The 53598-nt window shown below is 35.4% G+C and overlaps 6 protein-coding genes, 1 long non-coding RNA gene, 1 other non-coding gene and 1 pseudogene across 12 annotated transcripts in view; 6 read left to right on the forward strand and 3 right to left on the reverse strand.

Annotated features, from left to right (window-relative positions):
- LOC118052024 (uncharacterized) overlaps positions 1–1616 on the forward strand; it is a 3909-nt gene extending 2293 nt beyond the window's left edge. The window contains exons 6-8 of the mRNA XM_035062835.1: positions 1–422; positions 487–1217; positions 1385–1616. The exon at positions 1–422 is cut by the window's left edge and continues 28 nt beyond it. Of these exons, the coding sequence (XP_034918726.1) occupies positions 1–422; positions 487–1217; positions 1385–1616 (1385 nt within the window). The remainder of the gene's footprint in view (positions 423–486; positions 1218–1384) is intronic.
- A 3631-nt stretch (positions 1617–5247) lies between these two features.
- Positions 5248–5802, reverse strand: LOC140954937 (uncharacterized). The gene is made up of 2 exons (XR_012168611.1): positions 5696–5802; positions 5248–5476 (listed from the first exon to the last, which is right to left on the reverse strand). It is a non-coding gene; the product is annotated as an uncharacterized lncRNA (long non-coding RNA).
- Positions 5803–9630: 3828 nt separating this feature from the next.
- On the forward strand, positions 9631–12695 carry LOC118052025 (heparanase-like protein 3). The gene is given in 11 exon segments (XM_073406203.1): positions 9631–10007; positions 10232–10268; positions 10379–10562; positions 10649–10689; positions 10692–10796; positions 10975–11205; positions 11298–11487; positions 11569–11694; positions 12029–12077; positions 12079–12129; positions 12200–12695. Coding segments are annotated over 11 exon segments (1641 nt in total). The 5' UTR covers positions 9631–9746; the 3' UTR covers positions 12566–12695.
- Positions 12696–12861: 166 nt separating this feature from the next.
- LOC118052026 (probable anion transporter 6, chloroplastic) lies at positions 12862–20832 on the reverse strand. Its single transcript, XM_073406205.1, is given in 16 exon segments — positions 12862–13251; positions 13362–13448; positions 14138–14190; positions 14292–14433; positions 14540–14635; positions 15285–15321; positions 15466–15581; positions 16111–16178; positions 16945–17006; positions 17272–17352; positions 17693–17767; positions 18493–18545; positions 18824–18923; positions 19970–20115; positions 20283–20507; positions 20509–20832. Coding segments are annotated over 16 exon segments (1623 nt in total). The 5' UTR covers positions 20689–20832; the 3' UTR covers positions 12862–13149.
- Positions 20833–22371: 1539 nt separating this feature from the next.
- TRNAE-UUC (transfer RNA glutamic acid (anticodon UUC)) lies at positions 22372–22443 on the reverse strand. Its single transcript has one exon. It is a non-coding gene; the product is annotated as a tRNA-Glu (tRNA).
- Positions 22444–23446: 1003 nt separating this feature from the next.
- On the forward strand, positions 23447–25756 carry LOC118052044 (protein LATERAL BRANCHING OXIDOREDUCTASE 1-like; annotated as a pseudogene).
- A 793-nt stretch (positions 25757–26549) lies between these two features.
- On the forward strand, positions 26550–27140 carry LOC118052037 (protein SRG1-like). Its single transcript, XM_035062849.1, has 2 exons — positions 26550–26779; positions 26891–27140. Exons 1-2 carry the CDS (start codon positions 26550–26552, stop codon positions 27138–27140), a joined length of 480 nt encoding a protein of 159 aa, XP_034918740.1.
- A 1732-nt stretch (positions 27141–28872) lies between these two features.
- Positions 28873–30864, forward strand: LOC118052047 (protein LATERAL BRANCHING OXIDOREDUCTASE 1). Of its 2 annotated transcripts, none has more exons than XM_035062860.2 (4): positions 28873–29520; positions 29722–29909; positions 30054–30384; positions 30526–30864. In XM_035062860.2, exons 1-4 carry the CDS (start codon positions 29275–29277, stop codon positions 30760–30762), a joined length of 1002 nt encoding a protein of 333 aa, XP_034918751.1. In that variant the 5' UTR covers positions 28873–29274; the 3' UTR covers positions 30763–30864. The 2 variants fall into 2 exon arrangements, with proteins under 2 accessions (XP_034918751.1, XP_034918750.1); XM_035062859.2 differs by having other exon boundaries at positions 28875–29520; positions 29662–29909.
- A 2210-nt stretch (positions 30865–33074) lies between these two features.
- LOC118052029 (uncharacterized) lies at positions 33075–40364 on the forward strand. 4 transcript variants are annotated; one of them, XM_073406308.1, is made up of 9 exons: positions 33075–33226; positions 33453–33537; positions 33679–34130; positions 34287–34472; positions 35256–35360; positions 35696–35899; positions 35974–37880; positions 38487–39484; positions 39712–40364. In XM_073406308.1, exons 2-8 carry the CDS (start codon positions 33462–33464, stop codon positions 39043–39045), a joined length of 3489 nt encoding a protein of 1162 aa, XP_073262409.1. In that variant the 5' UTR covers positions 33075–33226; positions 33453–33461; the 3' UTR covers positions 39046–39484; positions 39712–40364. The 4 variants fall into 4 exon arrangements, with proteins under 4 accessions (XP_073262409.1, XP_073262408.1, XP_034918730.1 ...); XM_073406307.1 differs by having other exon boundaries at positions 33077–33226; positions 33440–33537; XM_035062839.2 differs by lacking the exon at positions 39712–40364 and having other exon boundaries at positions 33077–33226; positions 33440–33537; positions 38487–39525.
- Positions 40365–53598: the final 13234 nt, after the last annotated feature.

The following is a 53598-nucleotide window of genomic DNA, read 5'->3' on the forward strand; positions in this document are numbered from 1 at the left end:
AATGGTCAGATGCATTTGGTGAGGCTATTCCAACAGCTTCTTCTCCGCAGCTAAGGCAACTTTTTATTAATATTATTATGTTTTGCGAGGTTGCTGATCCAAATAGTCTTTTCGATCAATTTTGGCACTCCATGCATGATGACATTGAATATCATCTGAGATCTTCTTTCTCAATGTTGAACGTTCGTTTTTCTGATGACGAACTTAAGAACTATGTGTTGTATGAGCTTGAACAACTTTTTAATGCTTCCGGGACATCGTTGGAAGATCATAAACTTCCAATGCCGAATGGTCGATTGATGGATGAAGTCAGGAACAAACTTTTAAGGGAAGAGCTTAACTATGATCTTGCTGAGCTTAGAAATAACCATTCATTAGCTATGCCACTTCTTAATCCATGTCAAAGAAACATCTATGATTCTGTTATTACATCTATACTACAAAAGAAACAAGCGCTCATATTTGTTCATGGTCATGGTGGAACAGGAAAGACTTTTTTTATGGCATACAATTATTAATCGAGTTAGATCTGAAGGTTCAGTTGTTCTTGCTGTTGCCTCATCTGGAATAGCTTCTCTTCTATTACCTGGAGGGCGAACAGCCCATTCTAGATTTAAAATTCCATTAGAAGTTAATGAGAGTTCAACATGCGAGATTAAACACAACACTCACCTTTCACGACTACTGGAGATGACATCACTTATTGTTTGGGATGAGGCTCCAATGAATAATAGATTCTGTTTTGAAGCTTTGGACAGGTCTCTACGAGATGTTCTTAGACTTAACAATCCATTTGGTGGCAAGTCTGTCTTATTAGGTGGGGATTTCCGACAAATTCTTCCTGTTATACCTGGAGGAACAAAAGAAGAAATAATTAATGCTTCTTTTACTAGCTCATTGCTATGGTCTGCATTCACATTCCTCACTTTGAATCAAAATATGCGACTATCAGCTGAAGGTTTAAGCCCAGACCAAAAGGATGAACTTAGACAGTTTGCAGAGTGGATCCTTTTAATTGGTGATGGACAAATATGTGATTTGGCTGTTTCGGATGATCATGATGCGGCATTTATCAAAATCCCATGTGAGCTTCAGGTTGAAGTAATTGATTCTCCAATTGCAGCTATTGTCTCTGCCATATATCCTGACATTGAAAGAGCTCATCTTGACCCATTCTACTTTAAAGACAGAGCAATTGTTACACCGAAGAACCTAATGTTTCTGAGATTAATAATTTTATCCTTGATATTATACCTGGTCATAAATATAACTTTCTTAGTTGTGATTCTATCCAAACAACTTCTGGTGATATTGACAACATCGATTTATTTGTATCCAATTGAATTTATCAACCAGCTTGACTTTAATGGTGTGCCCAACACAGTATTTCATTGAAAATTGGCACACCGATTATGTTACTTCGGAACCTTAATCCCTCTGCTGGTTTATGCAATGGAACAAGGCTTATTGTTACACAGCTTGCCGAGCGAATTATTGAAGCCCAAATTATTACCGGTTCTAACATTGGAGATCGAGTTTTTATTCCACGAATTGTCTTTCCAGTTAATGATAAAAAATGCCCCCTTCACAATCAAACGGAGACAATTTCCTATTAGGCCTTGCTATGCTATGACTATTAATAAAAGCCAAGGACAATCACTTAAAGATTGTTGGTGTCTTCTTGAAAGAACAAGTTTTCAGTCATGGTCAATTATATGTTGCTTTATCAAGAGCTACATCAAAGAATGGACTTAAAATCATTTCCCTCGATCATGAAGGAAAACCATCATGTTATGCCCAAAAACATTGTTTACAAGGATATCATTCAATTATTACCAAAAGGTAATCTTTGTATTCATTGTTGTATCTTTTGTGTGTTTAAATTCCTTATTCATAACCTTGAACATCTATGAGTCTTCTTTCAACATATATATAAAAAAAAAAATTAGTTCCATTTTAACTATAATATATTTAAGTTTTTGCTTTTTTTGTTTTTTGTTGCATGCGGACAATAATTTCTCATACTCCTCTATTTTTCATAAAGTCTTTTCATGTCTTTTCAGGTTAGCCTGTCACTTCGTCTGCTATTTATTTTTCTACTTTGGATCAACGACTTCACTCCTTGCCCTTACAATTTCATGTAAGTTTGTTTTTTCTTCACAGCCCTTACTCCATGCTTAGGGTGATTTTAATATTGAGTAATGAGTGGACATGCTAATTCTTGATTTTTGTTGTTCCTAACCATTAATTTGTTTCATATACTACTTTCACCTTTGCCATACATGTATGAAAATAATCAATTGTCATACACATGTATTCATGATCTGAATTACATTTCCTACAATTAAATAGATTTATGCTTTTATGATGACACTTTTCTGCCATATTAGCTTTATATTTTCAGATTTGGGTTCCATTTAGATCTACTACTATGTTTATATTTTAATCTCATGTTTAATTATTCGCTTATTTGTTCAATTTTTCCTTGCTTTTTTTAAATGCAGAGTAATGGCTATTCATTTACACAACATTAAAAAATATGTTTTCTACCCTTTAATCCGAGCTCGAGTATGTCGTGTTTGGATTCCAAAACAAAATGGACAAGCAACAAACTTTAATTGCCTATTTGTTGATCGTGAGGTATGCAAACATATCTACTAATATAATTCTTTATTATTGTTTTTCTTCAAATTCTTGCCTCTGCTTGCATGCTTTTTTTTGGTCCATTTTTTAATTTCCCACACAATTATGCAATGTCACCAATTATTTGCCTTTTTTTAATGAACAAGGGTGGTGCAATACAAGGATCAGCCAAATCTAGAGATGCTGCACATTTTTCTTCAATCATTATTGAAGGTGGATATTATGAAGTCAAAAATTTCTACACCTTTGAAAATCGCTACATGAATGTTGTTGTTGGCCATGAAGCTGTTGTTGATCTTAAGTCTGACACCAAAGTAACTCACCTCAATTCTCCCCCACTTTCAATTCCACGATATTACTTTAATTTCACAGATTTTGCACATGTCCTTAACAAAGAAAAAGGATCAAGACTTCTCACAGGTGTTCTTCATTCTTACCCTTATGTACCAAACTGTATCATGCATAGTTTTTTTCATTCCACTAACATGACTATTCAATTATTTATATAGATGTTCTCGGTAGGCTAAAAGCAATACAACCAATTGAAAAGATTTTGGTTCGGGGGCAAACACTTGAAGACAAAAGGGAGTTCATCCTTGAAAATATACGGTTAATGATAAATTCAAATTATTTTATTATATTGAATTCCTCCTAGCATTAGTCTAATATACTTTTATTTTGTTTAGAGGCGAGGAGCTTCGTATCACTTTATGGGTGACATTGCTCGAAGCTTTGACGACGCATCTTTAGCAGAACAAGATTCTCCTCTTATCGTTGCTTTTGCTGGTTTTCGTGTCTCTCTGAATTTTAGAGGTTTCCTTCGTTCTATCATCAGGCCTACCATCATTCAATGTTATTAGATTTTCGGTTCAAATTTCATAACCTCTTCACATTAAATATACACCAATAAATATGTGGTTGTTACATTTTTTATAGGATCTGCAAATCTAATTGGCACCGCAGCTTCAGTTTGGTATTTTAACCCGGACATACCAGAATTATTAGCATACAAGCATTAGTAAATTTCTATATTCTTTGAACCTTTTGCATTTGTTAAAATCAAATTTATGTATTAATGTTTTAAATTAATTCTCAACACCTTTTTCTTTATCTTTTTGTAGCTATGCTCAAATGGCTGTTGACTTACACCAGCTGCCTCCATCATCATCAGGAGCTGTCCTCTCATTGGAAACTCAGATAAATGAAAATAGAAGAACAATAAGGGAGATCCTCTGTATGGACCCATACGAACACAAGGTATCTATTATGTTATTCTTTAAATATTACTTATTGCAATTCATGTCGTGATGCCCAAGCCCAACAATTGTCTAATAAAGATAGATCGTCAAATATAGTGTCTAGGATCAAGAATCATGGCATAGAAGTTCAAGGCCTATAATTTTTATATCTCATGGCTGGTTCCAGACCCCTATAATATTATGATTACACTGCTGTTGGCAATCACCAACACTGCATAGCCTGCATTTTTATGAAAAAAAATGTATGACTTTGTGCTTTAATTGACACCTGCAGAATGAAAGATTTACATGTAAAGCTTTCATAGTTGATTATGATCTCTTCAAGGGATGGTGGTGTCAAAGCTGTCCAGATTGCAACAAGCCACTCTCTGGACTCCCTAATAATTTGCGATGCATGGAGCAATGACCATCCATCCTCTGCACCAGTCCCATGGTTCAAATCTAATATGCATACCAAAACAACGTTGAATTTTCAGCTAAAACATATATTAACCATGCTTTTATTTCATTCTTAACTGGAGCTCTTTTTCATATCTTTTAGGTTCAGACTTAACTGCATTGTTAGCGATGGTCAAGATGTCACGAATTTTCTTCTCTCTGGCAAGACAACTGAGTATTTTTTTCAATGCTTCAGCTCATCATTTGGTGTTCGACAAACAATTCACTGACCCATTTACTGTTCCACCTCAAATGATGAGAAATTAAAACAAGACAAAAATATTTCAGCTTCGATTTGGAGCATACAAATCTGTTCTCGGCAGATGTGAGATATATGTTTGCAACATCTTTGATGAAATACCAACTAAAGCATCTGTTAGCCCACCTAGCCCCATTTAAAAACATTGACACGCCTCAATAACCTCTGCTGCTGGAAGTTCAAGGACTTTCACCCCTTCAACACCAAACGTTGCAGATCCCTTGGATGTAGATCAATCTCAGATTCAGACTCCAGCTTCACAGCAGGACACCTCTCCACAAAAGACACGTTCCATGACAGCTGCCATCGCCAGTCAAAAAGAGCACTAACCTTCAATGATGTTGAGCCACACGACAGGTTTTGCTTTGCCTCCCCACACATAACAAATAATTCCAGTGCAAACATGACACACCAGCGGAGGCCACTATCTCATTTCTTTGATATGCATTCCTTTAGTAATTATTCCTTGCCTGATCAACAACTTTATAAATACTCTTCCCTTTCATTCTTAATATCTTATTTGGCATGCAAATATCATCCCGTGGAATCTTTTTTCAGCTATATTCATTATTTTTATTCTTATTTTTTTGATTTCAAGAATATTAACTTCCAAGACACCACTATCTAATATTTGCTCAACATTCTTCCTATGAAAGTTATTACTTAATTGTTCTACTAATAAATAAATTGTTTTGTCTTTCATTCACATTGTTTACATTTTCCATTCCTTAAGTACTTCCTTTCAACATATGATTCAGCACCCAGCTTCCCCACGCAAAACCCTTCAACGAAGACTCATCAAAGGAGCATCTCTACAAAGATGATGACAATCCTGCACCTCAACTTTCAAAGAAGCAGCGCCTCTCCGTTTCATCACCTGAAAAAGTAAGCATCTACTTCTAATTAGTTTCCCTTCTTTATGAACTCACATACTCAACAATAATGACATCTTCATTTCTCATTACTGATTTATCTTGAAAAAAAAATTAATATTTGTTGCTGTATAAAATTTATGACTTTCAGTTACACTGATTTTTTCCAATAGGAAACCAATTAACATTTGGTTAGTCAATGCTTGCTTTTCCAACATCACAACCTGATTGGGCGTCTTCATCATCTGCGTTGTTGATACAGCTTGCTGCTCATTCACGTCCAATTCTCTACCTATATGTATAAAGCATAAAATATTTACCTCTCGCTGCTTTTGTTATGCTTGGACTAACTTTGTTAACTATCTGAACTTAACTTTTGCAACTAACTCTGTGAATATACTATCTATTCCCATATAATATGTGCAAAATTTTTTTTTACAGATTTTGACACCCGCGGCATCGCGCGGGTATCAAGACTAGTATAATATAAAGACGGTGAGTTCACATAAAGTTTCCATTAAACTTGTAATTAAATTAAAATTTAAAAGTAATCAAAGAAAGCTGAAAGACAAACTCTCCATTTCAATTATGGCGTGTGGTGTCAGGTGTGAGGCCCTTTCTTTTCTTTTACTTTTTTATTAGGCCTTTTTCTACGAGGCACAAAATTCATATGCCGACAGGGGCTTTGTTTTTTTCCTGGGTTCCAGACAGCGATAGAGCAATAGAGGCCCAGTTAAATTATTTGTCTATTGCAATGGTCAGGATACGTGATGCATGCATGTGCTTGGAATCAACCTAGATTTGGAAATTCCAGCTCAGTTAGGCAGTGTTTGTTTATGAGTTGCCACGCAGAATATTTCATTAAAAACATATAATATATATATATTTTTATAAAATTATATTCACACACACTATAAGAAGAAATGAGTACATGAATATTGAGAGGGAGACATAATTTAACCGATTAAATTTAAGTTTATTTTCTAGAAATTATTAATTTGAGTCTCATAAATTTTAGAATTAATGAAAATTTATATGGTTGTTACCTTTAAAATTTATAAGATTTGCTGAGATACATATAAACTAATCCAAATATCAATATTAAACTTAAAAAAAATAATAAAAAAAATGCTTAGGAGGGGGATTTGTTTGTAGAATCATTAGTATAATATGAAGTGAGCTAGCAAAAAAGGAAAAAATTATTAAGATTGCTTTTTAAATAATTTTTTATGTTAAATATAAGTTAATGATATTTTTTTATTTTTAAAAAATTATTTTTAACATTAATATATTAAAACGTTTTAAAATATATAAATTATATTAAATTTTAATAAAAAAAATTTTGTTTAATATTTTAGAGTTGTGATTTGCACCGCGCTGCTAAACGGTATTTAAACAGGCTTACTGAGTTGTAGATGAAAATTACAGACATGCGAGTCGCAAGCAAAATGCTATACGATAACTGTAATTCTAGCTGCCCTACACCGTACACACTCAGGCATCATCATCATCCAGCCGATGATTTTTAGAGCACTCTCGAGATCTGTACAGAAAATGACAAACAAGTACATGAATGATGAATCACTATATTTTTTTAGTGGCTTCATGCCAGTCTTTTCTTTTGCTTTAATAATTTCTTTTGTTCTTTTCTTCTTTTTTATGGGCAGTGAAACATGATTGTGTATTTGGTAATAACTCGGACGTTGGTGTTTGAAAGTGTGTTTGGAAAGTGTTTGTAAATAAATTTGATTTTTTTTTTAATTTTAAATTAATATATTTTTAATGTTTTAATTTTAAAAGTAATTTTTAAAAATAAAAAAAATATTATTGGTATTACTTTTCCGAATGAAAAACATTTTAAAAATTATATTGGTTGTTTTTTCAAAGTGCTTTTTACTCAGAAAAATATATTAATAATATTTTTTTATTTTTAAAAAATTATTTTTTAAAATTAACCCATCATAATAATTTAAAAAACATTAAAAACATATTAATTTAAAATAAAAAAATTAATTTTTTTTCAAAATTAAACTTTCAAACATCCAGTTAGAGAGGGGGGGGGTATCCATCACTCTCTGCTGCATAAATTTTACGCCTTCAATCTTTTCTGGATAGAGACGATGATACATGGAGTGCGCTTCTTCAGGTTCTGCAAAAGCTCATCGTCCATTCTGTATCCTGTGTCTCTCGGAGCTATCCCGACACCAGCCATGGCGAAAAAGATAAGTGGGTCAGTCAACATGCACAGGGTAACAGGAGATGTTGCTGCTCATTTCGATGTTTCAAGGTGGATTAAAGTTTTGATGTAAAACAAGAGCTTAAAATTCAAATCATATTCCTATAGTTGATTTTAAATGATTTAATTTAATTGATCAGATTTTAAATTTAATTTGTAATATTTTTTATTAGTTTAATTCTTATTAATTTTAGAATTGTTAAAGATTTATATTGTTATTAATTTTAGAATTTATAAAATCAGTCAATATACACACAAACTATCAAAACTTACATGATCGTAACTCTGAAGTGGTGTTTTTCTTGTATTTTTTTATTTTTTATGCGATATCTTGATCTTCTACTCCTGGGACTTTGCTGCTGCTAACAGGATTGGTGCAAGGGGCTTGCTGGGGGAGGTCATGGCCTGACGGTGGACACCAGGTCTTGACTCATGACAGATGCTTTGCCTATCCCATAATATAAAAATAAAGGGAAGCATTTCAGGTCTTGGGTCAGCGGTTGAAGAGACTTGTTCCCTTCCTCTGCATCCTGAGTTCAAACCTTACCGTGCACGCCTGTCATCCTCGCGATGCCTTACATGTTCACTGGGTTTGCAGGATGTTCAGTGAGCCGTGAGATTAGTCGTGGTACGCGCAAGCTGGCCCGGACACCCATGTAAATAAAAAAATAAATAAATAAAGGGAAATTAAAAGCTTAGGACAACAGGATGACTGACGTATTTGTAACCTTTTAAGGTATTCACATCACATGCACCAGCTTGTTCTATGTTTCCTCCTCTCCTCCACCTATCCTTTCTTCCTTTGGGAATGATTCAAAGCTTAAACACCAGTATAAAGTGTATATTTTTGTTCTAATAATATGCATATCATGTGATTTTTCAAAAATAAAATGTGTATAGATATATCAAGCAGAAAAAAACGTATTATAATGTATGCTAGAAAAAACAGATATTCCTTGTCAAGATGTAAAGTTAATGTAAGAATATTAGACTCCAATAAAACCAAAGTTATTAACTTCACCGTCACTTTGGATTGACTAATTGGCCATGGTTTGGTCTGGTTGACTGGTAAATCAATATGCTATTTAATTTATTTGATCAAAATTTTTTTTCTAAAACAAATAATTTCAACTTATTTTTTTCAATTCGAGTTAATTCAAATTAATTTAACCTAATCACAAGCTAAATTAAATTCAATAATTTTGATCAGTACGTGTTTGATAATGCGGTATATGATATTTTTTAATTAAAAATACATTAAGATTATATATTTTTTTAATTTTTTACATTATCACATTAACATCATTAAAAACACTGAAAATATTAATTTAATATTTTATTATGCAAAAAAATAACTTGAAAAAGCATACAGAACCGAACCAAAAAAATCTAACACCTCCTTAACTAGAAAAAATGTCGAAAAAAACTCGAAAAAAAGAAATTAACCAAACAAGTGGGTCCCAAGATCACACTTTCACAGGGAGGCAAGGCACAAAGCCACTTGGAAAAGTTGATCGGCAACTAGCTGCTTTCACGAAGCAAAGCAAAAGCAAGGGCCCACTCTGAAGCAAACCTTTCATTATTCTAACCAGCAAGGTTCCTAAGGCAAAGCAAAAGAAAACCAAAAGCTAAGTATTTGCTAATCAAAACAAAGTATAAATAATTACCAATAAATTTCCCATCTTTTTATACCACAATCACTTTTTTAAGGTCCAATAAAAAAGATTTAATTCTTCTTTAGTAAATCTTTTTTAGCTTTAGATTATTATTTTTTTTAGTATTTTTAAATTATTTTAATATATTAACATCAAAAATAAAATTTAAAAAATAAAAACAGTTAAAAATCAATCTCTACCCTACGGTAAGTCGGTGACTGTATCTTACTTGTGCAAATCTAAATATTTTATGTCTTTTTATTAAACTCTGTAGCCTGCTGTGGCTAACCTCTAGTAACCACACTTCATCTGCCACTTTCATGGCTACCTTACACATATAAAGAGAAACCCTTAGATCTTGAACTTGTGTTTGCTTCCAAAAAGATGATTTATTTGCAGAACTGGCAAATGGGGCTGTGCTTACTGGTCTGTATCATTAGCTGTTGCTTCATTTCTGTGAGTTCACAAAGTGCTGTAGCTGGAAATGATAATAACAGTGTTGTTGAAGGAACTGTTTTCATAGATGGAAAATATTCCATTGGAAAGATTGATGAAAATTCCATTTGTGCCACCTTAGATTGGTGGCCACCTGAGAAATGTGATTATGGGACATGCAGCTGGGATCATGCTTCTCTCATTAATCTGGTAATGATTCATTTTAGCATGCTTCTGAGGTTGTTTTTTTGGATTAGATATCTAAATATGTTGTTTGATAGTTGCAACTGAACTTGAAATGCTCGTCCTGTCCTGCACTTCTCAAAACTTAACTGGCATTTTAATATAAGATACAGAGCTGTTCTTTAAAATTTCAATGAGTTATTCTCTAAATATTTAATCTTTTTGAATTTTTTTTGTGCTCTCTCATGCAGGATCTTAACAACAGCATCTTGTTAAATGCCATAAAGGGTGAGAGCCCTTTGAACCAAAGCAACCTTTTCTTCTTCTTGTTGGCCAGAACTCTTTTTAATGCTTTTCAGAGTCCTAATTGCCTCTCTTTTTTTGGCACTATGGTCCAGCTTTTTCGCCTTTGAAAATCAGAATAGGGGGCACTTTGCAAGATAAGGTCATTTATGACACCGAAGATAATAAGCAACCTTGTGTCCAATTTGTCAAAAACACCAGGGAGATGTTTGGTTTCACGCAGGGTTGCTTACCAATGCATAGATGGGATGAACTTAATGCCTTTTTCAAGAAATCTGGGTAACAACGATGTTCTCTTCTGTTTCCTGTTAACCTTACTTTACAATTTCTAGCAGCTGAACGTCCTCTTAATTTTGCAAATTCAGGGCTGAAATTATATTTGGGTTAAATGCTCTCACTGGCCGGTCATGAAATCTGATGGTTCTGCAGTAGGAGCTTGGAACTACTCTAATGCAGAATCATTTATAAGCTATACTGTCAAGAAGAACTACTCTATTTATGGCTGGGAGCTCGGTAAGAACTCCCTCCAATGCTTTCTCGTCGTTGATGCTAATGATTGATGTTTCATGAAATCCATGAAAGTATCATTGCTTTATTGGACTATAAGGAAATGTGAACTAACTACGATCAGTTTATATTTTTCTGAGATTAATTTATCTAAACCTACAACAAGTCCTTTTCTGCTGATCAGGAAATGAATTATGTGGGAGTGGTGTTGGAACAAGAGTTACAGCAGCTCAGTATGCTTCTGATACAATTTCCCTGTATAACATAGTGAAAAAGACTTACAGCAGCATTGAACCGAAACCGCTAGTTATAGCACCTGGAGGATTCTATGATGCAAATTGGTTCAAAGAGTTTGTAGATAAAACAGGCAATTCTGTAGATGCGATCACCCACCACATATACAATCTTGGTCCAGGTATCTCTTTGAAGAAAACGACCTGACTTCTGTGGTCTCACACCTTGGACAATAGGTCTAACTTGACATGATTATATCCTCTTTCGGTGCAGGAGTTGATACACATCTCATTGAAAAGATCCTTAATCCATCCTATCTTGATGGTGAGGCTAGGACCTTCAATAGCCTCCAAAGCACTCTCAAGAGTTCTGCAACTTCAGCAGTTGCATGGGTTGGTGAATCAGGAGGGGCTTACAACAGTGGCCATAACCTTGTTACCAATGCATTCGTGTTTAGCTTCTGGTAAGGGAGGTCAAAATTTATGTTAAAAAAACTTCAGCTATTCTGTTGTGGATTCTAAGTCCAGGGATGTTGTCAAAACAGGTATTTGGATCAGCTTGGGATGGCATCATCTTATGATACAAAAACGTACTGCAGACAGTCATTGATTGGCGGCAATTATGGTTTACTCAACACTACTACTTTTGTTCCAAATCCAGATTACTACAGGTATTCGAAAATTACTGATACTGGCAGGTTGCTCTGAAAAATCAGATAGCAGGATAGAAATGAAGAGGTGCAGTGAATTATCTTTACAATAACATGGCAATTCTTAAGAAATTCATTTGTCTGCAAGAAGAAAGAGGATTAAGTTTTGAAATAGGTAGAGGATTAAATTAGTGATAATTTTCCAAAAGAGAGGTATCTATGCTTATTATGAATTGAGTTTTTTCAACCAAGCTGGCTTCATACCAGGATGAAACCTCTTGTTTCCCACTCTGGAATCTCATATTCAGTAATAAGGTCTTTCAGAAATTCTAATGTTTTGCTTTCTTCAATGCAGTGCTCTTCTTTGGCACCGCTTAATGGGAAGAAATGTTCTATCAACCAGCTTTTTCTGGAACGAAAAAAATACGTGCATATACTCATTGCGCAAAACAATCTGTAAGTTCTGCAACACAATCACCACACAAGCAGAGAGCTTTATGATCTAATTAGATTCATGATCTTGCAGAAAGGGATCACATTACTACTAATCAACCTTGACAGTAGCACGACTGTTGAAGTCAATGTAAAACTCAACAGCACTTTGGGATTGCACCGTAAACACAAGACTCACAGGTCTCATGAAACAAAGGCCGTTCGACTGCTTGAAGGATCCACAAGTGAGATAACAAGAGAAGAATACCATCTAACAGCAAAAGACGGAGATTTACACAGCCGAATAATGCTACTCAATGGGAACATTTTAACAGTAAATTCATCCGGGGACATACCTTCCTTCGAGCCACTACTTGTAAATTCATCAAAGCCGATAATGGTTGCTCCTTTCTCTATTGTATTCGTTCAAATGTCATATGTACTCCCTGCTTGCAGTTAGGTGGTAGCACTTCATGGAACTGAAATTAGTTCCGTATAGTGAATAGTGATTGATCAAATAAGACAGAATACAAGCAGTAAATGTTACATTCTTTCTTGGTGAATAATACAATGAAAATTGTTTTGGTAAATCGGGAAGCCATAGGTTTTTTTCTTCTCTTAAAGAAAAAACGAGTGTTCCTTGTAATAGCTTTATTTACTGCAGCGTGTGCTGCTCGTCCTGCAGGAATGAACTGCCCAGGGCACTATTTTGTTTTTTTTTTTTTTTTTTATCACGCGGTAGATAAGAGAGATTGGTATAACAAAGTTCTTGAGCTTTTCAAGGCATGCCATAAAACGCGAGCCTTAAAACACAGTAAGACAACAAGCATGTCAATTACATGTTGGTGGCCAGCCAAGACCACAAAGTCAACTATGCATTATGTTTAGTAGATTACACTTGGTATCAATATACAAATGAAGAAGCTGACTATAGGAGATGAGGCAATTTCCACCAAATGCTATGGAAAAGAAGTTCAATGAACAAACATATTCAATTGTGTGTTCTCTAATTTGGATGCTTCATCCAAGAATATCCATCCAAAGTCAATCCGTGTTGGAAAAGTTTGAAGGCTTGCTGCTGGCAAATGCCAACCATACAATGGTACCAGTCAAGTAAAAGAAAATTGATGGAACGAACAATGAAATCTGCATGGTAAAAATACAAGGAATAAAAATTACTAGGGAGAAGTTAATATAGAAACCTGTCCAAAGAAGTATATATATTAACACTTAAAAGTGGTCATGAGGCAACTTACACTCCATGAATGAGTTGTATCTAGTAGATAACCAGTCAAGGGAATCCCTACAATTCCAGGTATTGCTCCGACAGTGTTGGTAATGCCCTGCATAATAAAATTGAAAAGAAAAAAGAAAAAGATCAACATGGTTAAAAGGAAGTTATTTTTGCTTTACAAATTCAAGCAAAGGCCTTAAAACGGTGGCAAGCTTACAGTAGTCAAGACGGATCCAAATGAATGAATTATGTAATTGACCTGGAGCTAAAATTAGAAACATTGACACAAGAATGTTTCGCGAAAGTTTAATCTAGAACTGCCAGTTCATTACAACTTTGCATAATTTCCTGAATAATCTGAAGGCAGACATGGACAACTACTCATTGATGATAGGACCAAAATCCATGTAAAAAAGGGATTTATGACATAATTAGAATTCCTGTCCTGGGATCAACCTTAATCGGAGAAGTGGGTATCTGGAAAAAGAAGGATGACAGATCCACGAACAAAACCATTAATTGCAGTGAATCAGCATAGATTTTTTTCTCTCTTTTCTGCTTTGCACTTTCACACTAAAACCAACTCAGCCTTGCAAAAGATATTATTGAGTGACTGGTTATCATTTCTCCATGTCATAAATAACGATGCACATAATTCAGGAACCACATGCTGAATTGATTTTAAGTCAAGTGAGAGTGAGGAACGTGCTAATGAAACCTTCTATCAATCCATACAGGAGGCCGATTAGAAAATGCATAGCATATGCAACAAAATCTAGGATTTGTAGGCTTACATACCAAAAGTATACTTGCATATTCAGGAGACATATCTTGATGCGTACAGTAAAGTCCTGCAAAAATGATAAAACTTTGAATTAGAAATTAACCTAGCACAAGTCAATATGTTCCTACACATAAAATGAATTAAAAGAGTTCTCAAGTACTCCACTACCAGACAAGGCAAAGCTTGAGAGGGCTAAGCCAGCAGTGAGAATCCCCACAATCTCCCAGGGAGGCAATCCTAGATCCACAGAGGAGAGAGTCATGCAAAGAGCAGGAGACAAAAAGGCAATTGTTTGGCAAATCTTTCTCACCTGCAAGGTCAAAAAGGTCAAGCTTGTTGACATAGTGAAGAGTTTCTGACAAGATGATGATTATAGAAGTGTAGAACTATAATAATAGACATTTGGTTTTGCAGACCGTAGTGATTTCAACTCCATTGGAAATTAACTTGTCAGCAAGCTGTGCGGCGATGCTAGTCACGAAAACTGAAGCCAGGGGAGGAAGGATAGAAACCTGAAATTGTTGATAGTTACTTCATAGGAAAATAAATGTCAAATGATCTAATTGCAGTCAAACAATCAAAAGATTGATGACTATCCAATGTTCAGGCTTGTTGGACTGACATGGTAGTCCCAAGTTCAAGTGTTCAGTGCTTCAATAGTATTGCATGTAAAGTTCAAGTCCTCAGGGACCTGACCTGTCAAATTACCATAAAAATTTAGGATAAAACATTCATACTGTACTCAATTTCAGAGTACAACATGTTATCTAAATTACTGCAAGGAAGATCAATCCCTCACAGGTAAAAATGAACACCTTCATGGTATGGTACCATAATATACCCAAGTTTCTGGTGCGTTATAGCACCAGCATTTCTCTATAATAATTTTTTGCATCAAAAGATGCTTGTAGATGGATGATTTCAAACTAGTTCTATGTACATGGTAAATAGGATACGGATAACAATAAATGAGATGTTGAAATGTGTGATTTCTTGTATAGCAGAGTTCTTTGTTTTTAGCATGACTTCCCACGTTCATTTCAAGATGCAAAAATTTAATGTAGATCAAACTTTAAGGTAATCATTCTTCCTTGTTCATGCAATTTGATTGCTATACTCGACTAAAGTGAGAGAAAGACAATCATAGATCTTCAAAAGTACCCATGCAGCTTCTGTCAAATTCAGGCTCAGCTCCTCACTGCACGGCATTTCCATTGAAAGTTAGGTTTCTTTGCATTACAGCCATAATGGCAGGCACATAGAAGACATTGATATTGCAGTTGCTAAATTCTCTTTTTCCAGAATGAGCAAAGAAATTCAGAAAGTTGAACTGAAAAGATACCTAAAATAAGAAGGAAGCCAAGATAAACAAGTATAATGACCCCAACTTCCACAAAAGTGAGCATATATCATTGCCCATACAGCTGGGGTTTGGAAAAATGCCTTCCATGGAACATCCTGTCACAATAGAGACACTAAGAAAAGTAAGCACAAATGGCTAAAACATTTTTTTAGGGAAGGTCCTTAATTTCAAAATCAGGTATTATACACAGTTCACAATAATTTTGAAAACAATAAACTTACTAAATTTCCTCACAATTTCATACTTTAGTGAGGATTGGCACTTTCCCTCAGGAGGCTTCACTTGTATGCCATACATATTTAAACTCATGAGAGAACAATCAAGAATATCTGAGCGAATAGCACTTCCTGGAGAACTATGGTTCTAACCATTTAGTTACGAATATCAGTAAACATATGATGCTGGAACTCAGGCAGATCTATTCACTTCTGCCATCGAGTATTTGAGTATTGAACGACCCTTAAGCCTAGTTACTTGGGTTTGACTTGACAAATCAGTGAAACATGGCACTCTTCAAGAAGTGTTGCATTTAAGATACATTCAATTTCTCAATCAGCATATTCTCCATCCTTACAGTTTCTAATATTATATAGGAGAACAAAGAAAAAGAAGAAAGCGTTGTACCTTCAGTGAGCCACCCAACTCTGCAAGAGCATTACTTGATGATTTTTCCGAATAGATAGATTCGGACCCTGTCAAACATATCAAGGAAAAGTGCACTTATGAATAAGAGGAAGGGAACACAAAGACAAACAGCAATTTTACAACAAATTATTTTTATTTAGTTCATATCAGCACATCACCTAAGAATTGAGCCTTACCTAGGATAACCTCCAATGAAAGGTCAATACTGCAGTTGGGCATAGAAAGTCAGCTGAACACTTGGGAAACATGCTACTGGTTTAAAAATTATACACTAAGTCCAATTAGAAGTTTTCTCTCCAGCCTCTAGAACAGGACTTTTTCTTCAGATATCATCCTTCTAGTGGAAAAGATGAGATGAATTTTCAAGATGGTCTCCAAGGCAATGATATTGAGCAGTTAAAGTATACGCAGCAGAAATGAGATACTAAGCATGTTTTGAACAATATGGAGGACATGTTTTTATGATCAAAATGATATTTGGAATATAAAGTGGGTTATTCTCTTGCAACTCAGTATATGAACAGTTATAAAAGGCTCCCTAAACATTAGGGTGTTTCAGAAATGTGACTCCTTTAGCTTAATTTTTTTTATATCTTCTGCTGTGAATTGCTAAATATGAATAAATTAGGCAAAATATTTGTCATATGTGCAATGTCAGGTAGACTAACCATATAATTTTATCAGAAAGGTAGAGCAGAATAAGGCATTATCAGCATGCAAAAAGAGATGCAAAAGAAGACACCATATGATTTGGAAAATCACACACAAGTGGTAATCTAGAATAATAAAAATCAATACAAGTAAAGTGCTCACGTGACGTAGGTTTGGCAGCGAATGAAGCCTGTCCCTCTTCAAGATATTGAAACCCCAAAAACCTTCATAATTTTTGGTGTTGCCAAAATTATAAAATCAACTCTTAGTCAGTTGTTGATACTAGCAACTTAAAAAGCTGAATATAATCAAATAAACAATTGATCAGTCAGTTCAGAACCAAAGTGGACCAAAAAGCCATGAAATATCGTCTTGTATTTAACATGAAAACAAAAGCCTTTATGGGTATCATAAAAGTGTAATTTCCTTTAGTTCAAGGCAGAAGCAGGGTAAGCATTGAAATCCATGAGATGAGGGACAGATACTTACCAGGCCACCCCAAGAAAGCCAAATATATAAAATACAGATGCCCAACCAAAATTTTGAATAAGTGGAGGAGCTAAAAGAAGCCTGCAAGAACTTTAAAAATGTTAGAAAAGACCAGAAAATGAAACCAGGAACGCACTTTAACTAAAACAAAACAGACACAGAAAGAAGAAAATAGTCATAATAGCATAAATTTGTCGATTAAATATGTTTAGGACCTCACACACTGATTCCTTTTAGGTGCAATTTCACAGGAAGATGTAAAGTTGTAAATAGTTTCTCTACTTATTGATAATCACATAAGTCAATGAGCTGAATATGATATTTCTACAGTTAACATTCTGGGTGACTCAAATTAAGAGGCAAACAGTTTCCTCAATAGAAAAAATTGTTGCTATCACACACCAAATTAAACAAAACATACCCTGTAACACTTCCTACACTTAGTCCCCCAAAGACAAATGCTACAGCTCGTGATCGCTCTTCCAAAGGTATCGACCTGCATGCAGTGTTGGTCAATGAAAATCAAAAGGAGAAAAGAACTCTACACTAGCTCTTCATCAGAAATTAGCTTTATCCCAATGACATGCTGGCAGTATAAAAGAATGTCTACAATATAAGCAATGTAAGAAAGTAAGCCATAGGGCACTGCAGTCAACGAGTTTGCAGTTTTAACAAGCCAAAAAGCATAATTTCAATAGTGGAGAACAAGAAAACAGGACACAGCCTACCACAAAATAGGCAGGACAAGTCTGAGACAGATAATAAGTTAATATGAAACAGAAGAAAGCCAAGAAAAAACTCAAAATACAGAGATAGGAAACATAAGTCTCTATGTTGCAACATGAATTAGTATACACATTTAACTGATTATTATTGTACATAAATAAATTGTTCGAGGTGAGCAGGACACTCCATAAACCACAGAAATAGTCCTAAAGATCCAAACAGAAAAGTTAGCTTCCAAATATTTCCATAATGAAATATCTAAGAAGTTTTCCATGAGATTACCGATTTATATAATAATGAAAAAGAATGCAATCTGTTCATGAACATGACTATAGGAAAAACTAAGAAAAAGTGCAAAGGAATACTAGTCCAATTGAAACACATGAAAACCAAATACCCAACACAAACATAGAAATGGATGATTATGTTTAGCCAAATACTATCTAAAAGGTCCACTAAAACATGCTCCTATAGAGCTTTGGATGTCATACATGCCTGGCAATGAGGTCAGTTGCCGCAGAGGGGGAAACTCCTTCTCCTATTCCAACCTAGATTTGGAACACATAAGAGAAATACTCAATAAGATACACGAAACAACTTATGCAATTCAACATTAACTGAAGGAACGTCAAAGAAAAATGCATAAGAGTAATATGAAAAGATAGAGAGACAAAGACTAATTCAGTAAGGGAGAATCTCTAAACTATCACAAATGTTTATGATGCATATTTAACTAGTAATGAGTTGCAGATTCATAAAAAGGTGCATACAAGTTGGATAGAAATACTTGCTCAACATAAGGAGTATGGGAGGAAGCTGCACATACCAAAACCCTTGACAACACAAATCCAGGCATATATCCAGCAAGAAAAGGAAGAAGTGCTGTAGCCACTGACCATGTCAATACTCCGATCTGAAGAACTTTTCTGCATAATAATAATAATAATGATAATAATAATAAAGGCATGAGGCATGTGTAGCACAAAATGCACCAGACCCAGAAGACAGGTGAGAGAAAAACCTATTACCCTCCAACTTCAAAGAGACCTAGTGTGACTATCAAAACCATGAACTGCCCAAGTGGAGTCAGCCATATTTCCGAAAACACATAGATTTTTACTGCTTTAGTGGATAGGGTAATCATGGATCAAGCATTCGGTTACATTGAGCGGAAAAAATTACTTGTGCAAACATAAAAAATGTAAACAGTTGTACATTTAAGCACTGGAGGGGATGGAATAAGTATGAAATATATGGTCATAATGAAAGTGTCTGCAGTTCATATTCCCAAAATGCTACAGTTGAGGTGTAGCATTTAGAGTTTAGAAAGTCTAATGGAAATGAAGCATAGTAATTGCATCGATTAGCAGAAGTTAGGATCACAGTCGAGTGGAAAGAATATTTCTCTAAATCTTAAGGGAGGACTACTTGAATAGAGCAAATAAATTGATGGAATGCAGAGGCCTGATATTGATTTTTTGTCAAATCAGAACCACCTCCACCTTTATTGTGGCAATTTAAGCTTGTAAAATTAAAAATAGCACTCGACTTAAACAACTCAACCCAAAACATTAATGCCAACTCATTAAATCAGCTATATAAATCCTTTTCTTTCCCTGCTATGTTCAATTCTTGGCTAAACTTATTGTGATCAGTAACATCATTTGGCCCATAATCAAACATAGAAGATCACTCAACTAGATCTCAATCAAGAGAAGAAGTTAGCATTACTTGACCAGTGTAAATAAGTGTATGGGAGAAGAAGTTAAATAGCTCAAGGTAAAATCTTGCACTGAAAGATACCAATATGACCCCACCCTCCACATGCTTCCAAGTAATAAATCCATTACTGGCGCTTAAATAAGTGGTCTCCCATTGCCGGAGCCTATAAAAATAGTTTATTGATGGGAAAAATGACATATTCCTCTAATGTGAAAGACATTGTAAATACAGCAAGCCATGAGGAACTAACCTCCCCCCAAAAATCTTAGCAAGCCAACCTCCTGGTAATTGGCTCAAAGCATACCCCCAAAAGAAAGATGATTGCACTAGCCCAGCCGTTGATGCATTCCATCCAAATTGGTGAGACATAGGAATTATTGCAATACTCAAGTTCACCTACCCAATTTAGCAAATTCATCAAAACATACGTTAGCCACAAACACAAGACAAGTAAACAAGTATTAGCAGCACCATTAAAAAATCACTATTCTTAGTTTAAAATTAACAGAAAAACACCAAGGCAAATGAACATATCAAATTAGACCAAAAATACCACTACTTACCTTGTCCATATTACAAATAACAAAGGCAAGTGATGTAGTGCCAATAAGCTTATATCTCAGAGGGATATTCTTCCACGGAGGCCATTTCCAATCAACACCCACCTCACTAGACCCGCTATCATCCCCCAATCTCTGCTCAAAATTCAAACTTGAACCCCTCTTGGGGTTCAACTCATCAACTTTTTTTAGTCCAGCGGGTACATCAGGGACCCTCTCACTTTCTTTCTTTCACGTTCTCTTTCTCTTTAACACCACACCAAACCCTGAACTTCAAGCTGTTTCCAGAGTGAAGGAAATGTAAAGAATTGTTCTTGAATGAGGTGGTTGTTTTGAAGACTGAGGTTTGTGTGTTTGTGCTGTGTGAGAGAGAGCAAAAGCTCTTTGCTTTGAGTGTTAAGTTTGCCATTTTATTTTTTCTTGAGGGACGAAGAAAGAACTGTATTTTTTGTAAGTGAAGACAATATGAAGAGAGGAAAGAGTAAGCATTATGTTTATGTCCATTGACTTCTTGTCAGAGGAAGCCATTGCAGAAAGCTTGGCATATCATTTGCAAGGACTTGGGGTGGCCACGGAGGAATGACTTGTGGCTGGTGTTTGTTAGTGGGACCCACCTTTGTCGGGTAGCTATCGCATACTACATTTTTTACTATTAGTTATGTAAAATATTCTGCAAGTGATTTTTGTTATTTTCTCTTATTCATAAAAGTGAAATAGCAATTCATAATAAATTATTTAATAATATTACGTGTTGATAAATATTTTTATAATTTTAAATTAATATTTATTTAAGCATTAATATATTGTAATGTCTTTAAACAATATTTGATTTCTCTATCATTTATTTCTTGTTTTTGTAACTTATTCTACAATCATTTGAATTCTTATAAAAAATATTCTGGTTTTTTGTTATTTTCTCAAAAATACTACATAATAAGTTGTCAAGAATAATAGCATTTAAAACATATTTAACCTAATTACATAAAAAAAAACTTTACAATGTTATTATCATATATACATGTCAATCAATTTATCCATAATTGTTTTTATTTTTATCGGGATTTGTTTTTTTTTAATCCAAGATTATAGAATGTGTTTTAAGAAACACGGGTTGATTTTATTGTATTTTTATCTTTTTTAATTTTGTAGAAATGAAAAGGGAAAGGAGAGGTCATTGGCGATTGCAATCAAGATTGGAGTTCTCTTGCTGAATTACATGTTAGTTCATGGCTTATGGTTAGAATATATATATCTTACAGGTTTGATATATATAATAATTTTAATGGAAAACTGAGCATATAAAAGGGTGAAAAATTTTGATTGGATCAAGGAAAAAATAAATTAAACTTGATATCAAGTTCTTTCGTAATTTTAAAAGACTGATGTAAGATAATTTTTTTTTAAAAAAGTTATTTTTTAATTATTTTTATTTGTTTTCTGTCTAGCGTAAAAAAATTAAATATCATACTTAATAATTTTATATTTTCTAGTTTGTTTAGAATTTTTATTTTTTTTTCTTTATTTTTAATTTTTTTAGTCTATTTAGATTAGTTTTTAAATTTATTTAAGAAATTATAATTTTTTTACAGATGAAAATTACTTGAAGAGAAATGCACATCAATAAAATTAAGAATTAAAGTTACCTTATTCAATTTGTTTTTCAAGAAAAAAAAAATTTTAAAGACTTTTTTTTAATTTCTATTAGTTTTTAGTATATTTACGTGAGATTTATATATTTCAAAAACCATGGAGGAAATAAATTAAGATTTACCTATATTGTTTATACTGAACATGTAATTTGTTTCCCTAGAAAAAAAAAATATTTTTTACTGATCTTTCTGTTTCTTTTTAAGAAATTTTATTAGTTTTTAATACTTCTTATGTGAGATTTAGATATTTCAAAAACCTTGGGGGGGGGGGTAAAATTTACCTATATTTTTATAGGGTTCCAAATTAAATTTTGGATGAAAATGGATGGAAACTATGAAAGGTAGCAATTGAAAAGGCTACCGAAGTTTTGGGTGAAATTGAGATAATACAGAAACCTTAGGGGGCAAAATATAAAATAAACCAGTTTGACAACCAAAAGGAATTCCGTTGCCGGGAATCGAACCCGGGTCTCCTGGGTGAAAGCCAGATATCCTAACCGCTGGACGACAACGGAATACTTGTTAACGATCAGTATATATATATATATAAATTTATCTTTTCACAAGTGGAGTTTAGAGAGCCAGCTCAGGGTCGATGGAAGAGAAAAGGCTTCAGTACAATAGAGGATGTTGAGAAATTATGCTGCTATGTATCAAGTTTGAGCACTTCCAATAAATGGGAAGAGAGCACTTGGCACAGTAAAAGTAAGTTCCCGTTGCCGTCTGTCGGAGGTGGTTTTTCCAGTTCATGGGTTTCAGCTAGTTCTGTCAATAGTAAAAGGAAAGGAGGAGACATAGCTAGCCCGGAGCTAAATCTACAAATAAGATTCCTTAATTTCCTGTAGTGTAGTTGCAACTTGCTTACAATATATTACTCACCATTATAATCCTTATGGATTAGGTCACAAGGCCCTGCAGCTTATAAGATCATCCTGTGATCAGAATGTAGCTAAGCGATAAAAGGATTACCAGAAGAAAACAACATTATCTTGCTTTTTTTTTTTTCTCCTTTTCCTGAAAAACATAATAATGGTGCAGCTGCAATTGCATTTTTGCTGATGAGGTCCTTTTATTTATTCAGCTGTCAATGAGCTCGTAGCTCAACTAACATTTATCCTCCCCTTTCCATCCCCTTGAAGGTCTTGAACTCGAGCCGCTTTCTTAAAGGAAAATAAAATGGTAGTAAAATTGATATTTTTTTTAGTTAATTGTATAAAGAATTGTACTAGCTTTTTAGCATGTTTGACTTGTATTAATAAAAAATAATTTTTTTGGATGTTTTCTTCGTAGTTATGATGTTTTTTTTTTTGTTTAATTTTTGAGAGTTTTGAATTGTAACTAAATTTATTATCTTTCGTTATTGCTTGCGTTAATTAGTGGTTTTGAATGGAAATTATAGAGGACGTGTTTTAGAGATCAACCATTTCTAGTGGTTAGATGATGTGTTCTCTTGAATAACCATGTATAGAAGAGGTTGCAGAAAAAAAACATGTTCATGTGAGAGGGATGATGAAGTTTTCTAAAAAAAAAAAAAAAAATCCTAAAACTAATGTTTTGTTTTTATCTATGTTGGTTGATATTATTGGATATCCCGATAATGTGATCCATGGAGTAATTAGTACAGAAATATTATTTTATGGATTCTTGATGGAATGGTCCGTGAAAAAAATATTCATGTTGACCTAATTGAAGCCGCCATCCTCCAATCTTTGACTACAGCTACCAGAGAGCTCATTGCACGCACCAGCTTCATAATAGATCAAATTTGAATTGAATGGATCCTAAATAGCAGACAAGTCCAAATCTTTCTTTGCTGTACAATCCACATGAACTGCTGAAATTCAGTCGAAGAAAAAACCCTATTTGATAAAACCACCTTTACTGCGACTAAAGCAAGTAGTTTTCTGCAGCCGCGGGTGAGATAACATGGCTGCCATGGCAGAGTTGATATCAAATTCAGTCCAAGAAATGGCTACCAATGGACAAGAACCACCAGTGAAGTATTTCTTTTAAAGGAAACGATGGCGGAGTCCTTGATGCTCCTGTTCCTTTAATTGAAATCCCAGTTGTTGATCTTGGTCTGCTTACTTCTCCATCAACCAGTGCCCAAGAACTTGAGAAGCTTAAATTAGCTCTCAGCTCATGGGGCTGCTTTCAGGTCCTTCTCCTTACTTTTCTAAACTCACTCTTACTACTGATAATTCCCTGTTCTAATCTTGATCAATGTCTGTTTCAATATGATTTGAGCATTAAAGATGGTCAAAGAAATGTTGTGAAAGCCCAAGGTTTGATTGTCACTGATCAACTGGATTAATGAATTGTTATCATTCTCTATTTCACATTATCTGGATTGAGTATTTTAGTCAAGTTTAGGACTTTATGCATTCTGGTTTCTATTTGATAACAAAATATAATAAAAACTTGAATAACTATGGATACAGCCCAGATTTTAGATTACAATATGCTTCCATGTGTATAACTAGCATTACTCTTGCGATATAATCAGAGTTTATTTTGATGTTTTAGGTAATAAATCATGGAATGACGAGTTCCTTTTTAGACAAAATTCGTGAAGTTAGCAAGCAATTCTTCGCATTTCCGATGGAAGAGAAGCAGAAATACTCCAGAGAAGCTGACAGCATTGAAGGGTATGGAAATGACATGATTCTTTCAGACCACCAAACAGTTGACTGGACTGATCGATTGTATCTTACCATTAGCCCAGAAGACCAGAGAAAGATCAAATTTTGGCCCGAAAATCCTAAAGATTTTAGGTAATTAAATTACATTACCAAATTATTCAGTGAATTTTAACAATGTTAAAAGAAGAATTGACATATCTAGTTAGTTGAACTTACAGCTGATAACCATCCAATGCATTAATAAGATTTTGAGAAGTACATGCTAACCTTGTTCTTAACCGTTGCTGCAGGGAAACCCTACATGAATACACCGTGAAGTTACAAGAGACAAATGACTTTCTCCTTAGAGCCGTGGCGAGGTCATTGAACTTGGAGGAAAGCTGCTTTCTAGACCAGTATGGAGAACAACCACTTGTGACTGCAAGGTTTAACTTCTATCCTCCATGTCCAAGGCCTGATCGAATTCTTGGCGTTAAACCTCATGCAGATGCATCGGCAGTTACCTTCCTCTTGCAAGACAAAGAAGTGGAAGGTCTTCAATTCCTGAAAGACAACGAGTGGTTTAGAGTTCCCATCATTCCACATGCTCTTCTAGTCAATGTCGGAGATCAAGTAGAGGTAAATCCTATTACTTGAAGTGCTCTTTGTTCTTGTTAGCAGAAGTGAATGACATAGAACTGTAAATTCTTTCCCCAATTTTAGCTTTAATTATTCATGTTTCCCTTCACAAGATTTAGACAAGAAGTCTCACAGAATAGGTTTGGTTTGTGCTTTAGAATATTTTAGGCAATGATAGTAGTATAGTTCATAATTGACCCTTGCATATCTGACATGAAATGATACACACAGATAATGAGCAATGGAATATTCAAGAGCCCAGTACACAGGGTGGTGACAAACACACAAAGGGAGAGGAACACTCTGGCTGTTTTCTGCATTCCTGAGTCAGATAATGAAATCAAACCAGCAGATCAGCTGATCAGCGAAACGAGGCCAAGTTTATACAAGAAGGTGAAAGATTATGTTAGTATCTACTTTCAATACTACCAACAAGGGAAGCGGCCAATAGAAGCAGTAAAGATTTGATCTTTTCCATCTGTAATTAAAGAACTATTGTGTGTGTGTGTGTCTGTGTTAAAACAATGTTCAATAAGCTTAGGCAAAGAACGACTGCAGTCCTTGTTTATTTGTTGTTCTGTGGTGCTTGTTGTCTCGCCTGGATTTATCAGATGAAGATTAGTGAGAAAAAGCTCATTGTTGGAGCAATCTTGAGATTCATCCAATAAAGTAAGGACTTACAGCCTGAACATTAAGGAACTGGAAAGAGGAAAAGAGAAGCAGATAGAGAAATGCGAATAAGCTAACAAAAAACATCTGTTTTCTGTGCCTCTCTTGGAAATCAGGTTGTCCATGCAGCTCAGTCCAACTAATAAGATAATGGCTGACCTGCGGAATCACAACAATGGCACTTCATCTGGAATTCTCTCTCAACACCTGAAAACTCCAAAGCGAATCTCCCCAATAGAGATGATTGCTGAAAGTCTGAAAAGAAGTTTCCTAGGATTAATTAGTAAATTAATATCGTGGAAGACAAAAAGTAGATAATAAAACAAACATGAAATCGCAGAGCCACTTCCTTCCAGGCAAGAAACAGCAGATAAAACCAAGTAAAGGAGCCAGAGACACCCAAAAGTACTTTCCAGCTTTCCTGCCTTAAACCTATGAACAATGTCACCATCCCAACGACCTCTAGCTCCTCAATTGTTCCGTGGACACATCCTTCACCACACTCATGTTTGGATAGAGCAGGGCACTGCCTCCGAATTGGAACAGCAGAAAACTCCATGGTATAGCTATCCATAACGGCTAAGTTTAGTTCGAACTCTCTTTCTTTTGTTTCCTGTTCAAGTTAGAAGGCAACCATAAATATCATCTGTACAGCTATCAAAATAAAGCGTGATCTCAGTGTCTGCAAAATCATGGCTGATAATCTTTGTCCTACCAAATTAGAATCAAAATCAAAATCTGTCCAAGAGGTGGTCAGCAACAGTGAAGAACCGCCTGGAAAATATTTCTATGAAGATGGTGTTAATGGAGTCCTAGACAGTTCTCTTCCAGTGTTGGAGATCCCAGTTATTGATACAAGCCGCCTCACGTCTCCATCAGCAAGCAGAGAGGAAGTTGAAAAACTCCACTCAGCTCTCATTGTGTTAAAAATTATGCTTGTAAACATCTAGCTAGAGGGCAAATATTTCCCAGTTGACTTTACAAACGAGTCAACGAGACACTCGATATAAGAGACAAATGACTTTCTGCTTAGAGCCATGGCGAGGTCATTGAACTTGGAGGAAAGCTGCTTTCTAGACCAGTATGGAGAACAGCCACTTGTGACTGCAAGGTTCAACTTCTATCCTCCATGTCCAAGGCCTGATCGAATTCTTGGCGTTAAGCCTCATGCAGATGCATCGGCAGTTACCTTCCTCTTGCGAGACAAAGAAGTGGAAGGTCTTCAATTCCTGAAAGACAACGAGTGGTTTAGGGTTCCCATCAGTCCACATGCTCATTTGTAAAGTCAACCTGTAGAACGGAAATACTCTGTTGGTAATTTGAATTGCCGGTGGAACCGGCGAGAAATACAGCAGTCGTAGACTAACTTGTCAGGGTTTTTCTTCCGTCGTCGTCGATTTAAATTCCTGATGGAATATTCATATCTAAAAATCAGCTTTTATCACCTATTTTCTGCGGAACTTCCATCACCGTTTATTTTTCTGAAAAAATATTATATCAGCGAATCCATCACCGAGTTGTTAAATATTTTATAGATTTTGCCAAAAGCTCAAGAATTGGTAGTAACATTCCTGTGGAATTTTCACAGAATAGTCGATGAAATATTGACTCCGTCGGCAATTCTACCAAAGATTTATTTATTTATTATGATCCACAAGCCAATAATTATATACTCACAATAAATTCACAACCACAACAAAAAAAAAACATCTATAAAATTTAACTTTTACAAATTTCACAATCAATAATTATCCAAAAATGTGTTTCATATAAATAGTACATAAAAATGAGATATATAGAATTCCATACATTAACATTAAAAAATAAACTCAAATTAAAAAAAAACTATTACTTAATATTATTTTTATAATAAAAATTATAAATAGTACATATTTTTATTATCACCATGTTCAACATCATCTACTTTGTTATTTTTATTATCTATTTTATCATTTTCATCTATTTTTCTTAATATAAACTATTACTTAATATTACATTTAACTCATCAACATTAACATTAACATAATTTTCAGTGACACAAAAAATTAAATTTTCTTACTCGAATCAATATAACAAAACTCTTAATCCCTTTAAAAAATAATTTCCTATATAATCCATCACTTGAATCTCAATACATCCAATAACAGTCATTTATTATTTTTGAAAACTATATATAATATATTAATAACATAATTTTTTAGATTAAAAAAGATTATCACCCTAATATAACTAACCAAACAAATCAATTCAATCAAATAGCACACAATTTTGTAAAGTAAAATTTAGAACTAATAACTTACAAATACTAAAATAATAATAAAACATAGTAGTAATTAAAATCAATTAATAAAACATACTAAAATGAACTAACTACTAATTATTTATCCAATTCAAGAATAAATAAAATCAATTAATACCCTAATTATGATCAATTACATATTAATTTATTTTTTAAAAAAAATTTAAATTGACTAAAACTAATTGGAACCAACTAATTATTCATCAATTTTTAATTCAAACTTATTCAGCCTAAATTAATACATTTAATTATTATCAATTCCACACAAAATTAATTTTTTTCAAATTTTCAATTTAAACATAAAATTAACAAAAATAATAATTGATACTCATTAAATTACCTATCATTTCTTCAATTCTAAAACACACAAGTTATAAAAAAACTCTCTTTATATTCTATAACCACCAAAATATAGAGAATTGAAGCACTCATCAATAAATCTTACCTAAAACTAAATACATTAATTTTTTCCCCTCAGACCCATAATCTAAAACAAACCCAACAATTGAGTTACTAGATTTGGCTCATCCCAAGCACCTGCTGCTAATGTTTTTTAAACAAAACAAGAGCAGGGGTTTCCAGGAGTAGAATAATGCGTGGCATGTCTGAAATAACTGTTCATAATAGTCAAGCTTCCACATAGCAAAAATACTCGACTACTTAAAAGAGTTAACATCAATTTGATAAAAAATATTTAACGTTGTTCAATGACCTTTACCGACGTCAATTATGAATTCATCACTCGATAGTGCCTGCCTTCTCTTTTTCATTTATTTATTGTAGTGATTTGGTTCATCTAGTCCTTTTTATGGCTGCAAATTGGCCAACTCTCCCAGCCAAACCTTCCCAGTCAACTCTACTCATCAATCAAGCCTCGCTTTTGAACTATTTAACTCATCTCAAGATCTAGGACAAAACAGAGAGTGAATTCCTGTAAATCTTTTGGTTTATTTACCAGACAATTTTCTTTTAAAGTTCTAGGAACGTATTTCTATCCATAGGGACTTGAGTTTAGTTCGAACTCTCTCTCTTATGTTTCATGTTCAAGTTAGAAGGCAACCATAAATATCATCTGTTCAGCTATCAAAATCAAGCGTAATCTCAGTGTCTGGAAAAGTATGGCTGATAATCTTTTTCCTACCAAAATAGAATCAAAATCAAAATCTGTCCAAGAGTTGGTCATGAACAACGAAGAACCACCTGGAAATTATTTCTATGAAGGTGGTGTTAATGGAGTCCTAGAGAGTTCTCTTCCAGTGTTGGAGATGCCAGTTATTGATATAAGCCGCCTCACATCTCCATCAACAAGCAGAGAGGAAGTTGAAAAACTCCACTCAGCTCTCATCTCATGTGGCTGCTTTATGGTTTGTTTTTCAAATACTCTTCTTTGAATCCAACTACTTTCTTGTGACCATGCTCGTATACTAGATTTTGACATCAAGATCTTAGTTTGACAAGCTATGTTCTATAAATTTTTATCTCAAGAGCTGGGTTATTTGTTCCAGTCAATAAATCATGGAATCACTGGTGTATTCTTGGACCAAGTACGTTCAGTTACTGCGCAGTTCTTTGCACTTCCAATGGAAGAGAAGTTGAAGTGCTCCAGAGCAGTTGATAGCAGAGAAGGTTATGGAAATGACATGATCCTTTCAGAAGATCAAATACTTGATTGGACAGACAGATTATATCTTATAGTAAGCCCAGAAGATCAGCGACAGTTCAAATTTTGGCCTGAAAAACCTGAAAGTTTTAGGTATGTGTTAACCATGCTACCTGAAGATTACAAAGATAATGGTTAATCCAACCATATATGACCATGTATGGAAATCGCTCCATGTATGTTAATCACCTCCTATAATGACAAGATAAAAATATGAAATAATTCTTGAGCTTGCAGGGAAATTTTGCATGAATATACCACAAAGTTGAAGGTGATAGTTGAAGTTGTTCTCAAAGCCATGGCAAGGTCATTAAACTTGGAAGACAACTGCTTTCTGGACAAGTATGGAGAAAGGGCATTAATGCAGGCCAGATTCAACTTCTTTCCTCCCTGTCCGAGGCCTGACCGATCTCTTGGCCTGAAACCACACGCAGATGGATCAGCAATCACCATCGTCCTGCAAGACAAAGAAGTCGAAGGGCTTCAGTTCCTTAAAGATGATCAATGGTTTAGAGTTCCTATCCAGCTTCCTCATGCTCTTCTTATTAATGTTGGTGATCAATCAGAGGTAAATTACAGATTTGTCTCATCATCAGCATGCATTCTCAATGCCTTAAGCATTTTGTAATTCATGCCTTAAGCTTAAAGTATGAAATTATTTCATGGGAGTTCACTGCTATTTGTAACTAGTTATGAATGGCATCCATAGGTAATGAGCAATGGGTTTTTCAAGAGCCCAGTCCACAGAGTGGTGACAAATTCAGAAAGGGAGAGGACTTCCGTGGCTGTGTTCTGTTCTCCAGACCCAGACAACGACATTGAACCTGTGGATGGCGCAGTCAGTGAGACGAGGCCGAGATTATACAAGAAGGTGCAAGATTATGGCAGCAAGTACTTTCAGTACTATCAGAAAGGGAAGAGGCCAATAGAAGCTGTGAAAATTTAATTTATGCTCATGTTTAATTTAGCTTTCAAGTACTGTTGCTTTGCGCATTGCTGCGTTTCTAACTTTCTTAGAACGAGACTCTTATTTGCCTTGCATTTCTCAGTTCTCAGTTTTCAGGGTCACCATTAAACGTTCTTTCATAAAATGCTCAATTTGCAGGCTACAGAGATTCTGCCATTCGTTGATGAGCCTATGGCTCAATCGACACCTACATCTGTTTTCTTCCTGAAGCTCTCTGGTTTTAGCCTCTTTCTTGTAAGCAAAGGCTCTGTCTTTTTTTAGTGGGTTTGAAGTGAAGTTGTGTTTGTGCAATCCCCCTGAGTTTGCTCTGCAATATACTGCAGAAGCATGCATGGCCTTTCCTTTTGGAGAAAAACCATGATCGAGTCCGGGCGTCTTTCAAAGAGAAGGAGAAAATTATTATCAAAACCCACTTACAAAAAGTGCCAAAACAATATTACGTTTCGGGTAAAAGGAGCAAGACAATTCAAAATCTTTGAAAGATAAAAAAATACTACGATATTATATGAAAAAATATCAAAATATTTAATTTTCACAACCCTTTCTATATATTACAAATTTACAACCCTTTATATGTTCTATTAGCCTTTACGCAATTGAAACTCTAATAACAGGGTATGGAAAAGATAAAATAAGAAAATTATTCTCTATAGAAAAAAAATAAAAAAGCATAATAATATACAATAAAAAAATAAAATTAACTAAAAAAATATATTTATTTTCTTATAAAAGCTTTTCTATTAATCTCTTGAATTGGAAGGAACTTGATTTCTAGTACAAATCTTAGTTGAAAACTATCCTCCACCACTAACATTTTTTTTAATAAATAACACATTTTATTGTGGATCTTTAAAATCGTCGTGTGAAACTTTCCGTTATAGGATCCTAACATAATATCTTTCTACATATTATTTCATCGTAGATCCCTAATACTATATCTTTATACATGTCACTTCATTGTGGGTCTTACCATCAAGATTTTCAATAATAGAAATTAATGCAAACAAAAACAACACACTAGTTCCTGTACATAAATAACATTATTTAATGGATGTCCTTTTTTTTTTTTCTTTCAAGGGAGAACCTCCACATTCCCTCCCTCTTGTATAAGCACACTTTATTTTATTACCTCTTCCAACAATGATTATTCAACAATACACAACAACCAATCACTAGAAATCATTAAACTATAATAAATGTGATGTGCAAAACTCCAACCAAAACCACTAGAAATCATAGGATAAGGGTTTCTTACAAGTCAAAACTCTTATAGACTAAAAATACCCTAATTATGGGAAAGAAATCCAACATATTTTATTACCTTTTTTAGTCATGATTATTTAACAATACACAACAACTAATCACTAAAAATTATCAAACTACAATACATGTCATCTACAAATCTCCAACCAAAACAACTAAAAATCATAGGATAAAGATTTGTTACAAGTTAAAACTCTTATAGACTAAAAATACCCTAATTATGGGAGAGACATCCAACATATTTATTTCTTATTTTACCATGTCTTAATTGCTTAAAGACTATTGCAATCTTTTATATATATAAAAAAAACTAGAAAGCCCTAATAATAATAAATAGGAAAAATAAAATAAAAAACTATTGAATATAAGAAAAAACCTAAAAGAATATAATAATACAAAATAAAAAAAATTAACTAAGAATATATATATATATATATATATATATATATATTTAAATATACATCATGATTATTGAATGGTTTAAATATATTGAATTTTAGAAGAATAGAGGGACCACAAATTTATAATTTAAGAAGCTTAGGGACCAAAAATGAAAATTTTACACCAATTTTGAAACTACCACCCGTTTCTTCCATTTTTTCACCATAGTCCTTCTTTCAATCTTGCAATTGCTCCACAAATCTGCCGTTGTCAGAAATTAAACTCTTACTCACATGATTTGGAATGACATTACTTGCACTTGCCCGGGTGGATATTTCTTCAACGAAAATATTTACAGGGTTTTTACATATATAAAATTTATAATAATATATCACTAGAGCTAAGGTCAAAATTTATTTTTATTCTTGATGTTTTAAAATTAATTTTATGATTTAATGTAAATAATTTTTTTTTCTTAAAGAATCTTAAATATGTAACTATTATTATCAAAAACTAAATATGAATAATTATCTATAACTTACTTGAAAGAAAACAAAATGGGCCGTTCCATCCTAGAACTCCTCGATAATGGGCCCTATCTGTTCATATTTCTACTTCACTGGGCTTTTCCTTTATTAGCCCATTAATTCTCAACAATCGGATCTTAGATTCTTGTAGCGCCCCGCGCTCTCTCATTATAATTTATATATACGCTCCTTACGCCCCCTCGACTGATCACGCGCAGTCACACTGTTCGCACACACCGCCGTCGACCGCTATCAGAGCATCGTTTCTGAAGGTCAGAATTTTCAGTCCCCTATTGCCTTTCGTTTCTCTGCGATATTACATTTTTGCTTAAAATTGCTTCTTAAGCTCTAGCATTAGTCTTACATCGCCACCATCAAGTTCCAATTTTGTAAACAAATTTGGTCATTTAGGGTTTAGGGTTTTTTTCCTTCTATTTTTAAGAAGGAAGAGGCATGGAATTGATAGATTCATGAATTTGTTGCAGAATTCATCTCTAGCAAGCAAAAATGGAGAGGATTTCTGCAGCTTGTGCTATGGAATGGAGCATTGAGCTTGAGAAGGCCCTTCGCTCTAAAAAACCTGGTAAGTATACACTCTTACTCTATTTTTAATAATCTGTGTGTTAACTTGGAGTTGCTGATGCTTCAAAAAGTTTGAATTTATGCAAATTCATTAGAGCGATATTGAGTAAATGGTAATTGAAAGAGTTTTGCCATGTTTTAGGACAAGCTATTGAGGGCATACAACGAATTGGCAAAAGAATTCAGGAGTGGAGTAAAGAACCCAAACCAACTATGGCAGTTTATAACATGTTTGGGTTAGTTACAGGAGAGGATAGGCTCTTTGCCAATACAATTCTATTACGGCTTGCTGATGCATTCAGGTTTGGTGACAGAGAAACAAGGGTTTCTATAGTAAAGGTTTTCTTGTTGGAGCTCAAGAGCCGTGATAATAAGAAAATGAAAGGTAGACAGTATAGAGGGATTTTGTCAAAGGACAGGGTGCAAAATCATGTGGAACTTCTGAAAAGAGTTAAAATAGTTTTTGATACCGGAGATGTTGATTCAAAGGCCTTGTCATTGGCTCTCTTTGGCTGTTGGGCTCCTTTTGCAAAAGACAGCGCTCATATACGATACCTCATACTTTCCAGTATGATCTCCTCTGATGTTTTGCAGGTGAGGTCAGTATTATGTCGGTTGTGAAAATTTTAAGTTTGTGATTGCTTGTTTCTGCTATGCCACTGTGGTTTTCTCGCTGGGTGTTTGATATTTTAATTAAAGAATTCTCTTTATCATACAGTGTAACTGGCCTTCATTCTTTTCTTTCTGCAGGTACAGGCGTCATTATTTGCTGCAGGTTGCTTTTGTGAGTTGGCAGGTGACTTTGTCCCTGTTGTCTTAGAGATGTTGGTTAATATGGTCACTTCATCTGAAACATTGTTGACCATAAGATTAGCTGGAACACGAGTTTTTGCTAAAATGGGGCCCTCATATTCTGTTGCAAGTAGAGCCTACAAGGTTTTGAGTCTCTTCTCATCCAATTTCATATCAGAACATACATGTTTGCTTTGTTGTTCTAGACAATGTAGAGAGCTTGTAGTTTGTTGTTCCAAGTAATAGTGTATATATAGCTCTCTGTGGAGCTTTATATGTGTTATATTTAGAAAGTTTGGATGGCTCACTACAATTGAATCTAGTTATATTGTTTGATAAAAAAGACATTTATGCATGTAGTAAATTTAGGAAGTTTGGATGATCTTCCACATGTTTTTGTTCACCAAACAATATCATTAAAAGTCACCTGTAGTGGATTTTATAAATAAAGATTATCATACCGTACAAATATTACAAAATATTCAACTTTTTGACTATATACTATATATATATATATTTTTAATTTTGATGTGGTTTTAATCAAAAGCATGCCCATTTTTTAATGTTGGTTGATGCAATCTTGTTACTTTATATTCTGATTTTTCCCTCATCTGAACTGCATGTTAATACTTGCTCCTTATCGGATTAACACACTTGAATTAAGTTCACATATGTATTGAATGTAACCTCTTAGCATATAAGAGCTATTGGATGAAGATTCAAGGAAGAAATACATGGTCACCAGTGTACCTTAGTGATTTACTGATAATACGGAATTTACATGTCATGGTGTGATGCAACTTAGTGCACTTATGGAATGATTTTATGCGCTAATAACTCATTCTGTCAAGATTGCTTGTTAGTGTTGTACATGTGAATCTGTATCTCTGAGTTTATAAAATAATACTAACTATTGGTCTGCTACAGACAGGCCTAAAGTTGTTAGATTCTTTGGAAGAAGACCTTGTGGTTATAATGCTTGTTTCTCTCACAAAACTTGCATCGAAATCAACCCTTCTATTATTGGAACAGGTACCTGTTTGAATCTCTTTGGCGAATTGTGGGTGATTTTGTTTGGTTCGGTATTTTTTTTTTCTAGTTTATTGCAAACTTGTATTATTATACACTTTTAATACCTTGTTTGGCTTTTACTTGGGAAAAACTATAGCCTAGAGGCCAAATTAGATTCACAATAATGATATATTTCTCTACTAATTTATCACCCACAGAATTTATTCTTCCATCGTTCTGTGATAGCTTTATGCAGCTTAAGTTTTCTATGCAATTAAGTAAAATTTATTGTCTTATTATTATTGAGAAATATAATGGTTACTTCATTTGTAATTAGTTTTGCCATCTGTTAACAGGTGGATTTGCTTTTACTGTTCCTTAGCCAAGAGAAAGATTTGCAATTGCAAGCAACAGCTTTGAGATGCCTTCACTTCATATTTATGAGAGGAGTTGTTTACTCTTCTGTCAGTGCACATGGAATCAAAACATTTTCCAGAATTGTAGACGAAGCTGACCTTCCATTATCCATGCAATGTGAAGCTTTACAAATTCTGCATAAGGTCATTTCTGAATCCAATCTTTCAAGTGATGATTTGGCATTTGGTATTTTCTTTGAGACATTATTTAATTGCAGATGCTTTTATATAGACTACATAATCTACCTCAAGACAACATGCTTGAATTATCTCCTCTTTTGACTACCATTGAGAATTCAGCCGAGTCTTCTATTATGTCAAAGAGCCTTCTAGCCATAAATGTTCTAGCAGATTTATCAATGAAGCTCAGCAGAAGAGCTGAAATGGAATCTGGTGGGAATTCTTTCTCTCCTCTGCTAACACGAACCATCTCCATAATTATTGATCGGGTTATTTTGCTGGTGAAGCCATTGTTAGTTCTCTGCCAGGCTGGTGCAGGAGTCCTTCAGGAAGTTCAAAGCCTGCTCAGTCTTTTACTTTCTTTGGTCAGAGAACATCCAGATCTGGGTGTCTCTGTACTGGATAAAGTTAGGTTATTTATTGAGTATCTTGTGGATGTACATGAAGGCAACATAGTTATAAGGCAAGAAAGTTTACCAGTTCCAGAGGTTTTTGACTTTAAAGGAGAAAATGTGGGCATTAGTTTGAAGCTGGCATATTATGTCCATAAATTTTCTGTTAGTTGCATTGAAATTATGAATGAAGCTGGTGCCATCACCACCCAATTAGTTGACAAAGTAAAGCTTTTAGTTCAGTCTGTGCATCGCTGCGGTTTATTTCATTGGTATGTACATGTAATGTACTCCATACTGCTGCACTCTCATTCCATGTGGAGTTATGTAGTTCATAACAAGAAGGAAAGTTGCAATCCTGATAGCAACTTGAATTGTTCACTTTGTAGTGAATTGGTTGAGCGTGAATTTTTCACCCTTGATTGTGCAAAAAAACTGTTGACAGAGAGGGATAACTGGTCTGCTTATAAAGCTGGGACATTTGCGGCATGTCAGGGAGCATGGATCACAGCTGCATTTGTATTTGAGCAACTAACAAGTAAGGTTCAGTCTGGATCCTGCTCTAGCTGGTTAAAATCATTAACTCAATTTGCTCAAACTGAGAGTAAATTCCAGTTCTATCCCATAACACAATGGGGTTTCAGTTTGGCAGATTGGTCAAAGATGAATGAATTTCCAGTTATGTTTTTCCAGGACTTTTCTGATGAACTTGGTCAAGGTGCTGTTGAGAATATCCGTGACCCTAATTATACTGAAATGCTTTGTCAGGCTCATCATGGACTTTGTTCTTCAAGGAAAACATTAGAATCCATTGTCACATCCGATAAATCATTCTGTTTCCAGAGATGGTTTTTAGCTATAAGGGTGGAACTTCTAGGAACTATGGCGGATGTTGTTAAAGTCTTGGGTGCCACGCCACTTAGTGAGGACAGTATTAGCACCAATAGAAAGGGTGAGAAAAAAGATGAGTATCTCAACTCTTTGCGACAAATTACTCAATCATCTTTCCGGTTGAACAGGCTGGTGCAGGAATATGATCTAATTTCCATGTCTTTTATTGGAATGGACAGCAGAAGTTCAAAGATCATTTCTACACTTGCATTAAGTTGTTTGCTGTTGGCTTTTTCTACTGGATTTGCTATTTCAATTTCAGACCAGCTTGCGAATGATATTTTAATGCCTTGTGATCTGGAAAACTCCAAGAACTATTTACAAGGAATGCTGGTGCAAAATTTAATTAGGCGGTTATGGCACTTGGACCAAGATACAATTTCACATTTGTGCTTGGTTTTAGGTGTTGGTGTACAGCCTAATGATAATTTTCACCAATCTAGAAGTCAAAGATTGAACATTAGTGGTGAAGAAAGAGATATTCTTGATGTTTGCAATTATATTGTTGCTGGCATTGTTGCATTAAAAGAAGAGGCAAACAGAAAGAAAAATGAGGAGATTCTCTCCCAAGTTACCAAGGATGGTTTCCAACTTCTCTTGAACACTATCACGAAGTGGATGCGCATCCCTTTTCAGGTGCCACCATATTTCTTTAAAATAAGGTATGCTCCTCATGTTTTTCCACAGTAATCATCTATTTTTATTTCTCCTCTTCCTTCCAGAGCATGTGAGGGTCAAATCTAATGATCTTTTGCTACCCTTAATACACAAGGTGATATTTGTTCATTTATCTTGAAAATTACCTTTTTCCTTTTTCTTTTTGATAATATGTATGGCAAACCACGAGGCAGCAGAGATCTTCTTTAGCTTAATGGTTTCTGAGACACCAGTTTTTAACTGATTGTTTCTTGCTTGCTCATGAAGGTCTTATGGAAAACCCAAAAGACTTGTATGTTAACCATATGATTTCACCTATTCTTCTCCCTCTATAAGCTGCTTCGGGTTTGTGGAACAGTGGATTCTTCCATTTTCCTGAGGTCTTTCTTATCTTTTAATTGCTCCTTAATGATCAGTTTGCTATCTTCTTATCCAAAGAACTGTGATTGTTGGCAGAATTTAATTTCACTTTTAGTGGATCCTTTTTCATTAAATGAACTCTAGGACAAGTGGAATAACTTCCATGCAAAAATTTGAAAGTTCCTTTCTTTAGTTTGATTCTTGCACCCATGTCATCGGTTCTAACATTTGACTTTGACATTAAAATTCAGGCCTTGCATTGGGTCAGAGCTCTTTGTCTTCAATGCAGATGCCAGAAACTCGAATCAGTTGTCTGTCTTGCCAGGCTTCAACTTATCGCTGAATCTTTGTCTTCAATTAAGAAATCTGCCGCCAGATCTTCCGTTCGTAGTCACCAGGTCTTATTGTGTCCTTTATTCTAGTATGTCTTTTCAAGAGTGCAAGGAAAATGGAGAAACCAAGGGGCAATTTCTGTGGGAAAATGGACCTTTGGACACTAACAACTTGATTCAAATGAATGAAAAATTGTTTCACCATGTAACAGATTGTACAAAGAAGACTAGTAACAGTAAACGTGGCAGGGAAAAAGACATTGATTCTGATGAGATTATTACTGGATTTGTGTGTTTTGATCTAATTGATGCAAGGAAAGGGTTTTCAAATTGCCTTCTTGATGTTTCTCATTTTCCAGTAGGATCTTATAGAATCAAATGGCAGAGCTGTTGTATTGACAGTCAAGGTTCCTATTGGAGCCTCCTTCCATTAAATACAGGACCAGTGTTTACAGTACAGAAACCCACCGCTGTATAATTTATCCACAAGTCGTTTTGACAATGATTAAAACACATTTATAGACCTGCCGACTTGGTTGCCATGCATGGATCACAATGAAAGGTGTAGCATATAGGTCAACAATGAGAAACCAAGTACCATAGACAGGAAAAGAGGAGCTTGGTCTTGGCATCGCTGGAACAATGTGATGAGATGAATTTCATGTTTCCTGTGAAGGTGAACCTTGACGAGCAGTCTCAAGTCAAGTGCCATAGCTACCTCAGAGATTTCATGGGGATTCTCCATTATGTTTAAATATGGTGCTAACTCTGCTTATTTTATGTGGTTACTTGTAAATGTGAGGGAGATATTTCAACATCTTTAATGGGGTTACTCTGTTTTTGTGGAGAGGAGCCACATCAAATGTCTGCCAGTTCTTGGCTATGATTTGGCACATGTTATCAACTACTCGTATCAGGTACTTTTGCAGAAGCCCTCACCTTTAGTTATTTGTCTGAATTTTGTATTGTTATCCTTTATATTTGAAATTTGCATAGGGTTGTGAATGTCATTCAATCAATCAATTTGGATTCTGTTCTCCACTTTCACTGCTTGAAGGGGCGGGTGGGTGAGGGCCTTGTTATGTCATTTTTATAGCATAAAAACCATAGATTGAATAATTTCGATTCGCATTTGCATTTTTAGGCAGTTCCGCTGTGAACTCCTTATGAAATTTTAAAGCAGTGACTCGCTGCCACATGCTGCAATAAACAAAAATATCAAATTTCAACCATCCTCTGCAACTCCAGTGCCAAGCCATTACGTGTTTGATGCGTCTAGGAAAGGGGAACCATGCTTCCCTGCTCAAAGAAAGCAACTCTGTAATTCTTACCCGGAGGTTGTGTTCCCTGCAAAGAATTTAAGAAATATTTTCGGTTTGTAAGATCGTTGGATAATAAATTCTTAACAAGGTTGATTGCTCTGTTCTAGGCTTCTGGTTTTCTAGTGGACAATGGTTTCGATGTAGGTTCAGTGATTGTCAGAACAGTGATTTCTCTTTTCGTGGAGATTTTGGGTTGGACCATTGGGGTTCAAGGTGTTAAGCTTCTGAATAGCAAAGAAATTCATTCAGCATTTGGGGGATAACTGCTGTAGATGTTTGTAGTCCTGGCAGGGGATGAAATTTGTTCATAGGAGAAAATCTTTAATGCAGAACTCAAGCTCATAGTCGTTCATACTTGGAAGATCAGAACACTTGGGAACTATTAGTTAGCTGTGTGAAGTTGATGACAGTTGTAATTTTGTGTGATTGTTTTGATTGTAAGATTACTTGATGCGCAACTGGAATGCTGTAGAAATGCTTTTGCTTTCATGTAGGGAAAGTAGGGTGAGAAAAAAAACCCGAAAAACTGATTAAACAAGAAATCAAAAAAAAAATTACAGAAAAAATTGAATTGAGAAAAAAATATGAATTAACCTATTCGAAAATAAAAATAAAACAATTGGTTCGGTATTGATTTTAACTGTCTGAAACTTGGTTCAATCGCCACTGAAACAAAAAACAGTATAAATATAAACATTTCTTTTAACTCTAGAGGCCAGGTCAAACCCAGCTGGCCCCCTCCCTCAAGTTTTCTCTCGGTCTCAGTTCTCGCATCCCTCCTCTGGTTTCTATGTTTTCTTGTCTTCTCTAGTTTCAAGGTTCAAAGTCTCCAGAAAAAAAACAGGGTATCTAGCAATCTTCTAAGTTATAACTTTCTTTATTTTGCTCAATTCAAATTCTATATCTCCATTTCCTGTTCGGCCAATCTCATGGGAACGCTTTGTTTAAAGCCATGGAACCTATCAAATTGAAGTTATCAAGCTCATCTTCCATGGCCATCCACTCTGCTAGTCTGGTCACTCTTCCTTTCTACCAGTGTTTTAATTATATAATTTGCACATGTATATAAATGGGTACACTATTTCAATAGATCACATTCATTCACTTTGTTTCTTTGCATTACAATCGCAACAAAGCCTGTTAAAAAAGCATTGCATTATTGTTGGATGCTGGTGGAACCCTTCTGCCATTGACAAAGCCTATTGAAGAAACTTACGCATCCATCAGAAGAAAATATGTTTTTTCCCCCCTGCTTTTTATGCTATTTCTGGATTAGAATGAAATGATTCGCAGCAGGGGATTCAACACTCAATAGTTTGATAAAATCAGTTTTTCCCGGTTCCTTACTTCAATTAACCCAAAGGAACGAAATTGATCGTTCGAACCAGTTTTGGTTTATAATTTAAAAATAAAAATTTCTGGTTGGGTTATTTTTTAGGGTAAAAACCGAACCGAAAATTCTCTGAGAAAATTACTGCAGTGGCTTTGCTAATATATTGAGAAATCTTTTACGCACAGAATGCAACTGCTACGCAGCTCTGTTTCCATTTTTCATTCACTGCTTATCTTGCACTTGTCTGTGTAGTTCGTGCATGATATCCAGGACCTTCCCTGTTCTGGCTGATGCAGTTCATCACTAAAACTCCTGAGAGCAATAGAGCCCTTATTTCTTCCAGCAGTCTTCATTGATTCTTCTGTTGCCACTGGATTGATAACTTTCTTTGCTAAAGAGTCCCTTCAATATTATAAATTTTCTGCAGCCCGCGAAACAATCCTTCACAAATTGCATCCCCACACTGTCTTACAAAAGCCATTACATTTTCCATTCGCAGCAAATGGAAGATATGGACACCAAACTGGACATGATTTTCTAATTGTTACTTTCTATTAAAAAAAACAAGGGTAGAATTAAGGTTTAACAACAGAAGGTATGGGAGCTGAGACATGGGGTTTTCCATCTTGATGGGCTACTCTAATCGTCGATGAGCTTGGGTTTGTTTCTGTGTTGTTCGTACGATGTATACGAACAGGGGTTTGAGTTGCTCCTGTGATGTTCGCTTCTATCCGTAGGACTGGAGCGACCCTAAATACACGAACAGGGGTCCAAGTTGCTCCGACGATGTTTGCTTCCATAGGTGGAGGTGGAGGTGACGTCGAGGACGTGGACATGGAGCGATATGAAATTCACGAACAGGGGTCGGAGTTGCTCCTACGATGTTTGCTTCCATACGTGGAGGTGGAGGTGGAGGGAGTGAATGGCCTTTAGAATTGGAAACTGAGAGAATAGGTCCAACGTAGAATAAAGGTGCCGAGGCAAGGGGTTTGTCATCTTGTTTTGCTTCTTTTGTCAATGGGTTAGGAGCTTCCCTTGGGATTTTCGCTTCTGCTGGAGGGGGTTGAGGGCCATTGAATGTTGAGAGAAGGGAAGGAGGTTCCCCTTTAATGGAAGAAACATGGGCCGAGGTGGATGTGTTTCCATCTTGGTTTGTGATTCCAATTTCGTTGACAATTGAAGCTGTCCCCTTGATCTCCTGTATAGTCTCCTTTTCATGTTTCTCGATAGCAGAAGCTTTAGGATTTATATTTCTTCTCTTAGCACTGTCGAATTCTGTCCAAGCAAACTCAACCAAAGCCCTTAGCTTACTAATAGTTTTATCTCTTAGAAGCAGCTGGTCTTTAAGGCGAACCGTTTCCTTGTCCTTTTGAGCTAACATGCCCTTAAGGGTCTGTATTTCCTGCTCTCTATGAAGTGCCTGCATCTTTAGGGAACTCGTTTCTTCCAAAAGTTCTTGGTACTTCTCGTAAGGAACATGGTTAGGTCTACTTATTTGCCCATCAACCTCCTGCAATTCAGAGTATGTAATTGAAACAAGCATGCATATGCAGAAATTATTAACGAGGAAAAATATATGTCTTCAGTTCATCAGCTGCAAACAAACTCTTAACATTGTATTGCTTCTTGTGAATACTTTTGCAGATCAGCTATGCGCACAGCGCTCTATTTTTACACGAAAGGCAGATATTTATCCAATAAGATCGCCAACAACAACGAACTAACTGCAAAAATACAGGTCAAATTTTACAAATTCATACTCTAAAGCAAAATCTTCATTGAATTAATCTGAAGAAACAATAGCTTAAAAAAAAAAAAAAACCAAACACTATAACGCCAACCAACCATTGAAAATAGAGTTAGAGAATTACTGTATAAAAGCAAACAAAACAAAATGAACTATTTCTCTATGATTAGTAATATCTGTCTCAGAAAATGAAACCATTTCAAATAAAATATCTGGAACTCATTGTTTTTTTTAGCGATGATCATGTTGCGTGAGGGGCCGATCAGGAGTTGAATACTTGAATTAATTCATTTATGTAGCGCGTAGAAAGATGAGGTGATTGTCTTATGGGATTAGTCTGATTAGATGTACGATTATTTATATTCATGGCATACATACAGCAGTATATCTACGGCAATTAATTTATGAGTTTGTAAAGTTTTATTTTATTTTGAAAATTCGTGTTCTATGCTCCAGCAGTATGTCATGTGGTTTTCTCTTTTTCTTGCAGAATTTCAGTCTATACAATACAAAAAAAAACGTTGGTAGAATATTATTCTAATTAATAGTAGTTTAAATTTGCAAAACAGAGAAAATGAAACAAAATAAATGCCATGTTTGAAATTGAAAACAAGAGAGTCCCATTTATAAATTCTTTTCATTAATCTTGAGTTAAAAAAATTTCCTCTCTTCTTCCTAGCTTGGTTGGGCCAATATACACCCAATTAAGTTTTTTTCTTTAACATTCTACCCTTCTCCTCCCTTCCTTTTCTTTTTTCCGATTCCGGTTGGGCTAGCATGGCCCAGCTGGACTTTCCATTCTGTTTCTCCTCTTTCCTTCTTATCTCCTCCTCCTTTTCTTCCTTCCGCCTAGGTTGGACCATCATGTAGACTTTGTGTTAAGCCACGACGTTCAGAAAGAAACCTTGAACCAAATCCTAAGTATCATGGATAAGGTGAACGTGGAGGACAGTTGCAGCCAGGCATGAAGTAAAGTGACAGTTGCAGGCATGAAGCAAGGGAGAGAACGGGTCAAAAGCTGTTGGAGAGTCTCTAGCTTTTTTCCGAAGTTGGTTTCTTGTCATTTTCTAGCATTCGATGTAATATTCACTGCACTTTCGCCTCTCTTTCTATATATATATATATATATATATAAACTTTGATAACATTTCTGCAATTTCGTAAGAAAAGAGTTATTGTTAATCATACACGCGCGCTTTTGATGATATATATTGATAGGAGGGCCAATGAGACCCGTGCAAACTTATAGCATAATCGTCGTCAAACAATTAAGCACATCCTTGCAATGAAGGAAATCCTCTCAAGATTTTCCAAGAAAAAGGTAATCACTGCTCAACACAACCTCCAAATAATTAATTATGTCAAGTTTAGGGTATTGTTTTCCGTTCATCCATCCATCTAGGTATACTTAAATTTTCCCTTCTCTGTTAATAATAAAGTCCATCCATTCAATGATAACGTTGTTGCAATTCAAAAGTGTTTTGTTGAACAGCATGATATGATTTCATTTGCTTTGATAAATATTTTTTCATTTACCATTTTTTTTTCACGGTGGTGTTACGTGTATCGATGTTGATTTGGAATCTATTACAATTATATTGTTCCTACAGCCTGCTCAATGTGAAAAGTGCGACGGGCTTAAGTCTGATATTGCGAGTCTAATCGGGAAGGCAATTGAAAAAGAAATCCAGATATCAGCCCTTGGCAAGTTGTTAGCTCTTAAAGACGAGGAAATATCTCGCCTTAAAAGCCAGCAAAACCCGCAACTTCGGGAGAAGATAGCTCATAAAGACAAGAAATTATCCCGTCTTGAGGATCAGCAACTTCTGACAGATACAAGAATCAATAAGCTCAGGGCTGACATTGACTTTGTTTTGAAGGAATTCGACGAAGCTGTTAAAATTAATGAAGAACGTTCTGACAAGTATTCTGATAGAAGCCTTAACAAGTCTGAGAAACATGAAAGACTGGCGCCAACAATTGGTATAGGAAACCGACATGATGACAAACCCCAAAGCACAACCCCTCTAATTCCTCATACTTACGAGAGGTCTCCTCCTTATTTTCCCACTTTAAAAGGCGGTTCATCTCCACTTATGGAGGAAAACATCATGGTAGCGGCTTCAAGTAGTAATGATGAACCTCCTTCCAGCTTCTCCATGTTTAATGACGATTCCACTCTGCCCACGGAAGAAAACATCACGGTGGCACCTCTTAGTGATAGAACGGCATCTCTAACTAGCAACTCATCTCGAACTACAGAACAAAACATGAAGGCGGCAGCTCCGTTATCTAGTCATGATATACTTCCACCCTATGTTCCCAGATTTCATGCATCTCCAACAGCAGAGGGAAACATTACAGTGACAGCTCCAAGTAGTGATCATGCCAATGGAAGAGCAAACGGAGATGGAAAACTACATATTTTTGACCATAGTCTTTATGGTTTTCATAGACCTCCTACTCCTTATCCCTTTTATGTCCTGAAGAAGAAAAACAATAACAATGTTGTTAAATAGTGTAGCTACAAGCAACGAGAAAAATATGGAGTCATAAGAAATACTACGTCCTACAAGCATCTTTACCACTCTTTCTTCTTTTTATATCATACTTGTAGTTACATCACGAAATATTTAATAAATTATTTAACATTATCAAGAACTAATTAATCATAACAATATATAAGTAAAGCGGAAGCAATTCGATGAATTCTAGGAGTCTAGTATGTTCAAGTATATATTTAGATTGAGGAGAATTAAGTGTCGTCGTATATGTCTCGATCTTTTAGAGTCCATCTTGTACGCCCAATTAACTACTTGGAAATGTTTAATTAATTCTTAATATGATTTTCTGATTTTCAAGGGAGTTGTGGTGGAGGAATTAATGTTCTTGGCCTTCATTTTAATGTTTCTTAGGTATATGACCATTATTATCAAAAGTCAACTTCCCTTCATAAAATTACGCTGAATCTACTTCCTTATTAATACTACAACGTATTCATAAAGACATACGTATATTTAAAAAACTTTATACAAATGAATTACTTGACAATCACCTCATCTTCCTCCTAAACCAAACATTTTTTCCTCACCATCCTCTTTATGTTAGCAAACTACTCATACTAACAATGCATGCAGGTCTACTCCCATTAATTTTCTACGAAGAACCAACTACCAGGTGATTAGATCATGCCACAAAATCAGCCCTTGTTACGCTCAGGTGATACTACTACAGTACACAAAACCAATTCCACTCCATCTTCAACTACTGCTGCTGTAATTTCTCATAGAATTAATATAATTTAAACTTTATGAGGTAAAGATTTAATTATATTGCAATATAGCAAACCTGTCACGGTAGTAGATTCAATCTGCTCAATTGTCCCTGCAAACTTTCAACAACTGGCGTACCAACAAAATACTTACAGCCATATAAATCACCATGGATGTTCTACCCAAACCACCACCATTAGGCAGCATTGCTGGTGAGAACTTATAGTATATCGAATGGCTTTAACGAAGGTGATAAGGATAGAGGAAGAGAGAGGTGATAAAGTGTAGAGATTTGAGACCTGCAATCCATGACAAAGAGAGAGAGAGATCATTTTTCTTCTTCTTCAATTAGATATATTTTTTTAATTATCTTCTTTAATTAAGTTTTTGTTTTCATTTTTCATGTGTAATGATAGATGAAGGGTTAGTGCAAATCAAAGCCTTGATAAATCTTGTTATTTGCCCATCTCCCTCCTGCAATTCGGAGGATATAATTGAAACAAGCATGCAAATGCAAATATATATATATATGTTTTCAGTTCATCAACTGCAAACAAACTCTTACCATTGTATTGCTTCTTGTGAATATTTTTACAGCTCATGAGCTGAACCAAGTGCACGGCTGTCTAGATAACATGTACCTGCTAATTACAGCACCATTTAGAGGAAAAGCATGCAGATACTTGTCCAAGAACATTAACAACGAATTAACTGCAAAAATACAGGTCAAGTTTTACAAATTTAAACCCTAAAGCAAAGTTTATATTGAAATTAATCTGAAGAAACAGTGGCTTAAAAAAAAATCCACATCACTACAACCCCATCTTACCATTGATACTAAAATTAGAAAAATACTGTATAAAAGCAAGCAAAACAAAATGACTCATTTTTCTTTGATTAGTAATATCTGTCTAAGAAAACGAAACCATCGACCCTAGCTACTGTCTACAGCTAGCACATAATTGAAGCAACAGCCAATCAAAGAGAGAGAATATCAAGATGTATCGGTCAAAAAATAAATCTTAAAGTTGAGACAATATTTCAACTGGGCCATACAAAGGATGCATACCTTTCCGCGTTTTCTATAATTTTCCTTTTTCTTTTTCCTATACGCGTTAAGAAATTATTCAAATATTTGAAAAGAGTTTGTTGTCGGCGTTGGTACTTCATACGGAGATAATTACAAGATTTTACATTTTTTTTTCTTAATTGAGAATATAAATTTTAATTTTTTGTTTAAATATATCGTTTAAAAATTTAATTGAATATTTCCATCAAACACAAATAAAAAAATTTAATTGAGAAAAGTTTCTGAAAGATATTCGAACTTTCACATATATATATATATAAAAGATATGTTTTCCCAGACCAACTCCTCCTCATCACCGGATTTATGTCCCGAAAAAAGAAAAACAAAGAACAATATCGTTTTCTTGATGAGAGTCCAAGTTTATTAATCAAGGAGAAAAATAAAATAAATTGATAATGTTAGGCTATAAAATATAATTTATATTATTGTCTAATACAAAGAAAACCCATAAATTAAAAAGCTTCTAAATCTCCTACACTAAATTCCCTTGATTAAAGAAAACTCATCCTCTAAGTTCAAATTATTTTTGTTATAATCTTGTAAATATCCAATAAAACTAAGCATATAACTGGCCGCATCTAAGAAAAATGAGCCTGTAACATAGCTTTTTTGTTCTACTTTCTGAGTGCAAGTGTAATAAATAGAGATTTGCTAGTAACTATTTTTCTTTCATCACCAATAGCTGTCCCCGCCGCATTAGTAGAGGAACTGGTTGTTAAATTTACCGGCCACCACCTACTTGTCGACCGCCATGACCTTGTCTCTACTGGACCATTGGTACATATATAGAAATTTGGCATGGAAGGCCCTCTAGACCTCAAAATAGACACTCTTTTCTAGCTCTTCATAGGAGATGTCTTCTCATTCTCTGATACATGTACCATATCAAAACTTCCTAACCAATAATTGAATTTAAAATTTCTCTGATACATGCACCTCGATTTTTTTATTTTTATTTTTTTGACATTTATAGCATCTGTTTTGTATGTGATAATTTATATTTAACACCAAAAGTGAAAGAACAAAAACACGAAAGGATGTCAACATATATTTCTAATGATTGAAAATATAGAATTTGATAATTTTATGATTAGCTAAGCTTTCCGCTTTCAAGAATATGAATAATATTTTCCTTGAGAAAAATGAAGGAAAGAAATTTATATATTTTAATTGTTCTTTAATTATACACTAAATTAACAAAGACTCACATTATACCCTCCCTCTCTCGTTAAACGATAATAAACTAATCAACTTAAATATTGATTTCGACTGAACCATGACGTCGGCAAAGTTGGTTTCAGGCGATGTAACATTTCCTTTCGTCTCTCTTTCTCTCTACGAGAACAACGTTGTTAAATAAAATTTTCAAAACAAATTTGTTTTGATTTCTTTAAATAAAATAATAATATTTTAAATTTACTCGTATCAACCTAAACTAATTCATTTAATCTGTAACCAACCCGAATATTTAATCAGCTCATACGTCATATTTCGTAGTAGGTTTAATAATTTTGACAAAAACAGAAGACCAAAGAATTATGTTCATTCCCTACTAAAAATACGACCAGACACGGTCTAAATCCACTTTTTTCCCGTGGGAACTCTGGTTCATATGTCCACGTGTTGCTTTAACTAATTAAATAACTACAATCTCTAGGGAGACCAGGCACGCCGCAAGCCACGAACTTTCGGGGGAAAATCTACGTGGTCATATTTGACCCGCATTTCCTCGCGTGGCATACTAATTAAATATATAATGCTTCAGAAAACATGAGCATAATCATCTTCATACGATTAACAACCATTTATAGGACTGCCATGACACTTTTCTCCAATATATTCAGATGCTTTGGTGATGTGTCTAAAAGCCAAAGAAGGGAATGCACAGGGGGTGTTTGTGTTCTTAAAGAGCAGAGCAAACTAGGCAATACAAGATCCGAGACAAAGCGAAAGCGAAGAAATCAGCACTCATGTTTTTGATTTTTCATTGAGAAGGTATCCAGGTTTGTAGTTATTACCGTTAAGAAGTGACTTGGATCAAAGAATCATGCTACTTAATTTTCTTTTAATACAATCTCAATTATTGTGAAGTAGTGGCCTCTGCATGTTGTTCGTCATGCAAAGTTCTTGGATACAATGTGTGGGATATTTGAATTGATGGGATTTATGATCATGTGCTCTCCAATTTGATTTGTTTTCGTTATTTAGATCTTGATTCATGTATCAATAAATCCAAGCGGTTTTGTACCTGTTTTTCTTAAGAGCAAGAGAAGAGCCTCTTGGCTTTGCAACTTTTGAGAGGGTTTTACATGGATCCACACTCAATCATGCCATACTCTTAGTATATGATCAATATGTTTTTTTTTTAGTTGGTATCAGATTTTTGAGGATGATAATGTCTTGGCTTTATTGAAAACTTGGTGTTTGAACACCATATTCTTCCGCCTGGGCCTTGCAAGCAAGACCTAGCGGCCTCCCATGCGTGAAAATGAAAACCATAAATATAAATAAATTGAGGCTTTATGATAACAATTAAAACATGGTACAAGGATGGTGAAAAGATCCTCTCTTCCTCGCCTACGTTGATCCCAATTCATACCAATTTGTTTGTCAAATTTGCGGAGGAAAAACAAACCAGAAATTTTGGTTCTACCGATGTTGAGAGTGTGGCTTTGATGCTCATCCCTACTGCGCTCTTGGGAAGAACCATTATCAAGCAACGGGGCAGTTACAAGTATGTCATCCACCCTCCACCCCTTGCCATGTGATGATTTAAATGGCTTTGGAATGTACTGATTCTAAGTGCAGTTTTATCACCCACGGGAAAAAAGAAGGTTGCAAGCATTCATGATCCGAATAGTGAATTGGAATGGCAAGTTATTATATCTCTGGCTGATGAGCTCGTTTGTGATTATTGGGGTGATTGGATGGATTTCTTTGGCTGAGTAGGGCCTTTATTGACCGGAAAAAGGGAAGGAATTCAGGTCCTCTAGGTGTTTAAGTTACTTCCTGGGGGTCTTGTAAAATTGGCCGTCTTTTTTCCTGCATATTTGCAAGATTATAGGTGTTGCAAGTGGACAACGTTATGAAGATTATTATTTCGGATTGGAATTATCAAGAATAGGATGGATAGACAAGATAAGGAACTCATGCTATTTATCAACAAAAGATAAAAAATGAGATTCTTATCTAGTATTTTGGTTATTAAAACCTTAATTGGTTTTAGAATTTAGATAAAAAAATTAATTGTGTAAAGTGAAGGTATTAAGTATTAACCATTCTATTATGTTTTTATTTGAGGTAAATTATATTATTTATTTTTCTAATATAAACTAAAAATAATATTGTGGCTTTTAACCGCTGATATATCTAGGTTTTAAGATAAAGGGAAGGCATTCGGAGGTGCCTACAGTTATGAGTTGAATCTTTCCTTTTGGATTAATCTGCTTAGTTTTCATTTTGTTTCTTTTAAACTAGAATTAGAAGTGTTCTTCCTCATTCATCTCTGTCAACTGCAAGCCTTGATCCAACCACAGTTAAAATGATGATAAACTACCAGCAAAAACCAAACAAGCCTAAGCTTCCATGCTTTCGTTTCTTATTTCAAAGCAAAACAAGACATGCCTCAGACATGTAAAGTAGCTTGTCATTCAAAATCAAATTGGTCTTACAAGAAATTAAATCAAGTTCTTAATCCAGAACATTAACATCCAATCAGATCTCATCATGCAGGACATCATTAGCGTTGCTTTTCTGATTCAATTCGTTCATTCTCCTCGCCTCTCTTCGGCGAAATCTGCAAAGAACATTTAGATACAGTTAGCATCCAGAAACACAAAAACTAGAGCTGCAAAAAACATGGATAATATGAACGTAATGGTTCTGGTCAGTAAATGGCTCTATTCACCTCTGTAACCTTTTCCGGAGATATTGGTAGGCCCAAGCAAGCTGCCATATTACGTTAAGTAGGATCACAACCAAATTCAAAGCTCGAAGTGGGAATACATTTGCAACGCTTGTATCGGTAACAATAGCCACCCCAAATACAAACTCTGCTGCAGCAATTAGCAGGAGAATGCACATCATAGGCAACAAAAGAAGTGAAGTAGACTGCCAGTGTTAGGTTTGTTAGGTGTGTTGCCATTTAATGTGCCTAACATTACCATTGACCAGCTGCCTTTGTTGAAGAAGATGGCAGCCACCCACTCCCATGTGCAGCTGAAGAGAAGCCACCATTAGCCTATAAATAAGGCATGCAAAGAGAGCCAAATTGTGAGAGGGAGAATAACGTGAGTGTGTGAAAGAGTGAAGAGAAAGAGAAGAGAAAGGGCTGCTGCCATGGGCAGCAGCCCTGCAGCTGCAAGGGCAGCAGAGATGTGAGTTGAGTGGATGATCCTCCTCCATGTATTTATTGTATTCTTTCTCTACTCTAATAAAATGGACTCTCTCCCGTGGATGTAGGCGGTTTTGCCGAACCACGTAAAATATTGTGTCTCAGTGTGCTTAGCCCTCCGTTGAGCAATTATCAGTACATCACCGGTCACCGGATTCCGCGCCCAACAATTGGTATCAGAGCATATGGTTTAAGTGGTGTTTGATTTTTGCTCAAAAAAGAAAGTTGTCAAAATGATGTTTTGACCATCCCACTATGTAGAGGAGGACGATACGAAGCCACTGGTGAAAACGGCGTCAAAATCGGACGTCGGACATGGCCGCACTCTCCATCACTCTCCGGTGAGGTGGCGGGCCACGCGCACAGACGCTCCCCACGCGTCTTCTTCACCCGGATGAGTTGACCCGACCCGAATACCAGTTGACCCGACCCATGTGAACAGTATCATGAACAGTGACGGTATTATGAACAGTACCATGCAAAGGATGACGCCATCATGATGAAAGGATGACATCAGCATACACAGTCAGCAAGCAATTGACTAGTCAACATCCATGTCAGCATATGGGGACCCACTTGCCACGTCATCAGCCGCGAGCCGAGCCACGTCGAGCCGAGCCGAGTTGGAGCTGAGCCGAGCCGCGAGCCGAGGGATAGGATCCAGTGTAGCTGATCCTACGTGCATCCGGATCTGAGATTGAATCTGAGCCGTTGTTCAGGCCAGAATTGTGTTGATCAAAACGTAGCCGTCTGAAGTGCGATTTGGACGATTCAAGACATGTTTCCAGCTAATTTGATCATTCCGGATGCAATGGTACGGTCCGATCGTTGAGATTCGAGACCAAAATGGCGGTGGTGAATTATTAAAGAGAGATTGCCCGATCAAGAGGCATCTGAAGGTCATCATGGTGGTCGATGAAGATGATGAAGAAGAAGGTGCACATGTTTGCCCAATTACATGTGCTGAACTATTAAGAGGGGGAAATTTAATGCCTTGAAGGAAGGCAAAATTGGGACACTCAGGACACCCGGGATGTGGACGATTTAAGGTGTAGAGTGAAAACTAATGAAGACCAATCTTGACGAATCTAAACACTAGTAGTCTCGCTAGATGTTGAGAAATCATGTATTAAACCTGTATATTCCAGATCACTTGTAAAGGAAAGCCGCAACAAAGCTAGCAAATGGTTGTATATACGGAGAGACAGTACGATGGATAGATATAGCCTAAGAAGTTCTGTCTAGGAGATTGGGTTTTAAGCGGGACCGTTGTGACCCCTCCAATCTTTCCTGGGAACTTGCTTAGTGGAAGGATTATCCATACGGTACTATTTTCGTATATATAACAGTTTGTAATGAAACGGTTGAAGACTAGCAGGAAGACGGCACAAGGGGAACAGTTGGGTTCCGTATGATCAAGGATCTGATGGAGTGGTGATTTCTCCAAAGAAGTTAGATTCGGTGATTGTGATTTCTCGAGGGGAGAATTGATGAAGACCCTGATAATGGAAGAGAAATACAGCAAGGGGATAAAGATTGGCACCCTATTTTGACTTGGCCAGGTGTTGTGACGGGATGAGCTGCTGTCAAACATAAGCAAGGAATAGGGAGAAATCTGGAGAACATATATTGCACGAGGGCACACGGAGATTGTGCAGGAGTACCATAAGGATCCTAACGAGGTACTGTAATGAGACAACAGGTGCAAGGAGAAGAAGAGTTCCCAGATGAAGCTCAGAGCATAGACTGTTAAAGTTTGTACAACAGGAAGTCTTTTATGCTCTTGATGAAGACAACAGGCGAAGACCTTTCCAATGCATGCAAGGATGGAAAGAGAGCTGTTGCAGAGGCACCTAATTGAGGGGGTGCAAACG

This window comes from Populus alba, chromosome 18 (assembly GCF_005239225.2).
Source record: "Populus alba chromosome 18, ASM523922v2, whole genome shotgun sequence".
NCBI classification, from domain to species: Eukaryota; Viridiplantae; Streptophyta; class Magnoliopsida; order Malpighiales; family Salicaceae; genus Populus; species Populus alba.

What these genes read in the sequence shown, in the direction of transcription:
- LOC118052047 (XM_035062859.2), top strand. Translation starts at nt 29,275, where the DNA reads ATGGCTGATAATCTTTTTCCTACCAAAATAGAATCAAAATCAAAATCT. An exon ending in TCTCATGTGGCTGCTTTATG is followed by an intron (nt 29,521 to 29,661) that starts GTTTGTTTTTCA and finishes TATTTGTTCCAG; the next exon opens with TCAATAAATCATGGAATCAC. An exon ending in ATGTTGGTGATCAATCAGAG is followed by an intron (nt 30,385 to 30,525) that starts GTAAATTACAGA and finishes TGGCATCCATAG; the next exon opens with GTAATGAGCAATGGGTTTTT.
- LOC118052037 (XM_035062849.1), top strand. Translation starts at nt 26,550, where the DNA reads ATGGCTGATAATCTTTGTCCTACCAAATTAGAATCAAAATCAAAATCT. An exon ending in CTCCACTCAGCTCTCATTGT is followed by an intron (nt 26,780 to 26,890) that starts GTTAAAAATTAT and finishes CTTTCTGCTTAG; the next exon opens with AGCCATGGCGAGGTCATTGA.
- LOC118052029 (XM_073406308.1), top strand. Translation starts at nt 33,462, where the DNA reads ATGGAGAGGATTTCTGCAGCTTGTGCTATGGAATGGAGCATTGAGCTT. An exon ending in TTGCAAGTAGAGCCTACAAG is followed by an intron (nt 34,473 to 35,255) that starts GTTTTGAGTCTC and finishes GGTCTGCTACAG; the next exon opens with ACAGGCCTAAAGTTGTTAGA. An exon ending in CCCTTCTATTATTGGAACAG is followed by an intron (nt 35,361 to 35,695) that starts GTACCTGTTTGA and finishes ATCTGTTAACAG; the next exon opens with GTGGATTTGCTTTTACTGTT.